The following is a 52,334-nucleotide window of genomic DNA, read 5'->3' on the forward strand; positions in this document are numbered from 1 at the left end:
ATCCATGCTCCCAGCTCTTCCCAGCCCGGGAGAAGCAGGTTTGGAGCTGGTCAAGGGCATTTCTTAGCAGTCAGGATTTTCTCTCACAGAGGCATTTGCCAGCTACGCCTGGGAACGTGACCCAGGTAATGAGCTTTGCCATTCGCCACGTCATGTGCAGGAGCTATTTTGAGAGCTGAACCAGCTTTCCTCTGCTGCTGAAATGCTTTGAACTCAGAGGGGTTGTCTTAGGGATGCCTCTAATGATGAGAGCCATAACACCCACCCTGACATATTTAGCACAGCCCATGGTGGAAGCTCTCCCAAGAAAGGCTGGGATTTTCAAAGGGAACCTCGTATCCTCAGGTTAGACAGGAGATCTTGCCCATCCGGAAGCAGAGATGCTGGAGACAGGGTTGCTCTTGCTCAGCCAGAGCCTGTTGTTAAGCTGGTGGGAAACTGAAGTACGGAGATGCTCTGAAGTGTTGAGAACCTGGGTTGTCCCATGAAAGCAGAAACCACCTTGGCCCCAAGGAGTTTTCAAAAAGAAAAAGGCAGATGGCCCATCCAGGAGGAGATTGGTACACAGCCTGTGGTCCTTGCAAACCTGTTTTGAGCCTTGCATACCCCACACAGGAACCAACCTGCCACATATCTTAAATCCCACCGTGCCCAGGCATCAAAACTGGCTGCTTGTCTTCCCCACTGCCGTAACAGGGTCCAGTGCTTTCAGTTCAAATCTCACTAGGTGCAAGTTTTGCTTGCACAAAAGGGAACACCAGCCCTTATCAGCACAGGATCAGCCTGTACCAACTGCAGCACACACATATCGATAGACAGGATGGATTTTCAGTGTCAGAAGAGTGGTTTTGCTTATCTTTCACTGCACACAGATGAGCTTATTAAAGCAAAGTAGGTCAGGCACATGATATAACAGTAAGATCTATGTAAAAGGCACTGGGAGGTGTTCATTGTGCTGAGATACTCCACTCCTGACAGTTTTATTCCTCTTCATAGTAAAAGACTCGAGCAGAGTCAAATCTCCCCAACAAAGCCCATAGCAAGCTCCCTACTAACTTCAGTGAGACCAAGATTTCAGCATCACTCACTGGTTTGTGCGGAGAAAATGTTAATGAGTCTACAAAAGGAACTGCTCTCTCTGGAAAATATGGAAAAAAAGAAGAAGGGAAATCAAACAAACCTGTACATCAAAGCTAGAGCACAGTGATTACCTTAAAAGGAGGTTGAGTTTATTTCCATTAACAGTTCATGTCATCAAAGAATCATAGAATGGTTTGGGTTGGAGGGAGCCTTAAGGATCATTTAGTTCCAACCCACCTACCAGGGGCAGGGACACTTTCCACTTGGTCACTCAGAGCCCCATCCTATCTGGCCTTAAAATATCAGGGGTGGGGCATTTACCACCTCTCTGGGCAACCTGAGCCAGTGTCTCACCACTGTCACAGTATGGAATTTCTTCCTTATAGCTAATCTAAAATTAACCCCTTTCAGTGTGAAACTATTGCCCTTTGTCCTATCACTACACTCCACAATAAAGAGTCCCTCCTCATCCTCCCTGTAGCCCTCCTTTACATATTCTGGAAGGCTGCTATATGGTGTTCCATCACCACCAAACAGAATGGCTTTTGCTCTTCTAGACCCAGCCTTGCAAACCTGAGAAGCGCCAGATGATCACATGTTTCAGGTTCACCCTTGTGAAAAATATCTAACACTTTCACAGGCTTCTGAATCCAGGAAAAATTATTTTGCAGTTTGTGAGACTCATCTGCATTGTGGCTGGTTCTCATTCTTCCTGGCACAGCTGCAGGGATGTGAGCAGCAACAAAGCTGGTGAAAGGTCTAGAGAACAAGTATTAGGAGAAGTGGCTGAGGGAACTGGGATCATTTAGCCTGGAGAAGAGCAGGCTGAGGAGAGACCTCATTGCTCTCTACAAATACCTGAAAGGAGGTTGTAGTGGGGTAGGGGTAAGTCTCTCCTCTCCAGTATCAGGTGATAGAACAAGAGGAAATGGCCTGAAATTGTGCCAGGGTTTGGTTTAGATTGGATATTAGGAAAAATTTCTTTATGGAAAGAGTGGTCAGGCAATGTAACAGGTTACCCAAGGAGATGGTGGAGTCACTGTCCCTGCAGGTGTGCAAGAAATGTGATGGCACTTTGGGAAACAGTTTAATGGTCACAATGGTATTAGATCAATTGTTGGACTTGATCTTATAAATCTTTTCCAGCCAAAACAATTCTGTGATTCTATGATCAGCCCCTTTATCCAGCTGAAAACCAACTGGGTTTTCTCCTACTATGTTCTCAACTGCATCCTCTCCCTGATCTGGCTGGGCACAGCAAAGATGCTGATATAAGACTGCGGACTTTAGATATAGAGTCCAGTACTTCATTTTACTTCCTAGATAGAAGATTATTCCTACTTAGGGGCAAGCTAACCCTGAATTCTCATTGGTGGGCAAATGAAAGTGGTACCCCCTTCAACTAGTGTTAGATCCAGTAGGAGATGTCTGCCTCTAGCTCCAGAAGATAATCTCTTTCTTGTGTGCTCCCCAGCAACACACACCATCCAGCATTATCAAATCCAGCTCATTTGCGTGACTGCCTCTTGCTCAATCAGCAGCTTATTTAGAAAAGTCAGTTTGCTAATTGAGAAAAGTTTAATGAATTTTTGGTGTACAAAAAGAAAAAAAAAAAAAACAGACAAGAAAATGATTACTTTATATTACCAATGTGTTCATTTGAAACATTCATTACATTTATGTATTGTGTTTTCGTGTAAATACCTCTGCCAAAATGTATTAGCAAAGAATACAATATTATGGTTCATGGTTCATGTGGTATCTGAAAGGAATAATTGTATAACTAATCAGTGAAAACAAAGTAAATGTTCCTCTTGAGGTTGTACAAGAAAAAAAAACACTGAATTAAAACTGTTCAGGCTCAAAAATGCAAATATGTCATGTTTCTCATCAGCAAGAAAATAAAAGAAAATAAATAAAAATTTAGAAACCTTATAGGAAATCCACAGTCTCTGGGATTTTCTGACAGCATCATCACAAGGCACCAGTCCAGTCTTTGTTCAAACCACTTCTCTGTAATGCTCTTACAGCCCCACCAAACAGTCCATGTCTGGTTTGGGTTTGCGTGGTGTGGGGTTTTTTTGGGGGGAAGGGGGTTGGCAATTCCAGTTTAAGGGCAGAAAGGGAGCAATGGGGAAACAACCCCAGGGTCTCTCAGAGAGCAATCTGTCATTGAGGCAGATATTTGGAGATGTTCAAAGGAGATAGCTGAAGCTGGAGTTTTTTAATGTAGCATCAATCCTAGGGGAGGAAAGTTGGAGAAGATAACTTCAGCCTGAGCTGCAATCAACATGATGGAGTCTGAAATGGGGCAGAGGTAAGGGTTGTCAAGCCCTGGAACAGGCTGCCCAGGGAAGTGGTGGAGTCACCATCCCTGGAGGGATTTAAAACATGAGTAGATATGGTGCTGACAGACATGGTTTAACAACTTGTCAGTGCTGGATTAACATATGGACTCCTGGATCTTTATGGTGTCTTCCTACCTAAACAGTTCTGTGATTCTAGAACTCTAAATTTGCCCTCTGCCCTGGGTGCTGCTACATCTCAGCCCAATTATGATATCATCTCCTGGGAGGAGTAGGACTCAATGAGTCTCTTCTCTCCTTGTGCCAGGCATCTTAGAAATGGCACCAGGGCAGGACTATCTGTCCCTTTGCCCGCACAAGTCCTTAGTCTAGGCCCAGGAGGGAGTGGAGAAACAGACAGAAGGCCTTGGGAATGATGTAAATTCCCCACTAAGAGCACATCAGAGTCATGCCCAGTACTAAGAAGCCAGTGGCAACAGCCATTTGCTGGGGGAGAGTCAATGCAGCTGTCATCCAGATCCTGAGGGGTTATCTGGGGCTGCCATACAATGCAGATAGGGGGGAAACAGCAGTACCTCTAGGCAGGAATATTGATGACCTATTGTTTTCCCAGTTGTTAAGCCATTCACACAAATCTTTTCACGTGTAGCTCAGACTGGAAGCATGAGACAGAGTTTCTCACTGGTCCCATGAGGAGCCTTGTCCTTACAAAGGCTGCTCTGAAGCACCACAGATCAGAGCTCTCCCAAGGTGGTTTCTGGGGAAGCAGAGAGTCTGGATGAGCAGCATGGCCTATATAATCAATACAGTATGGCCACAGCCTCTGCATTTTCCAGATGGCAAGGAACAAACCAAGAGGAGTCCTCCAGACTCTGGGCATGCCCAAAAAGTAAGGTGAAAAGGAAGCTTTGCTTATTCTAGAGAGAACTAAGTGTGGTCACTGATTCTGTGTTTCTGATGGACCCCAGGCACCCCAGGCAATGCATGGTACCAGAACTTCCTGGATGGTGGATGGTGTCTTGACAGCAAAGAGGAAAAAATTAAAGTATGAAGCAGGGAAAAAAATCCACTTTCAGCACCACTTTGGGATTTTCTGAATTTCACAATCAAGTGCCAGCACCTTTTTCATCACTCAGGTGCTAGCCTGGCTTCATTCGAGGCTGCCAGGAAAGAACCAGAGGTGGAGGAGATTCAGCATGGTCAGGCAAACTGCCAAGGCCATGGGGTATGAGATGGAGAACATCCAAAGACCATCCAAAGCTGCTCACCTGGGGAGGATGCATAGGCTGAGCTGCCTGCTCCCAAGATAAAAAAAGCCATGCAGGGTGCCCTATGTGAGGCAACACAAACCCCACCCTCTTAATCAACCCCTCACCCCTTGGTCCAGCAGTTGGGGTGTCCCTTTTCCCAGAATCAGGCTCCTTTCTTCAGAAGGGTTAATATCCACAGTGCTAAATTATTAACCTCTTCGAGGCACCCACTGCTCTGAGCCAAATCCAGATAAAAGCACTCACAAAGACTTTTAAAGTATTTTGGGGGCTACCACAATAGCCTTGATCATTATGAATGCAGGGGCTGGAATGTCTTAGCTGGCACCTTCTTGGTGCCAGCCTGGGCTCTGAGCAAGCAGGACAGGTCTCAAGGACAACTTGTCTCCTCTGCACTGCTGTGTGCAGAAATGGCCTTGTTCAAGTGTGCACTAGCTCTCTGCAACCACAAGAGTGTGCCTGGACCACAGCTTTGGGAAAATGTTAGCATTTTAGAATCATAGAATAGTTTGGGCTGGAAGGGACTTTTAAAGGTCATCTAGTCCAACCCCCTGCAGTGAGCAGGGACATCTTCAACTCGATGAACTTGCTCAGAGCCTCACCTTGTTATGATGGTATTAAAACCTCTCATCCCGATGTGCAAGAAAAAGGTCCTGGCTCTACCTTCCTACCCACATGGGATCCCCCAAAACATCTCTGCCCTCTCTGGAAGCCATCCCATTCCTTGCAGTTCCAAATCATTACTTATCCCTCTCACCTTGCACCCTCTCATCAAAATGAGGTCTAGCTGTTCTGGGAGAGTCTTGGTTCTACTCTCAAGGACCAGCAATTTAGGCTTTGGGTGAAGAACTAGCACTTTGGAGCAGGTGCTGGTTTTTGTTTCATGTCTGTGTAGGAGTTTACTGCCACAAGGACATTTTTATTTCCAGGACATTTTTATTTCCTGGACATTAGTAATGTTTTTTAAAGTTACAAATTCTGGAGATAAGTCCTATCCACATCTGCAGGGTGAGATTCTTCTCACCAATTTTTAAGAGGTGCCCTAGCTGATAACTTAACCTGAGCTAGTTCCTCAGGTTCTTTATTCCAAATAGGCATTTCCAGAGTAAGACCCATTGAACTGCTTCAGTTGGTGGCTGGAGGATGAGCATGGACTGCAGGATTTAAAAAGTATGTTTCAGCCCACATAAAGGGAGCCAATGGTGCTTGGTCCAGCCTTAGGTGTCAGTGCCTGCAGACATGGCATTTTGTTAGCTAATTTCACCTCCACTGTCTGGATATGTTTGTGCAACACTTTGGGGCAAGGTATTACCTATGGGATTATTTTAGAGGAAGACAAACTGATTTGGATATTCACTCCTGTTGATGAGACCTGCTTTCTAAGCAGGACCGTTCATATCCGTGTATCACTTCACTTATCCAGGAATGACTGCTTGATCTCAGATCATTTGAGCACCAGCTCCAACACTTACTGCAAGCACTCTATTTTGCCAATGTCTTCTGAATCAGCTCGTGCTGGATATTGCCAGAAGTAGGAGGTGGTGAAGCAGTGAGTCAGTGCTACATGGCTGTGTCTTCTGCACAGATGGGCAGCCTTCTGCAGCCAACACCAGCTGCAAGGCCCAACACATAGGAAAGAGCTTTTTCATCTTCAGGGGCTTCAGAGTAAAGTTCTGTGCCTTTAAATTCATGGTGACGTATGTACCAGACTGATCAAAGTGATTGCTGACCTCTATAGGGGTGAGAGTTTTCACAGCACCCATATGGTGGGCTCACACTGAGAATCTGAGGTCTAATTTGGAGCAGAACACTCCCACGTCCATGGGTATTTGGATGGAGCAGTTTAGGACCCACTGCAGGAATTAAGCCAAGCTGCCAAGTCTTGGGCTTGGTGCAAAGCTGAGCTCCCTCAAAGCAAAGGTGCTGGGAAAAATGGATTCAAGTTGGCAACAGCTCCCTGTCATTTTCCATTTGCAAATGAAGACCAAACTCTGTCGGCAGTTGCCATCTGTATCAGCCTACTTGGACCCAGACGTTTCTCTGCATGGGATCCAGGCAAAATAAGATAGCCAAGATAAACATTTGGTTCAAAAGTGCTCACAGCCTACCAAGAGCAAAATGATATATTGCTCATCTGAAGGCCAGGGTGCTTCTTCGTCCACTGCCTAACCTCTCCAATATGAGGCCAGTGGCCTGCCCTATCTGTTCATTGGTCTTGCCACCACCTCTTCTTACACATATAGGTGGGGGAATTGAACAAAATATTCATGCTATGAAAATATGAGAGCAGAGTGTCTTGGAAGCTACCTAACTATTTCACCAGCAGTGACTTCCTGGCTTTCCATTTACAGGACTTCTCCAATAAGCTCATTTTGAGCAGCTTTTTCTCTATTAATCAAGCAGAGTTGTATCTGTGGGCCTTTCATGATGCCCTCCGTGTGAGTACTTAAATGCTTTCTCCCTGTACTTAAGGGTGCAGCAGACTTGGAGAGCATATTCTGATGAGGCTTCCCAGCTCTGATCTGAGTCTCCCCAAAAAGGATGGATTTGGATATATAAATAAGTATAAATAAGTATATATTACCTTCAGATGTGTTGAATTACACCCTACAAATGAGGTAGTGCTGCCAACAGCACTGGACTAGAGCAACAGTTATCTTCAGCAACACGGTCTGGAACACAAATGAGGCTGACAAATAACTGAGTGTTAAATGTCTATTAGTTATTCTGAATGTCTTTTAAAAGAAACTTGTGGATTATGTTAGTATATAGATTCTGCCTTCTCTTTCTCCACCTAGTGTATTACTTTTCTTCTTGAATTTTACTGGAAATTGAGTTCTTAGTTCTCATTAACAATGCTGCCACCCATATTTGTTACCTGAGCAGGTGATAGCCATTAGAGTACATCATTAAAGAAACACAGTTAATTACTCTTTCCTGTGTTTATTATGTGATATTTATCAATGCAGAATTTCCCTGCAGTTTGCCCTGCAGTCATTAGGTGTTGGGACACAAATCATTAGCTTTGACCGATCCAAGTCATTTTTCACCATCATCAAGTTGCAGCTCCTCAGAAATCCCTTTGTTTTCTGGTCAGCACCTGAACAGTCTGACGAGACCTATAAAGGCCTCTGATTGATAACCTCTGTGTTATCACACAGAGAGGAGAAAAAGGGTAATTATTTCAGTATTTGCTTTCCTCTCTTTACAAAACTACTAATTTCTGGTAGTGCTTTCTTCTTACTCCACAATAATGTCATATATTAAATTATTTATTGCAATAAACCTGCTAAAAAGCTTTCTGGTACAGAAACATGACGTGCCAGTTTGTGGTTTCCAGGGCATCACTCAGTATCATAACCACACTGAATCAGACTGATTCAACCCACACTTGCTTTTTATCTTGTCTCCAGCACTGGCCAAAGTGAATACTGAGGAAAGGCACAGGAACAGGATGAGTGTAAAGTGATGTTTCCTCTGATACCATCTCAGTTTCCAACAATTTGCCTCTTGGGAACTTCCCGAGCCAAAGATGCTTGCAGATAGTTAGAAACACTCAGCCAATGCTTCTCTTTAGCCTCTTCAAGCTGTGTGAAGTGTGTCATTCACAATTCCGATTTAGCCTTTTGACATCTCCCTGTATACACATATAAATATATGTATATACCCTTCTCTATATCCATAAAAAAAACCCCAAACCCAGAATTGAGGTACTCAGGATGGAGTGAGTCATGGCTTTATATCATGACATAACAATGTTGAAACCCAGTGTCATGTTTAAGCCTTCCCATTCCTCTGGCAAGCATCACCATATTCATGAGATTTTCTGGTTACATTTCTACTGCTTATTTTTTCTCTTTGTAATATTAAAATTCATGAAGTTTGACATTTTCTACCCTGGATGTTTCAGAAGATGCTGGAAAACATCCAGTACTCATTTTATCACTTTATTTTTTGGCCAAATTTCAGCGTAGTCTTTTTTTTAATTTTGTGCAGAATTAAAAGAGCATACAACAGATTCGTTTGTAATATGTTTTATTGTTTTAAATTATTAGTTTAATTTACACTCCCTTTGTGTTCTCCTTCCACAGATTTTGCAATCAATATATTTACTAGCAACTGAAGACGTCATGTATATACGTGTTTATTAGAGGATAAATGCAGAAATTACATTCTGAATTCACTGACAGGAGCATTCACCCCTACAACAGGATTCTGTGATTTTAATCAAGGGAAAAAAAAACTTGTGAGCCCAAACAAAATATCTTGACTTTCTCATTTCAATTGCTAAACACTCATGCAGGCTGCATATGAATGAATTACCCACCCAAAATTATGTGCATAAATTATTTGGCAAACAAGTCTGAGTAATGAACAAATGTGGGTGAAATGCTGTGTTGGGGGAAGAGAAAGTGAAGCATGATTCATTCAATCACCTACTCATTATGGCTGATTCCCTAGGCTCAAATTACGCAATAATCAAGGGTCCTTCAGTACAGTGGCAGGGGAGAGCTCAGAGGAGCTGTGAACCTGCAGACACAAGATTTGAGAGCTTCTGCGCAGCTGGGGCTGGTGCTTCCAGCATCCCACGTTTCCTCATAGCACTGAAGTGCCCAGCCAGTTTTGATGCAAACACTTGGACACCCCACACATGTCAGGAAACTGCAATTTCCCTTCTCATTTCCAAATACTCTGAACTGCCTCTGTGCCAAATAGACAATATGTGGCCTAAACCAGCTCAACAGCTATCTTGTAGTATAAGCAGGGTGATCACATAGGAATAAGTAGTTTTATGAGTAGTCTTATGGGGTTGTTTAGCCAGGAGAAAAGGAGGCTGAGGCTTCTCACCGTCTACAACTACCTAAAAAGAAGGTTGTAGCCAGGTGGGTGTTACTTTCCTCTCCCTAATAACAAGTGATAGGACAAGAAGGAAATGCCCTCAAGTTGCACCAGGGGAGGTTTAGGGTGGATATTAGAGGAAACTTCTTCACTGAAAGGGTTCTCAAATCCTGGAATAGGCTATCCAGGGAGGTGATTGAATCACCATCCCTGAAGGTGTTTAAAAGATGCAGAAATGTGGTGCGGAGTGACATAGTTTAGCAATAGACTTGAAATGATTCTGTGGTTCTAAGCAAAACTTACCTCGTGTTGTTTCTGTACTACACTGGGTCTAGAACACACACTAAAGCTTCATGAGGATAGCTCCTACAAACTCTGCTTTTGGCATATCCCATAGGATAAACCCCAATGAGGATCTGTTTGCAGGAAGCACTGTTTTCCAGCCTTGGATAGAAAGACACACTCTAAATATCCATAATCCTCATCCTTGTGGAATGGTGGGGCAGGAAAGCCTTTCACTGCAGCTCCCAGGCTACAAGCCTGAATCCTCTAGTCAATGAAGCAGTGAGAAGCAAATCACTTGGGCTGAAGCAGTCCCACCACCCTGTCACCACTCTGTGGCCTGCAAAGCTCTCCCCTGTTGTCCCCTACTGGACCTTACACGATTGTAACAACTGGATTCCCAGCAAGCAGGTTATACTGCAGGATGTTACCCCTTGTTCCACTATCTGCTGCATGATGAATTTGTGCTATGCCAAGAAGAAAGAGGTACTGCTATTGTTAAGCACATCCACGGAGCAGGATGGCCATTACCTGAAAATGTGAAAATGATGCATAGACCAAACTGGATTAAAATCTATATTCCTAATTGTAATTACAGAAGAGGCTTAGAGCGATTGAAGAGATCTCTACATCTTAAATAAAAGGTTGCCATCTAAATATTTTTTCAAAGGCACGTTCTTTTCCCATGCAGAATTATTGGTCACTTGGATTTTGAAATTTGCATGGCGTTTCTGGAAACCTTGTTCTTGATGAGCATCCCGAAAAACCACCATACAGCTTACACACTGAGTGTGACCTCTAACCCACAGCTGCTCTCCATCCAATCATGCCCTCAGCCCCCTCTCCTGCCTGCTGAGCCAAAGCACACAGAAAGTTGAGCTTCATGGCTTTCTGGCTGCCCTTTGGCCTCACCAGGCATAGGTGTCATAGCTCTGATGTTCCGGGAGAAGCACTGTGCTAGCTGTGCTACGTGGTCACTCTGTGCATGCACAAAACAGAGCCGGTATCTAGACGTCATGCAGGAAGCCAAGGATCAGTAAAGCATCCCTTCTAGGGAGGCTTTTTGGTTAAACACCTCTTCAGTTATACTTCTGTCCGCTTAGCTTTTGACTAGATTACAAGTCATATGCACGCTGCACGCTGCAGTAGAGAGCAGGTTTTCTATGCAGGAGGTTTTCTATGCAAACATGGGGCTAAACCGGTATGAGAGTTCAATGACTCTGTTGTCTCAAAACAATGCATGTGGCAGGGCTGATAGCCCCTAATTAATCTATTGTCTCAAACAAGGTGCGGCATTACCTGGTCTGAATAGACAAAGTGATGGTTTGATGGCCTTAATAGCTCTCAAGGAGAGCTGCTGGCCAGGCTGGCCTAGCAGTATGTCTTAACAATGAAAGGAGATCATTTCCCTGGAGGTGAAAATTCTCCCTTTCCTTATTTTAAAACCACTGCAACAGCGCCACTGAAAGGCCAATGTGCACATCTCACTCATGCACACATCTGTGACTTGGAGAAGCGGCCCTCCCTGCCAAAAGGGTATAAAAGGATCACAACTCTGGGGCCCACGTGTTGCATCTACCACAGAAGACCCTGCTGGAATGTACACCTACCACCAAGAACTTGGACTATGTCCGTGAGACTTCGTGGGAACCAAGGCTGGTGATAGATAGTCTCTTTCTCTTATCACTTAACTCTCTCTTTCCCTCTCTTCCCCCAATTTTTCTTCTTCTTCTTCCCATTTTCCCTCTGGTCCAGTCCAATCTAATAAATCCAACTCATCAGCTGTTTGGAGTCAGTTTGCTTTTATTTACTCCAAGGGAATTTTTTGAATCTTAGCACGACCTCCCCCACTGCCTAGGGTCAGCTTGGCATGCTGGGTCATGACAACAGATTATTACGCATAGCCAAAAATAAGCCATGTTCTCCTTCTGCATGTTCTTATCGTTTCAGAGTCTGACCCTGAAATACCCACAGCACTCATCCAGTGCTTAGGCAACATGGAATGTATGTTCAGAATGCCCTGAATAATGTTGAAGTTACACTCTCCATTTTAAAGAAGAGGAGAAATAAAAGCAGGAAAGAGATTAAAGCAAGCAGTCAGGTAGTGGTGAAAGATGTCTCCTTATAAGTTTACTGCCATGTTGACAGCTTTACCATTAAATGCCATCTCTTTGCTGCAACAGCTGTAGCTGCCAGTTGTTTGTTTGGGTTTTTTGCCAATTCAGTGAACAACTTTTAGATCATGACTGTAATTGTAACAGGGCTTTGTTTGTTTGTTTGCTTTCTCTAGAGTCATGACAGGGCATCAGTGAAAGAACAGAGTAAAAGCATTCAGAGTTTCAAGGACCCTATTATTTTCCTTTCAGGGAATATACACAGCAAAACAAGTTTGAACATTCCTGATAAAACTAAGCTTTGGTTCTGCTGACCATCAAAACAAGTGTAAAGGTGAAATTCCCAGCCTACTACATATACTTTAGCTATCATCCTCCAGCTGCTCCTGATTTCTTAAGTATCAGTAGCAGGTGGTGCAGGAGATACTGCCAAGGCTCACTTGGAGGATGTTTTTGAAAGTATTAAAAACATTCCCTTGAACTATTCTGAGCAGTGCAGGCAGAACTTCTCTGTTTCAGAAAGGAATGTGGAAACTTGTAATTCCTCACCAAAACCAAATTACCACTGCCTATGTCTGGCTCTGTGTGAGCCAACTAAACCTCAGTGCAGAATAGGCAGTATGAGTTGAATTCTTACCCTGGGGAAATCAGAGCTGAGTTATTGTTCAGTGGCATCAGGATTTGATTCAGTGTGAATGGGAGAAAAAAAAAAAAACAAACACAAGACAAAACCATGAGATTTCAGCCAGCAATATATTTAAACACACATCTAAGCTTTAAGGTCAAGACTAGTCCAAAATCAAATACAAGTACTGAATGTACTGGTCTTAAATGAATAAAAATGCATGCAGAGTAATAAATCTTTAGGATGATGTTTTAAGTTGCCTATCTCCATGCAGCACTTTGAAGTTTCTGTTTCTAGTTATCTTAAATATCTACACCATGAAGATGGGAGAGTGACAAGATCAGCATTACAGCAATGGAGCAAGCAGGAGTTTCACTTCCCAGGCCAGCCATTCTCCCTCTCTGTTCCCTGAGGGAGTCCCAGTGAAGGGGAGATTTGTTGCTGGAGTGTCATATCAGAGAAGTCAGCAAGTTTCATATTCCATGTCATGTGGAACCTTTTGTTTACTACTCAGTGTAATGCAACTTTTGATGTAATTAGAATCGCAGTCACATTTGCTAGGTCTGTTCTCAGTGCTCTGCCAGTGAAGTGAATGAGCAGTACAGCGTTAGCTTTCCGTTTGACACACATCTGTGATGTAAAACCAACTTTGGACAATAAAAGATTAATATATTGCTGGAATTTTAATAAAAGCAGAGTACAAAAAGACTTCAAGAACCTTCTCTAATCTGCATAACAAGGCAGGATCAGCTGTATGGTTTTTGTTCTTAAAAGCTTTCTGTGGTAACATTCTCCAGGAGCTTACTGCTTCAGAATTCTCTTGGTTGGTGCTTCTTGTCCTGTCCACCATGAACATGAAGAAAAGATGACAGTGTCTTTTGTTCACTGACTCTTTCATAAGCTGAAGAACTCCAGAATGCTCACTTTTCCATCATAGGCCTTGGTTTTGAGCCCTCCATCATTGCTGTGAGCTACTTCACAGGCTTCTGAATCAGCCCCCATTGCTGGAATAAAGCCCAAAGCTGGGCTCCAGCTGGTGCTTCCCAACAACTAACGGGAGAGAAAGGGCTCCTTTCCATACTCTTTCCCAAAGAGCTCCAGCTGTTCTCCAGTTCTTCTCCAACCCGTATTTGTGTAGCTGTTCCTTTCTAAGCCTAATATCTTGCACTCATCCATATCAAAGTGTATTTCTGTATTTGTCAAGATCTCAGATCTCTGGCCCTGACTCCGCAGTCCATCTTTGCATGGCTTTGCCTTGAACTATGTGAAATACCCTTTTTGGTCCATGGAAAATATTGAATAATATCTCACAATGTCTCTTACACTTTACTGGTGAAGTTCTTCACAGAAAGAGTGATAGCCCATTGGAATGGGCTGCCCAGAGAGGTGGTGGGGTCAACATCCCTGGAGGCATTTAAGAAAAGACTGGATGAGGCATTTAATGCCATGGTTTAGTTGATTAGTTAGCTATCATACTTTATTGACCAAATATGCTATAATTTGTGTTTTAAACAGTTTTAGGTAGATCATTACTGGGTTTTTCAAGATACTATTATTTTGGTCTGTCTATTGTACAGCTTTCATCAAGCTCACTTTAAAAAGATAGAGTTACATGATTTTTTTTTAATACCCTGTAACTACATTCTCCTGTTGCTTGACAGCTATAAACCAAACAAAGCTGAAGTGCTCAAACTGAGCCTAAAATTGTTGATGTGTGTTATTGCAGGAAATTATGCCTGAAATTTCCTGCCAGTGTGCTCCTCTCACACCATAAAATGGGATGGGTCAAAGCATGTGGGTGAGCAGTTCATGCAAGAACATCAACATAATTACTTGCTCAAGTGAAAATATCAACTTGTGCAATACTGAGAGTGCCAAACAATGATGGAACGAGCAACCAGCTGGATGAGAAAGCCAAACGTGTAACTCTCACCACACTTTTGCTTCTCTGCCAGGGACTGTTTTCAGTGGAGTTGGGTCTAAACACACCAGCTGAGAGCCACCAACTTCATCTCTGCAGCCATACACTGAGCTTTCCTGTACATCACATCTGCAGCTGCCCCCTGAAGCCTTCCTTCCCTGTCCCTTTTTGCTAAACAGTTTGGAAGAGAAGAGCTGTCTCCAGCTATTCACAGTGCAGAGCATCAATTTAATGTAATCATTCCTGATTAGCTTCACAGGCCAGATGCCAGGTGTAGTTGAATCAATCCTCTTCTACAAAATCATCTTGAAATGAACAACTCTGCTCTTAAGTGGATTTTCACCGGGTTTCTAAGCACACATCAAACCTCAATTCAACAGAAAGGTGGGGAGATTCCCTCTGCTCTTTCTGTTGTTTCTTCCTTGTGAGAGTTGCTATGTCCCCATGAGACAGGGAGAAGTGTTGGCACAGTAGCAAAGACAGAAAAAAACTTCCTGAAAAGCTGAAGAGCTCCTTATTGGAAGGAGCATTCTTGAATGAGGTTAGTGACACACCTTTTACTCCTCCTGCTGAGTCATGATTTTTTCCTGCCATTGACAGCAGGCACAGTAACAGAAGTCAGCTTCAGTTATCAAGGATTCATGTGATTTCACCTACTGTAGGGGAAGAAAGGGGGGGGGGGGGGGGGGGGGGGGGGGGGGGGGGGGGGGGAAAGGATGCCAAGAAATGGAATGGATACTGTCATGATTGACTTATCCCTCACAGACCTCTGCTGCTGTTTTTTTTAACCCGTCAAATTTCTCTCACTGTCATTTCACACTCTGTTTCAATGTAGATATAAAAGCGGAGATGGCAACTCTGCTGCTGTATTGATCCTGACACTACAAATCCCTGTCTGCATGGAGAAAAACGTCAGAGACTGCTGTCAGACGAGATGCAGGCTGTGACTTTTGCATCTTCCTTTGGAAAATAAACTTGAGTTGTGGCAGAGGGTCATTGCTGTGGGAATCGCAGAAGCTGGAGTGCTGTACAACACTACCCCCTTGTGATTTCTCTTGTTACAACACTTTCCAAACAGCAGCTGCTCCAGACTGACCATTTTACATTGAGGATTTCCTCTCTGAGAGTAAACAGCCACTTTCCTCAGCAGGAAACGAACAAAACTACTTCATATATACACATACATTTTTCTTTTACTGATTTTCTCTCTTCTCGGGCCAATAACCTTGCATTATTTTTAGACAATTCTATATTTGCTGCTTTGGGGAACTTGGACAGACCTGGCATTTCCACCTCTGTCAGCACGTTGCATTTCCTCTCTAAACGCAGAGTTCAGTGCAGAAGTTTCAGACTTGCATGTACTTCTCTGCTGTCATCTTGCATTTATCTGAACTTCAGAGGATCAAAGCCAAGCTGTTTTGATTGAATGACAGCATCTACACAGTTGATGGTCGGGCTCTGAAGAGCTAGAGGAGCCCAGAGGAGATGCTGGTTCACCCAGTACAAGTGCATGAGTACAACACCCAAAGTACTAAAGCTTCAGACACTGAGCAGTAGCTAAACACACTTCAGCTCGGTTCATGAATCTGCACATCCCAGACACTTGCTCATACCCTCTCTTTATCCTTATCCTTAAAGCATCACAATGAAGACAAGGAAATCAGCACAGGGATCCCTGCTCTCCATCATAGCATATAGGTACAATCTTACACCTGGCTGCCAAGGAAAAACAAAGTTGGAAGCTAGTTTAGAGTATGACAACAATGTGGGCTGGGTGGACAAAGTGAAGACAGTGGAGTGGCCTCACTGATGAAGACACAGCCCAATAACACTTGAGCAAAACAAGCAGAGACACTTTGATGACAGTGACCAGGTTCAGCTAAGTGTCCAGATCACCACACAAGTCCATGGTGATGAGGCAAATGCAAGGTGGAGCAGGCATGGTCATGCTGGGCAGCCATCTACTGCATCAAAGTCCAGTTGTGGTACCTGCAGCACAGAAGTGGGCTTGATACCCCTCGTCTGAAAGGGGCTTACAAGAAAGGTGGGGAGGGATTTTTCACATGGGCATATTGTGATAGGACGAGTAGAAATGGATTGAAACTGGAAGAGGGTAGATTTAGACTGGACATAAGGAAGAAATTCTTTACAGGAAGGGTGGCAAGACACTGGAACAGGTTGTTCAGGCAGGTTGTGGATGCCCACCTCCATAGAGGTGTTCAAGGCCAGGCTGGATGAACCCTTGAGCAACCTGGTCTAGTGGAAGGTGTCCCTGCCCATGGCAGGGGGCTTGGAACTAGATGATATTTAAGGTCCCTTCCAACCCAAACCACTCTATGAATCTATGAAAATTGTCCCTGGCCCCAACTATGCAAACGCTCAGGAAAGAGGAGGTCCTCAGTGCCATAATGCTGACAAGGCCAATGAGAACTGTTTACCTGCCAATATGAAAAATAGAATTTCAAAATATCTTGTTTGGTTTTGACTTGGACAAGTGGAACAGAAAAAGAGACATAATTTTATTATTGCTTTGCTGTTGAACTTGAGTTCCAGCAACATGGTCACCGTTACCTGCTGAGTAACTTTTAAAAATAATCATTGTTGCTAGTAAAGAACAATGGAGAATGTTTTAGTTGGAAGGAGTTCTGCTTCCATGTCAAACACTCCTGTCAAACTGCTTCCCCATCTTTGAGAGGAAAAAAGAATAATGCTTCTTTGTTAAATGTTGACCTGCTCCTAATGTTTATTGGCCATATTAAGTACATCTCAGTATTCTGCCTCCAACGTTGTTATTTCTGGATGTCACCTTTTTAAATAACAAGGAACACAGCATGTTCAGATGTCCATTTTACTTCAAGGTTTTCTTGAGTTCAGGTCTAATGCAGAGCAACTGTGAAACTAAATCAATGTGTAGGCACTTACTTTAAATACTTAGGAGAAAAGAAGAAGGCCATCGACAGCTCCTTTTATTTTCATAGATAGCAGAACTAAGCTCCCAAAGTGTGTGCTGTTTTCTTAACAATTAGTCATAGAAACCCCTAAGGTCACAGAGTTATGGAACAAAGAACTAGAAACAATGAGGCTTGTGTTCAAGCTCCATCCCTGCCTCAGGTGTGGTTTGCAAAGGCACCGAGGGCTGCTGGAGCAAGAGGAAACCTTAGGAATAAAATGTACCTAAAGCTGCTAGGAAAAAAAACAAACACCAAAAAACCAGCCTTGCCATTACATCATAATAAACACAAGAAAGAAAACAACTGAGGCACTTAGAGAACATCTCAGGAGTGGCCACAGGACACCTTCCACCTAACTTTGGAGAGGGACAGTGTGGGTATCTGTCTGAGATGAATGAATTATGCTGAGCTCCCTTCATTTGATGGGATGATAGCACCTTCAAAGTGCAACTCCATTGACCTGCTTTAGAAATCTAGCTTAGGATGAGTTGAATCCCACCACTCAACTTTTCCTCTCTGTTGACATTTAGGGGAATCAAAGGCACCAGCTCAGAGGTGTCTGCCATTCCTTTGTCTGCCTTTGCTCAGGTGGATCCTAGCTGTGGACAAATAGCTGCTAAAATCAACATCTGAATTAGGACCTTCGATTTTGGAAGTCATTCAACAGGTATTGGAAGTGGAACACAAAATTTTACCAAAAGCACACAAGAGAGGGGTTTCTTCCCACAGTACCTGTAACCTCCCTGCAGGTTACAGTATTTTCATAATAAATTAGATGATCCTTGCCCTCTGTAACAGCATTTTCTGGTGCTGGATCATCTCCCTAACACAGATATCACCATAACAGGTGACTCAGATGCTCTCAACCACACTGCCACAACAAGGCAAAAGAAAAGAGAATTTGGGCCCTCCCTGTGTTGGCATTTGTTTGCTCTTTCTGTTTAAATTACCTGAAGACAGTGAACTTAACAGCACTGCCAGTATGCCAGAGCAGCTGTATCCTCTGGGAACTGAAAACACACACGAAAATCCATTAAACCCTTGAACAACATTATTTATATGAACATCTTTGTGGAGCAAATAGAAAAGTGTCTAAAGATCTGCAGAGCAACTTTGGGACACAAAAAGCCAATGGGAACAGATATAATGTGCATTGATCTTTCTGGAGTCTTGAAAAAGACACCCATTTCATTCTAAAAATCTAAGTATTTCCATCATTAATTAATTTGAATAAGAGCCTTGTAACTCACTCATTTTCATATATACATTTCTCTTGACTTCAGAACCCTGCAATTACTAAGTCAAAGCCTGCAACCTTACAGTCTCTTTTCTTGCTAATTGAAGAGTCTTGTTAAGACCTGTAGAGCAGTTGCTGTATTTTCAAGTACAGACCTATCACTTCCTTGAAAAGTAACTGTAGCAAATGAAAACGAGCATGTCTTACAACAGTCCTGCAATGCTTTCACATGAAAAAAGGACAAACCCACAATTTCTCTGCACTTTGAGGGGCCATGTGTTAACAAAGTCCTCACATCTGAAGAACTTGTTTGTTCCTGTGGTATTAGTGTTCTTAAACCAGAGATTATTTAATGCAGAACAGCAGCAGAGGTCATTTGTGACTACTTCTTTCAGCCTTGACAAGTTTCCAGTTATCAGATGCACAACAGTCTGAGGCCTACCTTTGCCTAGCTAGATGAGGAATGACACCTCTCACACTTCCATTGAAAAGCATCAAGTCCTAAACTCTCTGTGATCTCCCCAAGTGTCACCAAAACATTGCTGGTGCCCGTCTCTAGACTAAACACTGCTGGCAGTGTCCGCATGGGCAAGACAGGTGCCCAGTCTGGTGTGGGTATGCAAAGAAAACCAAGTCCAAACCCAAACCCTGACGTGCATGTCTCTTGTGATGAGAGCGAGAGCAAGGGAGACAGCAAAGGAAGACCTTTGAAGACAGCGGTGTCAAAGTATTTATTGGCACAACCGGTACACCCTGTATCCACTAACTTTTGCACCCACACCGGGTGCTCTGGCTCCAGCTGGTGCTCCAGACAGCAGGCCCCAAGGCCCGAGCCTGACCCCATTGCCGGCCTCACTCAGGCAGGCCACGACCCTCCAGCAGCCCCGGGAGCGGATCCCCCAAGCCTCCTGGGCTGCTCAGCAGGGTCTGCACACCCCATAGCGTCAGCCCACTACGGGCCAAAGCCGAAGGATCCTGAAATCCGCCCGGCAGCGTGAGGACGAACACATTCTGCCCGCACTTCCCGCCCGGCAGCGTGAGGACGAACACATTCTGCCCGCACTTCCCGCCCGGCTCGAGCCTACAGTAAGGCTGCCCTGCCCCGCCCCGCCGTCGCTAGGCCCCGCCGCCAAGGGAGGAAGTGTCGTAAGGGCTGACAGGAAACTTGGCCGCGGGTTACGGCAGCAGCGGCCGCGCTTGGCGGCCGCTGGATGAGCGGAGAGTGGGAGCCGCGGCGCTGAGGAGACGTGGGGGTGAGTGGCCGCGGCGGCGGGCGGGGAGGCCGCAGCGGCGGCAGGTGGCCACCTGGGGCCCGCGAGAGACCGGGAAAGGGCCCCGGCGGTGGCGGCGGGGGGAGTGGGGCAGCAGGAAGAGGCGGCGGCGGGGCGGCGAGGCGGGGCCCGGGCACCGTCTCTGCCTTTGTTCGCGCCCCCCCTTCTCCTTCTCGACCGCGGCCCGTGAGGCCGCCGCCTCCCCCCATCCCTCGCCCCTGTCTCGTCTGACGCCCTCCTCCTCGGTGAGTTTGTGTCGGTCTCTCCCGTAGGATATGGCCGAGGTACCGCCGGGGCCTAGCGGCGTCCTCTCCCCGCAGGGGGACACGCTTTCCCCCTTCCCCGGAGGAGGAGGGGGAGCTGCTTCCTCCTCTTCCACCTCCTCTGCTGCCGCCGCCGCCTGCACCGGGGCCCAGGACGAGGAGGCCGAAGAGGAGGAGGAAGAGGAGGGACCCACGGGCGGACGGGAGCAGCAGCGAGGAGGAGGCAGCAGCGACGGCGGCAAGGGGGGGCAGCAGCAGCAGCACCGCCTCCACCACCACCACCACCATTCCCCGCACCACAACCACCAGCTCAACGGCCTCATCAGCCCCGAGCTGCGGCACCTGCGAGCCTCCCTCAAGAGCAAGATCCTCAGCTCGGAGGCAGGGGCAGCCCCCGAGGGGCTGGAGAACAAGCGAGCCAGCAAAACAATGGGCTCCGGACAGCAACAGCAGTCATCGCCGCCGACCACAACACCGTGCTCATCCCCCCTTAACAATCACCTCCCTCCCCAGGGAAGGACTGCACCCTCTCCTCCTCCTTCTCCCCCAGCAGCAGAGGCAGCGAAAGGGGACAGGAGCCAGCCTGCTGCCACAACTACGACTGCTGCTAAGACTGCAGCCCGCAATGGACTGGCAGGAGGGACTGGCTTGGAGGAGGAAGAGCAGGAGGAGGGGGATGAAGGAGGGGAGGAGGAGGAGTCGCTGCTGCTACTCTCCAGGTCCTTAGAAGCAGCTTGCAGTTTGAAAGGCTCGGGAACGGACTCTCAGCCCGAGGAGGACCTAACGATACGATACGTCCGATATGAGTCAGAGCTGCAGATGCCCGATATCATGAGACTGATCACCAAAGATCTGTCTGAACCCTACTCCATTTACACATATAGGTATTTTATCCACAACTGGCCACAACTTTGCTTTTTGGTAAGTGCTAGAGGGGGGCAGGGAAGAGGAAGAATTGGGAGTGGTTGGGGCTGGGGTGGAGAGCATTAAAGGGTTGTGGAAATTACTCTAACAATCTTTTCGTGAATAAGGCTGAGGTGTTTTGAAAATACCTGTCCTCCTATTGAAGTTCCCTTGTGACCTGTGCACGTATAAGTGAAGCATACAGCCGAAGATCCTACCTTCGTTCAAATATGTTTGAAGAGGTGGGGAAGGGGTTTGAGCACAGGGCTAGGATCCAGGAATTGAAGGCTTCTGATCTTGGTTTTAACATTGACTTTTGTGACCTTTGGTAGCTCATTTTATCATTCTGTCTCAGTTCCTAGCTTTGTGTTTAAAAAAGAAAGTACTTAGTCCACTACTGTCTTTATAACTGCTTAGTAATTCTTGCACAATGGTTTTAAAACAGACTTCAGCATGGCTAGCCTATAAGTGTTAAGTGATGCCTGGAGAGACACTGTGAAAGCTTCTGTAGACTCTTTGATCTGTGAGCTTTGAAAAAGACAAGTACAACTGCATTGCCTCTTACAGGTGTGATTGCATACACAGCACGAAGCAGTTCTCATGCTGCTCTGATTGTCTTGCTGTACTAACGATGTATTTAGTTCTACATTCTTCCTACTGCACTACTGAACAGACAGATTCATCTGTCACCCTGTCTTTCTAAATGTTTATCACGTTTCATGGGGAAGAACTTGTGTCACAGTTGAAAAGCCTGCTTTTGGAATGGTGATCTCTCCACAGGTAGATGAAACTGAGTGTAAGTTGGCCTGAGGAGTATGTGCATGGCTGGTGCTTAGCTGTATTTGATTTACCCCTAGGAAATCTTACATCTGCACAACAGAACATTTATGGGAGTGTATGGCACTTCCCTGCTAAGGTAAATGATAAATACTTCTCTCGACGATTTAATCAAGGCTGGACACCTCTCTGAAAGGTGTGGTTTAGACAGAGCCAAGACATCCTTCAATTCAAGAGTAACTCTGTAAGGTTTTAATAGGATATGAGTACAGGAGGTGAGGCTAATGGAATCCATCTGGCCTTAAACTTGCTGAATGTTCTTAGTTTAGGATCTGGTATAACTTGTAGCAGGATTTATATGATTTATAGGAGGATTTTCAGAACTGTACCACTTAAGACCCTGCAGAGGGAATACAGTAGGATAATAGAAATTTGAGCAAAGCATTGCCTTCTGGAACAAAATAGAAATATGGAAATATTTGAGAATATTGTTTGATGCAAAGTCATGTTTGCCATTACAAAGATGCCCATCAGAGCAGAATGGTGTTTTTTGAACACCGAACTGTGTGCCTGACTGATTTACCACGTGCTTGTGAACTGCTTGTCCATACTCTGAGCATCAAGTGTATTGCTGATAATGCCAAGGTACTGCTGGGTACTCTTAGATCATAGTGTGCTTGTTTAGACATTAAATCTTTGTGGGTTTAGCTTTTTGTTTGCTTGGGGTTTTTTGTCAGGAAGTAACTTGAGAATTTTGTTAGGATAAGAGGTAAGCTATTTGACAGAGCACTAAAACAGATGATCTCTAATAAGTGCATTAAAAAAGTAAGATATCACTCAAGAAAGTACCTTAACCTTATTTTATAGTGACAGCTTCATTGTTTTTTTAGTAGCCTTGAAGAATCAACAAAACTTTGAACTCTTTTCTGCCATTGTTCTTTAAAGGGTGAAACAATACCATGTACATAGAACTGTAGAGAAGAATACGTGGCTACAATTGTTACCAGCTTAATAATTTGAAAGTTGCAAAGTGTGTTGAGCCAGGTTTTGATGTTTTGAGGTTGTCTTTGTGACTGGTTTTGGTATTTTTAAGGTTTGTTTTTTAGAGATTGTTTTGAAGACTTTCTTTTCTGTAAAATTTGATTTTTTTCCACAGTTAATGGGTTCCTGCACTACTTCTGTTTAATAAATCTCTTTAAAATATTTGTCTTCAGTCAGGGACTGCATATTCCAGTCAGCAACAGTGTCAGGATGGCGAACAAAAGCACAGTGCCTGATCTTCAGGAAATCATTTGTCTTTAATGCCTTGTAGCCTCACAACCTTCTGGGTTTGGGTTTTATTTTGATTGGTCTTAGGGAGAGGGGTTAAACTGCATTTTAAATGTATTTGAAAAAAATATCTGTAGCAATTCAGTGAATTCTTTTACTGAATTTTACCATCATCATTTTTAAGATCATCCAATCTTCTCACTGTTTTCAGACATTCAGCTGTCTTCAGTGCCCTGTCATGGGCTCCCTTTCATAGGGGAAAGCACTAACAACATTTATATTGAAGAAGGGATGTGTATTTTCTATAAATGATCAGCAATTGTCCCTTGCTGATATTTGAGGAAACCATCTTAAACATCATCATTTTGATCTTTATCATTTTGGTTACCTGATAACACAGAGCTGTTTTCTGGGAGCATTATCAATATTATTCTCCATGATGATTGTCTCATGGGTTTGAACCTTGCTGAATTTTGGGCTTCCCAAGGTGCACTACTGCTCTAATAGCAGGTGCAAACAAAGGGCTACTTGTTTTTCATTTCTGTTCAACTACCTCTTCCTGGCTTTTGCTAGCCTAGGTGCTTTTTTGATTTGGGAAGCTAAGGTAGTCCTACCACCACCACCACCACGTATTTTTAAGTGTGTGTGTATATGTTTTAGGGTCAGTTTCTGGTGGTTTAAAGCTCTATTTCTAGTGGGGTGTCACAGATGTGTTGCTGCAAGAGAAGAGGTGAGAATCCACAGCTGGAGGGAGGGCACAGGACCAGCCCTAGGCGGTCACTGGCTTGGTTTTGCTGTATTAAACCACTTCCTAACTGTACACTCAATAAGGAAGTTCACACTTTAAAAGGACCTGGAGATAGTAGGAATCCTCAAAACCTCTTCATTGTCATGTCAAATTCATCCACATAACTGCCTTCCTGGCTTTAGACATAGCAAGTTGGGAATACCCAGTGATCAGTTCTGATGTGTTATGCTGCAGCATTATCTGAGCTGTTGCAAGGTAATCACCACCTCCTCCCCAAACTGCAACTGTCTTTGGAAGAGCAGGTTTGCACTGTGTGCTAGGTGTGGGTGCCCTATAGATGCCTGCTTTTTACTTATTCCCAGGAGCTCTGTCAGCCCATTTTCAACCTATGATAACCATTCCTCTGTCAAAAAGTGACAGAGGACAGGAGTGTATTTTCTTTCCAGTGATGCATTTTTAAGCATTGCTACAACTTTGTTCTCATATGGATTATAAATGCATTTTCAAAGTTGTTGACCCCTTTTGAAGTATTTTTGAGGCTTCTATTCTCCACAGTGTTCAAGTTCTAAAACTTTCATTTTTAACTGATACACCAAATATTTCAGAGAATAGTTTGCAACATACTTTAGCGTGGGAGAGGTGAGCTTAGGAAACCTTGCTCTGTGCCAAAGTTTGGGTAAGAGGACGTAATAAAAGCTGAGTTCTGGCCAAGTGGTGTAACCTCTCCTGTAATTCACAGCACTGCAATATTCAGCTACTTTTTAAGAAAAATCTGGAAAATCCATGCTTTTATTAGGTTCTTAACGTTGCCACCAGCTGCAACAGCATTTACAATTTAAACTTTCACAAGTTTAAAATTAATCTATGAATTCCACCTAAGTGATTTTAGATGTGTTGCAAGTCCTAAATGGCTGCAGTTAAGATCTTGTTTTGAACTAATGTTTTGCCCCCTTTTTAAATTGAATGTAACTAAAGAATCTAAGCATATTTGACGTTGAAGTTAAGACTTCTAAGACATTGCCTCTGTTTTTCAGTTGCAAAAAAAGTGGTACATAAAAGAACAACTGGAAAACCTAGGAAACTGTCTGGGAAGTCTTCCTAGCCTCATGGCAGACATAGCAAAAAATTCTTTTAACACCCATTCCAAATTTGCTGACTCTCTCTCTATTCCAGTTTCCTCTTTGAAGCAATCGTGGGTTCAGATACAAACTTGTATCTGTGCTGCTTCCCACTGTCAGTGTCTTTGTGAAAGCTTCAGATGTTGCAGCATCTGAGTACACAACAATAGCTAGTGCAGTTACTCTGACAGTGCCCTTGCACAGGACAGAATTGCTATGGTCCAGTTTTGGAGAGTGGAAACAGAGCAACTTGGTGATTTGCTCAGTATTGCGAAGAGCTCTGACAGAAGTGCCAGACTTCAGGTTAAACCCATTAGCCTGAATGTATCTTAATGACATTCAGTAACATGATCACTAGATGTAAGCCTAAGGATTCATGCAGAGCTGTTTGTGTGATACTTCGGGATGGATTTTGGTGTATGTGTGCAAAAGGGAAACTGTGCTGCCTGTAATGCAGGTTCCACTGCATTTGAATAGCAAATTATTTCTCTTTCAGGGGCTAGTCGCTTGTTTTAATCTTGAAATGGGAACAAATGTCACAGGATTTGGGTATTAAATGCACACTTTGACTGTGCCTGACAGACTTAATGCCAATTTTGCTAATGAAATTAATGCCAATTGTTTAAATTTGTAGAGTACTGTTCTTACTGATTGACAGACATTACTGTGCTAACTCTTCTAGTAATAATGGTTACAATACAAAGATATTAATCTAGCTTGTTTTAGACATTTAAACTTATTCATGAGAACAAAGTTGATGCAAATACTGGATTTGAATTCACATCTGTTAATCCTGGTAATGACTTAAGATTGAAGTATGTCTTAGAGGACCCCATGGGGTTTATAATATATAAGAGTAACTTGGGCTGAATTCTGTTTATAGAAGCTTATGTGTTGAGAAGTAATCTCATAAACCTGAAAAGAAAACTTGACCCATGATTGTCTTTTCATAAATGGTTTTGTGTGGAAACTACTTTTTCTCTCTCCTCTCCTCCCCCTGCCTTAGTCAGGTGGGGTTTTTTATTTACACAGTTTAACTTTCTCCAGGGAATTAAAGTACACATTTTTGCATGATATTTTAAGTTCATTTTCAGCTTTAGATAAGGTTAGGGAAGGAGAAGGCAGAGGAAAGGCAACAGAGCATCAGATTGAGGTGGAAACGCAGCACTCCCCACTGTAAGTGCAATAGTTGTAGGTTAAATGGCAGGCTTACACGCCTGAAGACAGAGAAACAGATTTGAGTGTTTGGGGAACCGGTACCAAAGTCATAAGTTTATTCAGCTCTCTGGCAACAGCGGTAAAACCGGTGGGTATTTGCTGCTTTGATCACTGAAACAAAATTCTTTGCTGTTCATTTAGCATTTTAAATACATGATTCACGAACATAGGGCACTTTTCAGAAAAAGCTAAACAAGAAAAAAACACCAGTGTGTTTAAAAAAAAAAAAGAAAGAAATATCTTAAAAATTGTCCTTATGACTGTTACAATCAATTTGCATATGATCACTTCAGAGCAAAGCAGAACTACAACGTGCTAGTTTGTGGTGTGCCTTTTTCTTTTTTTTGAGTGAGGTATAAGATTACATCTAGGTACTCTGCATAATTATAGCAGTGTTATGAAAAGACTGCCTGATGATACTCTTTATTTAACTCCCTCGTTTTCTCAGGTCTGAGCAAAGATGGAAAGCTTGCCTTGAGCTGACACTTTGCATACAGAGTATTTAGTATGAGTACAGCTTTTCTATGAAATAAACTGTGTTTTAGAGCAAATGGAAGACTGCTTAGAGGCTTTCTATTGCAGTCCCTTTAGTTCATGCTGCAGTTTTCCTTGTTTTAAAAACACTTGTTTAGATTGTTCAGGGTTGTTCTTGGATACTGCTTATAATGTGTTTTCCTGCCAAATAAAAACTTAGCAATAATTATATTTGCCTGATGATGTTAAACTAGATTAGAAATGGTGATAGAATAATGTTATGTCATAGAGCTTTGTACCTGCACCTGCTTCATTACTCCTCTGATGTAGCTCCTGGTTGACAGCTAACTTGGTTAATAACTTAGGTAGAGATGCTAGAAGACGTTATTCTTCTTGGGGCAGTGTGTCTACACCTGTGACATGATTCATAGATTCATCCAATGGTTTGGGCTGGAAAGGATCTTAAAGATCATCTAGTTCCAGCCCCCCTGCCATGGGCAGGGACACCTTCTGCTAGACCAGGTTGTTCAAGGCCTCATCCACCCTGGCCTTAAACACCTCCAGGGACGGGGCATCCACGACCTCCCTGGGCAGCCTGTTCCAGTGTCTCACCACCCTTACTGTAAAGAATTTCTTCCTAATATCCAGCCTAAATCTACCATCTTCAAGCTTCAATCCATTCCCTCTTGTCCTATCACAACAAGCCCTTGTAAAAACTCTCTTTCCAGCCTTCTTATAGGCCCCCTTCAAGTACTGGAAGGCCTCTATAAGGTTTCCCTGTAGCCTTTTCCAGGCTGAACAGCCCCAACTCTTGAAGCCTCACCCCATATGGAAGATCCTTTAGCCCTCTGATCATCTTCATGGCTCTTTTGGACCCACTTCAGCAGTTCAGTGTCCCTAATGCTGGGGTTACCAGAACTGGATGTAGTACTCCAGGTGGGGTCCCATGAGAGCAGAGTAGAGGGGGAGAATGATCTGAGTGAATGAATAAATCTTCTGTCTGGACAGTCTTAGCCTACAAGCTGCAGGTACATCTACAAGGGTCAGGTGCTTGGAGACTGTAGAGTATGCAATGGAGACTTCAGAGAAGCAAGCTCTGGATCACAGAGGTGGGCTACACTGAGGCCTGGCAGTACTGGCTCAGGCAAGTCCTTTTCATCTGACGTGTCTGACTGCTGTAAATTTGGATGATCCAGCAGCGCCTGTGCCGGCACATGCTTATGCCAATCATCTGCTGTAGTCCTGGTTTAATTCCTACACTTGAGCCGAAGGCTAGTCCCCCGCTGTAGATACAGGTCTGTCAAAGTCTGTGGATCCACTTCTACACCCATACAGACAATTATGAATTTCTTTTTTATCTCTGTCAATCTTTCCTGAATGAATAGTAATTCCTTTTTCTCTTGGATGCTTTCCTACTCTGGAGCTTTATTCAGTTCGCTGCTGCAGGTTATAATGTCTTTAATCTCTCACACTGCCTAATCCTTCAGTTAACATATGACTTAGCTTTTCTTGCACCCTTTCTCTAATAATATTTAATGGTAGCATTTTGGTGAACACAGCGGTTGTGCAACTGGTTTGATAAGTGTTTGGGGAGGAGTTGGGTTCTTTTGGGGGCTGCTTTCCCTTAATATTTAAGACTAACTACATCTTGATCATGCTTTTTGTGACAGTACTGTTGGGATTAACTGTCAGTGCATAGCTCTTTAACAAATGAAATCTCTGAACAGTTAAAATGTGTGAAATTAACTGTGTGCATTTTTGTTTGTTCTTGACTGGAAATGACAATTTCTAAAGATTAAATGTAGCAACATTTTTTTTTTTTCTGATCCTTTGTTGCTTTGACATTAAAACCAGTCAAAACTTTAAGTATGTTTTTCCACCAGAGCCCTTGTACATGGAAATTCAGACTATTGTGAAACAGGAAGGGACTTCTTCCCTTCATGACAGCTCAAGTGAAAGGGTCATTTATGCCTTAACCTGGTCTTCCTCCCCTCTTTCTATCACACATGTTCTTGCCTGTGGACTTTGTGGATTAATAACGTGGTTCTCTCCAGGACAATTCATTGGTTGTTAATTGACTTGTAACTTTATTTGATCGGAATAAAGAAATAGAGACTCATTTAATCTTATTTGTACTTTTGGAGATGTTTTTAAAGTCTATTTAGTGTTTTTGTTTGGTTTTTTAAATGTAGCTTTATGCAAACACATTTTGTCTGGCTATTTCACTTAAAATGAAATGGTTTACTGCTTTTGGTAGCGCTGTAGAACACAAACTGAGAATACATACGTGTATGTTTGTCTTTAAGGCCATGGTAGGTGAGGAGTGTGTAGGTGCCATCGTCTGCAAGCTGGATATGCACAAAAAGATGTTCCGCAGAGGTTATATAGCCATGTTAGCAGTGGATTCCAAATACAGAAGAAAAGGAATTGGTAAGAATAGTCTCTCTTTTGTTTTATTTTGTTATTTCTTACTTAAGTCCTGTAGTCGGGTTAACTGTAGGCAACATAAAGACTTAAGCAGAATTGAACTTGGAGATGTGGTGGTCAGTCTGTCATTCTCAGCTTACTCAACCACACAAGCTCCCCAGTGGCTTTTTAAATTTTGTTAAAATAACCTGATGTGCCCTATGAGATGGGGTACTCCAAAACTGAAAAAGGCAGCCAGCAGCCCCTCTCTGCCTGGTTACCGCTGTCAAATTGCTTTATGTTCTCATATGTATCCTCACCACTGTATTTCTGTGTTCAAGTCTATCTTTTTTTTTGAGTTAACTTCACCCCTGGCTTTCTCCTATCAGTTATGCCTATATGTAGCTAACTGTATTAATAAGTAAAGAACAATAGTAATGTGTTGCAACTTGAATGGCTGAAACAGAGGTCTGGTTTTGTTGGGAATTTATGTGACAAAAGAAATAACTCCTGACAGGGGCTTTACCCCCCCACCCCACCCCACAGTTTTTGTCCTGATGAAGGGACTTCCATTCTAACACCAGTTACCCTAATCACTTAATCAAATATATTTTCTTACGGAACTTACTAAAAAAAAACAAACCACAACTTACTGTGAAATTGCATATTGTAATATTTTTTTTTTAACATAAAATGTAGACATCAGCTTTAAAGCCTAGAAATGTGCTTCACTACTCATTCATGCTGAACAGTTCATACTTCTGTGATCAAAGAGAGAAAATTACTTGCAATGGAAAAATACCGTGATACATTGTAGAATGGTACCATTGTATTTGTTCTCCTCTTGTAAGGAAAGGAGAAAAAAAAAAAGGCAACCAGAAACTTCAAAAAACTTGAGGCATTACATGTTGTCATGACTCTTCAAGTGTCTGTGGACTTTTTATTTTTTTTTTTTTTTCCTCCAGTGCAATTCAGAAGCCATTGTTAGTTTTTGTAGTGGAGCAGAGGGAAGAGGATACTGAGAAATCACTCTCTTTTCCTTTTAGCTGAGTCATGAAGGAGCCTGCCATAATTTAATTGCAGGTGCTTGGAATCATAAGTAGATAAGAACTAATGCTGTTATTATGAAGATCTCTGCAAGATTTTCCCCTTGCTTTAGTCGGTTTGTTATTCTAGAATTATATAAATAGAATTTATATTTAAATCTTTCCTTACTTTAGCTTTATGCTAAAGTTTGCCCCTGTGCTGTGTCTCAAAGGATGCTGTTAATCTGAAGATTTGTGTTAAATGTAGCACACTTTTGTTGTATGTTCAGTGAACATCTTAATTGATTAAAGCTTTGAGAATACTTTAAAACATTCTCTAGATTCCTTTTTCCCCTTTTCCTTAGCCTTCTTATGGAAGTGAGATTTATGCAATTTCATTGAACAGCAGTTTTTTTTCCCACTAGTAACTTTGAAATCAACTTTCAATTTCACCCCAATTTTGCAGACAGGTAGGGATATTACATTTATAGAACTGTTGTGAAATAGATCAGAAGTAATGATAAAGAATTAAATTAATGCTTGACTGAGGGGAAGGGATGGGCTTCAACCATATTATTAGTAGTAGATAATAGCAAATCCAAGTGGGAGTGAGCCACAAGAAAAGTGCTTTCGTAAGTTTTGTTACTAATAGAAGTATTTGTTTTAGTAAAAGGAAATTCCCTTGAAAGACAAATGCCCTTCAAGTATGTGCCAGCAGATTTTGACTTTAAATGCAACAAAAAGGGATGAATCACATCTTGGAAGACTCCATATAACACTATGCTAAACTTAGAAGCCTGTTTCTAATATTTTTGTCTTGGAAGAATTTTGCACTCAAGCTGAGTCTCTGGATAACTGTACAAATTGTGTTCGAACTTGGGACTGCAACTTGACTGCAACTGCTTGTTTCTTTCTTTGCTCCCTGCTTTCCTCAGGTGTCATGTCATGTATTAGTCATATATAAACTACCATCTTTTGCACTGCAACTCTGACGCTGAAATCTATATTTCAGGTACAAACTTGGTTAAGAAAGCTATTTATGCTATGGTTGAAGGAGATTGTGATGAGGTAAGATTTTTATAATCAAAAGCTTTTCATAATGTAAATGGTTTGCATTCTCCTATATGTGGATTCATTTAACAGTTTTTTCTTCTACAGGACTTTTTTTTTGTAGGTGGAAACTGGGTTGGCAAGAAGCTCTTCCTTTTATAATTGAAGGAAAATAACCTTTAAATGTTATATGGCACAAATAGGAGAAGGGTTTTCTAAATTTTTGTAAGTGCTCAAATTCAGTGTTTCAGGGTTTCTTTCATTTTGTAAAGCTGCCTTAACCTTCAGTCTCAGGCACACTTTCCCCTAAGGTCTTTAGTTTAAGGTGCTACTGACCAGTGTAACCAGCGTGTTGTGTGCAGTACTGCCATGCTTTCAGAAGGCACGAAGGTGCTGGAACAGTGTGTGCTGTTCAGTACTGCTGTGCGGCTTTATCACAGCAAGGCATCAGGCCATCCTGACAGTGCAGAGCTGGGTTACATAGTACTAACAGGACTGTAACGATTTAGCATGTCGGGGAAGACTTGGAAGGAAAGTGACTGAATCACTGTCAGGCTTTCTCTGGCCTGTATGTTATTAGTCTTTTCTTTTACAGTCCCTTCTGGCCTTGGGTTGTTGGGGAGTTTTGGGAGGCTTTTTCTGTGTATATATAAAGCAACTAACCATGTGTCATGTTTAACTTATAAGGATGTCTTTCTGCATCTGTCCTCCTTAATCAGGTTATCTGCCCCTTTAACTTTAATTTCCTTGGCACAATGCAGTTGTTAGCTTGTTCCTGATATGTGAGCACTGTGTCATTTCAGTGTGGCATAGTTAATGATCCTTTGATCTCTCTGTCATCTTGTTTCAACTGCTCCCTTGATTGTCCTGCTGCAGCATGGTGAAGCTTCTTATGCAAAACTTCAATGTCTGTCACAGGATTTCTAGCACATACTCCTTTTATTTTTCCACTTGTTGTTTTGCACCTCTTGCAACATCTCTGCATATGTTCAGACTTCATTCAGTGTGTGAGATACTTATTCTTCCCTTCAGATTCCTTCATCCCTCTTTTTTTTCTCTAATTGATGTTGTATTCAGGCTGTGTCATGCAATCTGACAGTTCTATAATTCTTCAAATTCTTTCTTTATTTTCTTGCTTCTATCATCATATGTAATATACTTTGCTCTAATCTGTTTTTTACTCTTTACTACATTGAACTAACCCAAAAGAGGGAGGTTTGATTTTTGTTTTGTTTGTGGGGTTTTACAGGGGGGGTGGGGGAGGTGTCTTTTTGGTTGGTGATTTGGGGTTGGGGTTTTTTGGTGGTATTTTTTTGTTGGTTGGTTGGGTTGGGTTTTTTTCCTGTTGCTTTCCACTGTGGTCTTGAATTCATTTGCCATTGCTGGAGTGTTCATGATATTTAAAAAATCAGCAATAGTCTCATGATGTTCACATTTCAGTGGGAGAAGAGAGATGCAAAGAAGTGAATTACCTACTGTTGGAGAGTCAGTAGTAGAAGTGCCTATCTACCAGAGTAGCAGTAATTACAATATGATTTCTGAATGTACGTGTACTGCTGTTTGTGTAACTTCACTTCTAAGTTGGAATATCTAATAGGAAAACACATAAAGATCTCTCCTGTGTCTGTCTTTTTTCCTACCACCGTAACATTAGTCCCAGAGCCCTTCATACTGTTCTGTATCTTTGTGAAAAATAAATAAATATGATAAGGATAGCAGGCTAGCCTGCAGGGAGACCTCATTAAGTCTTAGTTGCAGATTTTCACCTATGGTGCTGTATAAATGCTTTGTCTAAGTGCAGAGAGCATTTTTCAGACTATTGCTGCCTCCCCCTTCAATTACAATTTGAGGTCACTGAGAAATGTGCTGGATAGGGGCAGGCATGTTTCAGTTCTACTTTGGAAACTGTGTGTAGCTGTGTTCGTGGCATGATGATTTTGAACTAATTATGCCCTGCTTCTTAGGGGCTTTTCATCACCTGAGTCTTGTGCTGGCACTGAATTTTGATATGTGTGCTTGTTACGCCTGGGCAGTGTGGAGCACAAGCAGGGTGTATTTCTGCACTGGGCAGCAGAAGCAGACTCACATTGATTTGATATATTTGTATTGTTCTTTTTAATGTACAGGTTATCTACAGGGAAATAGCCAAAGTTGTCATGGTTTTTGTGGTTTTTTTTTTTCTTTTTCTTTGCCACCAAGTGTAGGCTTCTTCCAGATACACATGGTATAAAATAATGACGTTGGTTACTTGTATCATGTGGTGGATTGCTGAGTTTTCTTTCAGTTATGACCAGAACCTGAAAAAAATTCAACTAGCCACCCACTCTGTCCAACAGAGCAAAGGCACTTGTCTTTGTGAGTGTTCAGAATAATTAGTGGGAGAATGATTTCTGGCTGTCTAATTCATGTTTGATCAGCTTTAGGCGTCAAGTAGTGCATCACATTCATTTGTCTTTGTGAGGTGTGTAAGTAGTTTAATCATCTTTGCTGCTCTGAAGATATTTTTCTACATCCCTTAATAAAATCAGAAGCATGATGCTGTGGCTTGATAGAAGATGAGTTGCAATTCAAAAGAAATGTTATTTTCTGGAACTTGCTTGGAATAGGATTAAAAACATGAATATGCAGCTGTGGGTGTCCTGAACCATTTCCAAAGGCTGCTTGGAAACTTCTTTTCAATCTAATTATGGAATAGATGCAGTAAGTGTACTTAATTTTAATAGCTTGTGGCATATAATGTGATAAATGCTCTGTTCAGTGTGTTACTTTTCAGAGTTCCATAGATGGAACTTTTGGAGGTATCAGCATGAAGTTCTAAAAAAATAAAAAGATTTATATGCTGCTATTGATGTAAATCTTAAAAAATCACTACTGATGTGCTGGCATTTTGAAATGTGCTGCAATGTTCTAGTGATTAAGCACTTTTTGTTTTCCTTTAAACTATTATAGTGAAAATAAACTAAGCCAGGCCTAGGGAGCAAGTGACTTACAGTGCAAGCTTCTGTGCTCAGCCAGCTGCCTGCTGGAGGTAGTTTATGCTCTGTGCCATGCTTCAGAACTGAGGGGCAATATCCTCCCAGCCAGGGATTGTTTCCTGGCTTGAGGAAGCTGTGGAGTAAGTGAAGAAGTGAATTAGCTGGGATGGAATCTGTGTGGAGGGGAGGAGCTGGCCATGGAGCTGGCATTGGCCTACATTAGAATAGAAACAAGGGAAGTGATCCGATGTTGGGGGTGGGTGGCTGAACTAGAAATAACCTTCAAGCCTGAAGAAAGTACTTGACAGCATGCTTTGAGCTGGAGTGCTCAGATACAACATTACAAAACTTGAGCAATCTTTGTGGTTGTTTTGTTTTTTAATCTTGGTGACTTTCTCAGGCATTTGATGTCATTGAATTCTAGTATTTGGGGTAGTGACCTGAAAGTTTTCAGGATTGTAATGGCCTGAGTTTCCAATAGATCACAGTGGTTTAATGTAACTTTATATACTGGCTGTATGGAAAATATGAACTGTAGAAATAAAGCAGGTGACAGTGAATACTTTGCTCTCCACATCCAAAGTTTTGAAGAGATTTTTCTTCTAGTGTGAGAAAGGGAAGTATGTGCTAGCTCCAGCAAGCTGGGGGTCTGGCTGTTTGTTTTACATGTACTTAGTTTTTATTGACAGTCAATCTTCAAAAATTGTACTTCTTAAGAACTTTGTGTGACTGTTACATTCCTTAATCACAATTAAAAAGGAGGACCTCAGTCATACATAGGTTTTCCATCTATTACAAATGTATGCAGATTACTTACAGTCAATCCTTTGTGTTACTGAAATAATGTACCATGTAACTGGAAACTAAGGAAAGACTCAAATAAGTGGGACTTCAAGAAGCTCTTAGAAGTTAAATGCAGAATGTGAGAACGAGTTGCAGTTTTTCATGAGAATTTCCACTGAAATCTTAGACTGACTTCAAGTGGGAGTTTTTTTACCACACCGGTAGATATGTCATTGTAACTCAGTACCACCCTTATAAAAAATAAATTTATATTTTTATGCAGTCTGGTTTTGAAATTATCAAGCTATTGACAGACTATTTCTTAGTCTACAAGTCAGCTAAGGCATTGTTGCATTCTGGATGTTCCTTTATTTTTAAATTAAGTTTAAATTGGTTAAGGACACTGGACAGGCACCTGTAACTTCAGTCTGATGATATTCAAAACTTGCAAATAAGAATAACCTATTGCTTATATGTTTTGGCCATATTCATTTTATGACTTGGTTTCTAAACTCGAGTTCAGAGTTTGAACTGAAGAAGCAGGAAAGCTTGACCTATTTTTCTTTGCTTTATGAAAACAATAGCAAGAAACATTGCACTCCACTCTCACTGTAGAAGCATTTCTTGCTTCTAAAGCCAGTTCAAGTTAGATAATGTTGGGTTTGTGAAATTTAAGACTTAAGAGAAAGTAAATGCCTTCAGAAAGTTGCAGCTTGTGCGTAAAACAGTGCTAAATCCAATCAGACCTTTGCTGATCTCCAGGGGAGGATGTGGTTGTGTTTATTAGAGGATTTCACAGGCACATGTGTACAGCAAAATAGACCCCATGAGACCTGAAATAAATGTAGTGATTGAAAGCTTAGTGCTAGATTGAAAACCTCACACCGGAAGAGATGTATCCTTCACAAAATGAAGCCAATGTCTTTAGCCCTTTGAGATCAGCCCAGTATGTTGAGAGCAGGGAATTATTTTTCATTGTGAGTCTTCCTTAGAAATACCAGAGCATTTGCTTTCAAGTTGAGCATTCACTCAGGTAGTGGGATTCCAACAAACCTGAATTTCAACATTTAACCACTCCCTTAAATTCAATGGTCTGCGGTGCTGGAAGTCTTCTAGCATTGCAAGGTGTGAGCTTGCAGCTGAATACAGACTTGTTATGTCACTGGCGGGTTTCTGAACTTTTCTGAGAGTGAATGCCATTTGTAGCTAGGAGTTCAAATAATAGTCTCCAGCCCTGTGGCTTTACGTGGATCAGATTTCCTCTTTGGTGTAATGCTTTGCTTTAATTTGAATTAAGAAGTTGTCTAATGTATGTAGTCGTGTAGAGCATGGAACTCTTCAGGAAACCCATTGCACTTCTATAATTTGTTATAAATTAATAGTTTTCCATTGCAATGGGCTAAGGATGTTAAGTACTTGATCAAGTTAAAAGACTTGGTAGTGAGATGACAGCTAGAGATAAGATTAAGAATTCAATTAGGTTGTCTTAAGTGTGCAGGTACGACAGATTCTTCTGTAACTTAAGAACTCTGACTATTAGTATTTTAATGTGTGACTCAGTTCCTTTTCAGAAAACTAACTACTTCCAAGTGTTACATCGTTTGTTTGTTTGCTAGCCCCAGGTTTACTATTCTTTCAATATCCTTACACAGAGAAGTGTAGAGGGAATTTTCTATTGGAATGTGATTAGAGTGGCTTGAAACTGGAGTAATGGGGAGATATATATATATATATATATATATATAAAAAACGCATTTATAGATCTTATTGAAGGTGACCAGTCTAACTGCTGGCTGCCTCCCTGTTTTACATTGATTGAACCACTCCTCTCAATGCAAAAAACAAAGGAAAAGGAAAGGTTTTCTACTGCATTGCCTTTTGAAGTAGCTCAGCAACAAGTCTAGTGAGGTGGCAGAAGAGGTGAGGAGGAATGGAAATGTCTGCCTGAAGGCAGTGGGGCCACAGAGTCCGTAAAGTGGATTGACTTAACATCAGCCTGTATTCATAAAGCACTTTTTGTTCCTGGTTTTGAGCATGGGGGAGGGATGGGTGGGTTTTAACCAGTTTTCCTGCTTTCTATTGAAAAATAAGGGAGTCCTGGGTTTTGAGGCGGGATAGATGACCTTTTTTGGACTTGGAGATTTTTATGTACATAGCTCAAACTACAAAGAGTGGGTGTCAAATGGTGGTTTTGATAAATAGCCATTAGTGGACTTAACACCAGCAGCAATGACTGGTTTGCTGCAGAAATTGCTTAGGCTGTCTTTTCATTGTATGTCTTCCTGCAGTGTCCATCAGCTCTTGTTTGATATGTGACTGTACATTGTGCTGGGACTGTATGTAGTCTAGTCAGCTAATTAGTTCGGCCTGTGCTCTTGCGCAAGCGTGATCTGTTCTCAATAGCAGCATCCTTAAATAATTGAGTTGGACAACAGTAAAGAGGCAAAACAAGTTTTTGTCATTTGGAGTGGGTGTACAGCTTGCCGGTTATGGCAGAGCTCTGTTCAGTGCCTGTGGAGAAAAGAGGGGAAAACAATTTAGGGGAGATACTTGAGCAGGTTGTAATTAACTTCTTGTTAATACCAGTCTAGCTTTTTGCCCATACTTGAGACTTCTGGGACAATTTGGAGCCTGTGCTCAGTTTGGACTCATGTTACACTTGGTTTGGTCTGAGCTGTTGATGACAGGCCTTTGTGCAATCAGGGTCTCAAAGGCAGGAGTACAAAAAAAAATCAGAAAAAGCTGCTTTTTATTCCAGGTTTGCAGTCTGATTCCAGTTTGGGATACATGTGTTGAGCACAAAGATTTGGTGCCAGCATTAGGTCTGACAGTTAGTCATAGAGTGGTGGAACCTGCAGCTAGGTCTAAATCTATTGAAGTAGAGGTTAAAGATAGTAAATGACTAAGCAAAACCTCATGTGCCAAGTTCTTCTGACATAAAGTTCAGCTGCTCATTCAAAATTCAGAGTATGTGTTGGACTCTCACCTGTTTGAGAGGTTGGGAGGGCTTGGTTTGTTGTTTTGTTTGTGGGTTTTTTTTAATTGGTGTTGTGGTTTGGGGGTTTGGTTTTGTTGTTTTTTTTCAAGGGGGTGGAGGGTGTTTGGGAGGGATGTGTGGGTTTTGTTTGGTCTTGCTTGTCCGTTGTGTTTTTATTTTACCATGTTAGGTAATGAGATACAATACTATTTCCTGCAAAGAACTAAGATCTATATATGAATGAAACTTGTTTACAACTGTTGTTTAACTGCTGTTTTTTTTCTAAACACAGGCATGGAGAGGGTAATGTTTGAGTAGGTTGGGGCAAGACAAAATTAATTTCGCTCATTGCTAATTAAGTGTGCTTTTAAATAAAGACTTTGAACTTGGTTCAGTAGTCATATAATTGCAACTGCTTTCTAACATCACGTTCCTTTTCTTCTTTTCCCTTAAAGGTTGTATTGGAAACAGAAATCACAAATAAGTCTGCTTTGAAACTTTATGAAAACCTTGGTTTTGTGCGAGACAAGAGGCTGTTCAGATACTATTTAAATGGAGTTGATGCACTGCGTCTTAAACTATGGCTGCGTTAAGAGAAACCATCACATCAAGCAACTGACGTCCCAACAGCGCAGAGTTGTCCTTTGCATGCAATGCAATTTGTACAAAATTGCTTTGCGGGTGGACTTTAGTAATTTCCATGCAGCTCTTTCTGTCAGTGTCTCATTGAGTGTCGCACATATTCGTTGCACTTTGGCATGGCGCATTTGTTGAGAATTAAATCCGATTGTTTCAAACTTCCGAGTTCTTTTGGTACCAGCGAGATGTGCCAGGTGATAGCCAAGATATGTTCGTTCATTTGCAAGTCTACTGACTGTATTACATACACAGTGAACATTTTATCAGAGAACCTGTCTGTGGAACGTTACTTTTGGTTCCAGGAAAAAAACAAACAAACAAAAAAACAACAAAAACAAAACAAAACAAAAAAAAAAAAAAGGAAAAAAGAAAAGCCAACGTAGGTTGTAAAATTCTATAAGTATTACTAACATTTCATACAAAAATTGCCATAGTTTTCTGGGGAAGGAAATTAAAAAAAAAAAAAAAAAGGCTTCAATTTTAGGTTTTATTTTTCAATATTGAATTTTCCATTCTTAAATATTGGTACCTCAGTGATTAGTGAATGAAAAAAATGTATTGTAGGGTGGGGTGTGTGTTACATTGAGTAACAGTAACAATTAAATTGCGTCTGCCAGTGCCTGTATAGATAAGTATATTTGTCTTCACCTCTAAGTTTGGAGTGCATGCTTTTATTCTTTTACTTTTCTTCAATTGTCTCTGCGAGGAAATCTCTGCTTTTATTTAAATTCTGGATTTGATAATAAATTATTTCAGATTTTTATAATTTGGATACTTCTCCCGAGCGAGGGTTTGGAACACCCTTCTTTTCTTACAGCAACAAGTGTAAGCTATTTTGAAAACCTCGAGTAGCTGCTAAAAGAGAACCTGATGTTCACCAGTAAATCTCTGCTGGTTTTGGATGCACTTTTTTTCATTAAAAGAGTGAGGGACATTTAAAAGCGAGCTATAGAAAAATTAATGTAAATTGGTATGATTTTATTTAATCAAAATGATTTGCTAGGAGCTCTGAAAAAACAGCTATTTTAAGGTAGTTGGAACAAATTTTTAAAATTTTTTCTTTTTTTTTTTTTTTTTCCAGATTGCTTTGCTTCAGTGTTCTAAAATGCTTCAATCTTTGGTTCTTGGTCTTTGAAATAAATTTCAAGGTGTATTGTATCCATTTTTAGCTGCTCTCATTTTCTCTAAACTTACATGAGCTAAATTATTGGGGGACTTCTCCCCCGCTCCCTTCCAAAATCAATGCAGTGGGGAAGGACATCTCTCTCTCTTTCACGCTCTTTCTTGCAGTCACTCTTGCTGTTTTTCTCTATTGTTTTTTTTCCCTCTTTCTTTAATTGGTCTTACAGAGATTTTACCGATACACATCCTTTTGTTTTTTGTCAATAATGACAGTGTCTAGGCTTTCTTGTTCAGTGTGACTGTGTAGCCCAGTTCTATCAGTCAGTTGGGGCTTTTTTTTCCACTTTGGAGGTAACAAAAAAGGATTAGCTGACTTGTGGAAGAAGTTATGTGATCTGTGAAAAAAGGATGAACTCTCAGTGAATCTGCTCTTCTGCAGTTGAGCATTCTTTACAGATTTGCCTTACTACACTTTTCTTTTTTTCTTTAGGGTTTGGTTTGAGTCATGGGAACTTTTTTTTTTTTTTCCTCCTAATTACTGTACATTTAAAAGCAAAACCAACAAACCCCCTACCTCCAGTTAACATTTGGAAAAGAGCCCTGTGCAGGAAAACTGGATTTCAAGGAAAGCCTTATTTTGCACAGACCAATCGCACATGGTGATGGGCATTTCTTACCATGTACAAATTATGAGTTGTATTTGAAAATAAAGATTTTTAATGGAAATTGGCCCTGCTGAGTTTTCTGCTTGTAGACATTTGTGCTACTGAGGGGTTTGCTCTCCTCAGTAAAGAAAACTCATATTTAAAGTGGTGCCTGAGTCTGTTACGTACAGAACATGTTGGAGTTCAGCCTAAATCCTGCATATTGCCGCTACTGCCTTGTGAGATGATGAAGCCTTTTGTTCCCATTCTCCCTGGTCCTTCAGGTGGTTCTGGGCAGCTTTTCAGGAGGTTTCATTCAGGGTAAGGACTTAAACATTTGTGATGTTAAATCACTCAAGGCAAATTTCACTCAGCCTTGCAGCAGTGGTCCAGGACGTAGTGACTGCTCTGGCTTGGCTCAAGCTAAGGAGACAGATCAGGGAGGTTTCAGACCTTGTTAATAGTGGTTGGACTTGTATCAGAAATTGCAAACGAGGCTACCTTGTGTGTCTGCTGGTGGTTAAAAACTGCAAGGCCAGACAGGCAAGTTTTCTATTGGTTAATGTTTAAGCCTTGAGTGTCTTCAGATTCAAAAGCTGACTTAGAAGTCAGCCAAAATGACTTGCTTTTCACGAAGGCACTGCCAAAAGCCATCATTTCTGAGCAAACTTCAAATACAATTCTGTTTGTTGTAAGAAGTTGTTGTCGCCATGCTCGCTTGGCAAATCCTGCGCAAAATAGGTGCACGTTTCTGCTCGAAGAGCACGTGGCCTGACAGGTTCTGCTATTGCTGCTGTGTAACACACAGTTCACCACAGGAGATGCTGAAGCTGTATGTGTTGGTTTGTATTAAAAGGAAAAGATTTGTTCTGTGTTGCTTGGGATTTGAATATCAAGTGGGAAAGTTCCAAAATTACAGAGAGATGCAAAGAGGTTTTTCAGAAGAAGTCGATCAAAGAAAAGTTGGGTATTTCCTAATGTCTGTTGCTAAAGCAGTCTTCTTCCCCCTCCCCTTTTGCACTGACAAATCTAACAAAAAAGTCATCACTTTTATGTTTAAGTTTGCCCAGACATCGCTGTTGGCTGACATGCTGGTGTGGATGTTTGTGTTAAATTGTTCATTCAGAAGTTACCAGGTTTCATCGCCTTCAAGCAAAGTAGGCATAATCCAATTGGCATTGCATCATATGTTACAAACTACTTTCCAGGGCGCTGCAAGACATTGTTAAAACTGAGTGCTACATTAGAAAAATGTCAGGTCTTGTACCAACATTGCAACCTAGAGTGGAGTTCAGGTATCAAGTGGGCATCTACAGAACTATCAAGTGTATCTCAAAATACTGGACTGCTGTTTTGAGTGGATTATATTCTTCTGTCCCTTTATCCTTTTTGATGAGAACAAAACCAGTGGGGTTATGAAATGTACAAGCTGTCTAAATACAATGCAGTCAAATAAATGGTTAAGTTGTTTACCTATTTCCTTTTGAATGGAAATGTTCTAATGACTGGTTTGCCATGTTTACAAAATATGAACACAAGCTTGTTCTTGAGAGAGCAATGAATGGTGGAAACAATTTTAACAAAGGAGTTGTTTATCACTACTTCTTTTTTTTTGTTTGTTTCCATGTCTCTGTTGGAAGCATCTCAAATAGCATTTAGAGGAACATCAGAGTCATAGCTGAACTAAAATGGATTTTGTTTTTCATATCTAGTAAGTTATGACTAATGCAGCCATTCTGGACTTTCATGGGAGATAAGGAGTTCAGGGGGTTATTATTTCAGTTGTAATAAGCAAGGGTGGAGAACTGCTTGCAGCCGTTGCATAGCTGAGAACTCTCTCCAAAGTGTATGGGAGAGCCTATGGCTTTAAAAACTCCTCTTTGCTTTGTTCCATTTGTATTTAGGCTCCCAAAACTCTCTGAAATTTACCATCAAGCATTGCACTTGGTTGGCCATGTGTCTGCAAGGGGTGTGGAGATGGCTGGGACACAGTCTCAAGCTGCGCCAGGGGAGGTTTAGACTCGAGGTGAGGAGAAAGTTCTTCACCGAGCAAGTCATTTGTCATTGGAATGGGCTGCCTAGGGAGGTGGTGGAGTCACTGTCCCTGGAGGTGTTCAAGAGGAGATTGGACGTGGCACTTGGTGCCATGGTCTAGTCATGAGGTCTGTGGTGACAGGTTGGACTCTATGATCCTCGAGGTCTCTTCCAACCTTAGTTATACTGTGATAGTTGTAATTGACTTCTGCTGGAATTGCTGGTTACCTGCCAGCTCTTGAGTTTTGTTCTTGCTCTTTTGTTCTTCCAGCTTCTTTTCTGATTGCTTACAGCCAGGCTATCTGATTTACCAGGCTTCATTATGAATTAAGGCTTCAGAGGAGTTTACCACTTCTTACAATTCTTTCTTTGCATAGTAGGAGTTGTTGTAGGTATGTGGGCATTTCTCTCCAGGAACTAGATGCTGGGGTTTGTTAGTAATTTTTTTCTTTAATCTGGTCATAAACCAGTGGCAAACAGTCTGTTGCCTTTCTTTTTTCACTTCCCCAGTTCCTCCAAGTATTGAATTCTGTGCAAGAGGAGGATTAAATTATTTTCCTTTGTTTTTCATTACAATGTTTTTATACAGCCCCAGTGTATCTAGTTGAGATGGTATGCATGGGATCAAGTAGATTTGGGGAGACAGAATCTCTCTTAACAATGTGAAATGTTAAGTAGTTTTCTCACAGCTTGTTCAGACTGTTAAGAGACTAGTTAGGTAACACTTTTGGGAATGAGCAGTTTATGTGTTGCCTACTAATGCACGCTGTAAAAATATGTGATGTCTTTAAATGTGCAGTGCAGAGGGATCCTGAGTGTTTGTGCTGGGAAAAGAATCTGTAGGCTCTTGTAGTGCAGATCTGTAGGAGTGCAGAAAGGGGTTTTGGTAAAGAAGCTGAGGCTTTTCTGCTTCCATTGCTATCCAGCTCTCTGTGGGAAAAACAAGGCCATGACTACATGTTAGATTCAGATTTCATGAAATCTCAGTATTTGGCATCCTTTTAAGCAGGGATGGAAAATGTTCCCCTGATTTTTTTTTTAGCTGTTTTGTCACAGGTGGCTGGAACACAGAGTCTCCAGGTGGGATTAGAATTTCACCTCTATATCAACAAAGAAATTCCATCATGGACTTAAGAAATTCTCAAGCAATCAAAAGCAAAAAACCCCCAAACAAACAAAACCACCACCAACAAATTGTTATGCTGTTTTTATTTTTTTCTTCTTTTTAAGCAGCTAATGCCTTGAGTTTTGGGGTTTAAAAGAAAAAAGGAAACATTTCTGCTGAACTAAACATTTCTCTTAGGGTGCTGGAGAGGGGGAGATGCTGATAAGAGGAGGTAGTAGGTAAAGCTGTAATATGGTAGCCTAATAGTAACTGCTTTCTAATTTCTTGTCTGTGTTGTAATGAGATACAACAAAAATGAAGAAGCAGGTGGTAAAATACCGAGAAAGTAAAGGTTGGAAAAGCAGAGCAGCTTTGCCAAGGTAAGAAAGCTTTATGCAAAGCTGAAGTTATTACTGGTATTATAGATAGGGAGTAAATCTGTAAGCACTGCACCCCCCTTGCAGACAGCTGTTTGAGAATGCACGTTCTGTCCACGTGAACACACTCCTTTCTCTGAGTAATTTAGAGCGTACAGCTAATTGAATACTCCCATGTTGCCACAACTCCCTCCCGAGGGGTGCTTGCACTGGAAAAGGCTCTTAGTCAAAATCAAAATTAGTCTTTAATACTGGAAAGAACAAACAAATGAGCCCTCTGAGTTGGATGCATTTGATGAAAGTGGTTGATGTGTCACTTCTGAATTGCGCTAAGTGTGCTTCAGCCTCATTGACTCGAAGCGTAAGGGCTTGCTGGAGGAGCTAATTACATTAAGAAGAAAACCAGCTGCTCTTCAGCCAAATTAAGGATGTCCTTCCTCATCTCCGTTCTCCATGCAGCAACATGCTGATCTGAGTGTCCTGCAGCTTTACAGGCAGCTTCAGGTGTGCAAAGCTGCCTTTGCCTAATGAAAGATGGTACCATCCGTGGCTACAATTCACCAGAAAATGTGATTATTCTTTTATAAATTTAATTTTATTTTTATGATTTCTCCCTAATTGTTACGCCAGTAACTTGATCCAGCAGCCGTTCTGTTGCCTAAGGTCTGAAGTCTCTTTCATGACTGGCACAGAGTGCGTTTTTTGCAGCTCTGAACTGAGCTTGTTGAGGATGAGTGAGCTGGGCTGTCTGAAAATGCAAACAGCCTCCGAAAAGTAAACAAATTGGGAAGTGGTTGAAGCTGCAAATGGCAGCCGGAGTCCTTTTCTGCAAATTGCAGAGATTTTTATCTTGCTATCTGAAAGTGACATTCAAAAAATTGCTCTCTTGGGGCCGGGGAAGAAGTTCTTCATTACAGAAAACAGGGCTGGATCTGATTAAAAAAGGGAAGTGTTCTCCTTGGGGTTTTTTGTTTTATTGCAGCGAAAATTGAAAAGCTGGCAATCTCCGGGCTGTCAGTGAACCGATGAACACTCGAGCAGCTTCATCTATAAGCTGATAAATGGAATATGTAGAAGGCATCTACATAGGTGCCACCTTCCATTGAGCAAAGGCTGGAGACTGCTATACAACCTCAGTATACTCAGTTCTCTACAGCCTATCAAAATATGCCAAAAAAAGCCTTTATTGAAATGTAGAACTTCCATGTTTTGGCTCTGTCTGTGTGCAAATAGTTTTTCTATCTCTTGACAGGAATGTTGTAGTTCTCTGTGAGATCATTTTGCAGTAAACTCTGTTCTTGGTAAGTCCTCTGGACGAAGTGCACTCTGGAAACTTCCAGCTTCAGAACTGAGGAACATTCTGAAACCTACAGAAAGAACCCTTTTTTCTTTTCACATCCTGGGAGTGACTTCTGGGTTTTGCTCACCAGTTGAAGAGCTAAGTAAATACTTCCCAGCATGGAAATAAAAATCAAAAGATTCAGAAAAAAACATTTTAAAAATACCTTTTAAAAGATCTTTTGCCAGCTTCACCCCTGTTCCACTTCTGTTTGAGCTTCACAAATGTTTAGTTTTCAGCGTGTTCTAAGAGCTTACTGTTATTAAGATTTTTTTTGGAGGAGAAATGGTTTCCAGGGAATTTTAAACTTCTTTAAGCTGCAAGTTTCTGTCCTTGAAATTCAAAGGTCATTTTTTTTGCAGCTTCTTTCAATTGTATCCAGCCCCAAAACTATCTTCTGGTAGCACGCATAAAAAAATGTGGCAGCGATAATACACAATTTATATTATATATAATACTATATACTATTGTTTCAGTGTACTCTGGGACTATCATACACTGAGTGGCTTCTGAAGTGTCTCCTGTCATTTTATAGTGCTTTTTGGAAGCCGTCCCTGATGCTTCACAGGGTGTTGAGCACCTACCCCACCTCATCGGTGAGCAAAGATCATGGTTGAGTAATGAGCTTACTAGTATGCAGCCAACACTGAACAGCTGCAAGGAGCTGCGGTCCACAGGCACGGAGGAAAAAGGAGAAACGGAGAGTTTCTGGGCATATCTGGACACAAACTTTGGGACACGAACTGTAAGCCACTGCTGCTGCTGCTTAGTTGGCAAGTGCTGTCATCATCCCTTGGTGTATGTGGATTGTAGTATGGTCTGAGTCTTGTAGGGACAGGAGGCTTGGAATATACTATGGGTGTGTATGCTCAGGAAACCTGCAATTTTTATCCTCTATGCTTTTCTTCTCTCTGCGCAAGAAAGGACGACTTCAGCTCGCATTAGCCTGCATAAAACATTGGCTCGTAACTGTGTTGGTGGGGAAAGTGCAGGAAAAAAACAAAGCAAGAATTTGGTTTTGGAGTTAACCTTTGTGGGTGCTTAGTTATTACAGGAGCCTGACCTCATGGACTTGTGCCAAAGCAGTTTTTGCTGGGGACTTTATGCAGCCACGGGATTAATCCTTAAATCAGGTCCTGACACAGGATGGGGCCTCTGACTCCTGTGACTCAGATGAGGCTTGAGGGTAAAACTACTTTGCTTCACCAAACAGAAACCAGATTTTTCTTTAGAATTAGGACTTTAGGAAAAAGATGGTGAACCACAAAAAGTTACAGCTAACAAAACAGCTATAAAGAAATGAAGCCTTCAGTGATCGCCTGAAGTAGCAGCTACATCAGAAGCCATCTTAGTCTGGGCAGCTCTTGGAAAACTTTTTGGAAGAGACAAGAGCTTTATCTAGCACTCCTAAAGCCCCGCTGCCTATCACAGCTATCCTGGCAGTAACCAGCTTTGGGACGCTGCTCATCCTTACCTAGCACTGACAGCAGAAGGACTCCCTGGTATTTTGGCTGTTTTCTTCATTTCTTGCTGTTGCTCAGCAAGAAGTTTCACGGAGGTGCTTGCAGACCCAGGTGGTGAAGGTGTTGAAGCAGGTCCAGGGAACAGAGTTTGTTTCAAAAGGCAACATGAAAAAGTGTGTGAAGGTGAGTGAAAAAAGGAGAGTATTGTGGGTTGTTCACTACCGTACATGTATGGGGCATAGATAAAAGTGCAGATGCTCTTAATGGGAAGTCAAATCTCCTTTAGAAATCTGCTGGTTTCCTATTAGCACATTAGGCAAGCTGAATTTCTTCCCCAAGACTCCTATGTCAGGGTGCTGCCCTAACCTAGGTTAGCTTATCCACACACACATGGCTTTAAAGCAGTGAATGAAAGCTAAAACCACCTTTTCTAAACCCTGGGCTCTGCATGATTTAAGGAGTGCTCACATCCCAATTTTCCAGAGGTGGGCCAAACTTGCTTAGAAATTAGTAGAAAATGGTCTGTGGTGACAGATTGGACTTGATGATCTTTGAGGTCTCTTCGAACCTTGGTGATTCTGTGATTCTGTAAGGGAATGTTGCAGATCTCAGACACCAAGCCATGTGTGTGCAGGTCTCCAACTTCATAGCTTACTGCGGATGTATGAGTGAGTTTTTGGACTGTTCTTTATCATGGACTTACATGTTTACTTTGGTTGATTTTGGCTTGTCTGACTCCTCTGACCACAGCCACACCAGCATCTCTGGCTGTAAACACCTGCATACAGGACTGGGAGTCTTTGAGCTTTACATCCTTGCTCTGAATTCATAATGGTCACTCAAAAATCTCAGGATACAGACCCTATACAAGGGATTTGTCCTTTGAAGATGTGTTTCATCCAGAGTAGCCAGACTTTGCTCCATGTTAACATCTGGGCGCCTTTTAAACACAAAATTTACTGCAGGGCAAGAATTTTCCCCTTGCAAAAGGCTCTGTAAAGCTTCCAACTGCTTTACAGTCGTCTTGCTCCTGTGACTGTGCCCCACACTGCTCTTTATCTAGTTCAACAAGTATTACCAGGCTGCTTTCTGAAGATCTGCAGTATCTACTATGTGTCTGGATTCTGCTGGGAGTCTGTTCCACCGCTGTCTGCTCGATCCAGCTCATATGTGTGAGATGAACAATCTGCAGCAGCAGCAGTTTGGGCTTGCTGGCATGACTGATAAGAGCTTTACATAGAAATGAGGCAAGAGAAGGTTAGGATACACAGGTCTAATCTCTTTGCTTGGTTTTTAATAGGAAATAAGAGGAAAAGCAGGTAACAAAGGTTGTGCTGATGGTTAAAGCAGTGCCACAGGGCAGAGGAGGGACAGCAAGGACACATAAGTCCCATGGTTTCATGTGCTTTCCACACTAGAATTAAACCAAACCTGGTTAAACAGGTTCTTCCTTGACAGTAAGTGCTTGGTCACCTACCCCTCACATTGTGCTGCAGGGGTGAGGAAAAGGGCTGGGAAGTGATATGGGGAAGAAGGCATCAGGAATGGGAAATTAGAGCTGTGGAGCTCAACTGTCTCCTGTATTTGTGGAGACAGGCAGTCTGTCTGGCTTGCATCAGGATTTGGCAGATAACCTGAGAGGGAAAAGCATGAAAAGGTGATGTCTGTTGCAGAGGGTTCAGGAGGATCTGCACTGAAAGGGCAATACTCCATTCACCTGAGGGGCTGTGTGTGTCCAGGAGGAGATATCCAGGTGGAATGAGAGGTGATGTCAGGAAGACTAACAGAAAAAAGGGAATTTTAGGTGCAGAATGGGCCACCACATCCTATGGAAAATCAGAGATAGGGTGAAAATGCACTCTGACTGCAGATGTGCACCCTCCTCCAAGAAGACTGTATCCCTTGGCAAGGATATACATGTTGTGATGGGGTTGGACTAGATGACCCATAAAGGTCCCTTCCAGTTCAAAGTATTCTCTGATTGTATGTATCTCTGTCAGGTTGGTGAGCTGAACCAGCTCCCAGGAAGGTTCGACTAGCAGAGGAAAGGCTGAGAGCAAAGAAAAGGAAAGGTGGACCTCTGTGATTCAGCTGTAATGCACCAAGAGAGGCTCAGCCATCATTGAATATCTTCCTCTGGAGACAGTTCAGCTTCTGGCTGAATGCTGACAGCCCTAACTGCCCTCTGGGTGTGTTCCTATTGAGTAGCTTCCAACTCAGTTATAAAATAACCAAGATTTTAAACCCAGATTAAACCCTGCTCCTCTGTACATCTCCTCTAGGAACAAAAATACCTGCCCTTCAGCCTGCATGTATCCCATTCCCTCTGATTAACCTTTCTTTCCCTGGTGTGATTTCAGCAAGGACTGTCGCAGAGGAACAGAAAGGCAGAGGAACTTCTGGAGAATTTGCCCCCAACTTTTGTGTCCACCATGTCCTCTGCCCTGATATGCACATGGCCAGAGAAGAATCACATCCTTCTCATGCCGGCATGCTCCAGGTGCTTCAGCCTGTTGCGGAGAGCTCAGCCTCCTTAGAAGTGGCTTCAGCAGGCAGATAAATGGGTTTGTGTTTTAAGAGCAGGGGATTAATCACACCTGCCAAATCCTTGGTAAATAAGATTAATCTTTACCAAGGAAAGCTGAAATGATAAAACTTTCTTTTCCAGTTGAAAATTCTCATTATCTTTCAGTAAAGCCTTTTTGGTTTTTTTTTCCCCCCCTCCAGAGTGATTTTTTGGGGATGTGTGGTTCTGACTGTTCACTGAGGTGGGGAAAACTCATGAAAATTTGTGCAAGAATGCTTTCTCTTTCATCTAGGAAGAGCCACTGTAGGAGGTGTGGGCTCTGTCCCCAGAAGCCAGCTCTATCTACTTTGAAGCATCACAGGGAGACAGATGGACATATGCTCCCTCCTCAGAGCCTTCACAAGGGCTATAGCTTTGCTTCATCTTCTTCACTGCTAAGTATGGTAGTGCTCAATTCCCTCAAGAGACCCCAAAGTGAACCTTAGACTCAAGTCCACTTGCATCTGAAAAAAAGTCTATGGTGAAAAATATGTTGGCTGTAAATAATGATCAGGGACACCTTCCACCAGACCAGCTTGCTCAAGGCCCCATCCTCCTTGGCTTTGAATGCTTCCAGGGATGGGGCATCCACAACTTCTGTTCTAGAGTTTCACCAGCCTCACACTGAAAAGCTTCTTCCTTACATCTAAATCTACCCTCCTCTAGTTTAAAGCCATTATACCTACTTTTTGCTATTTGCCCTTGTAAAAAGTCCCCCTCCAGCTTTCTTGTAGGCCATGCCTAGGTACCGGAAAGCTGCTATAAGGTCTCATCAGAGCTTTGTCCAGGCTTAACAACCCCAACTCTCTCAGCCTGTACTCAAAGCAGAGGGGTTCTAGCCCTTGCATCATTGCTGTGGCCTCCTCTGACCCCACTTCTACAGGTCCATGCCTCTCCTGTGCTGAGGACTTCAGGACTGACTGGACTTATGCACTGCAGGTGGGGCCTCAGCAGAGCAGAGCAAAAGGGCAGCAACCCTTCCCTACACCTGCTGCCTACTCTGCTTTGGGTGTAGCCCCGTATATGCTTAGTTCTGGGCTGTGAGCACACATTGCTGACTTGTGTTGTGCTTCTCATTAAACTTTTGGGAATACATCACTGCAGCAGGAGATGCTGCAGATTGGGCACCTGGGCAGAAGCTGAATCAGCCTGAGATAGTGTCACCTCAGGGGATAGAGAAATAATCCATGTGGTTCTTTCTAGCCGCGCTCTGCTGGCCCGATCTCCCAGCACATTCAAACCAAGATGGCTATCTGGGAGGGGAGGCTGGGTTTCCTGTTAACAGGCTTTAATTGTGTGGGTAATGCACTTGCTTCTCCAGGTGTTGGGTTACTTGCTGTTCTCTGAAAGCAAGGCTATTTCTCCTCGAGGTTAGGAACTTCATGTGCAACTTCATGGTTACTGAAGTAAAACCTTTCTTCTCCTGACAACAGGGAGGTGGTGGTGCTTTGTGGGCTGTGAAAAAAACATCATCAGAAAACCTGAGACGATATTCACGCCTTTGGGGGCGGTTGGCTGCTTTATTTTTCTGTCTGGAATCTTTTATTTGTCTTTTTTAAAGAGACGTCTTCCTTGGGCTCTTTGAAGTGCACCAAACAGATGACTAAGTGCAGGGAGCATCCAGTCTCTGGGTATGATTTGTATGTTAATCAATGAAACCAGCACCACGGAGTCCCGTTGCACTTGGGCATCAAAGCAGGCCATTGGGGAATGGCTAGAAGATGATAGCCACGGGCCTGGGAGCTGGAGGAGGTAGCTGCAGGCATCCCTGCAGGAGTGAAAGTCCTAGCAGCAAACAGGGTAAGACTTGCCTTTATACCTGACTCACTGGTCTTGTCTAAGAGGGGAATCTGCATATGGTTGGCAAAATCCACCACTGAAGGGAAGTAACTGCAGGGAAAACGCTGCCCTAAAAGCATTTCATTACTTTTCTTATGACAGAAGCCATCTGGTTAGAATCATAGAATCACAGAATGATTTGGGTTGGGAGGAGCCTTTAAAGCTCATCTAGTCCAACAAAACTGCAGTCAGCAGGGGCACAGAAGCACTTGGGTACATTGAGCCAAATTTTGTAATGCCCCTCCTACCCCTTTTTGTGAACCCTTCTTTGCAAAAGCCACCACAGCTTCAAAACCACCCTTAATGGCCATCAGTCCCATGAACCCCAAAGGCAAGGGACTTCCTTCTACGCAAACAAGCAAAACAAGCAGGTAGGGGTGACATAGGCAGGTGTCACTTTTTTTGGCACAGGGCTTGAATCCAAGCACATCTAGGTTAAGAGTAAAGATTTTCTTTGGAGGTTTTTCTTAGCATGGTTCACTCCCTGCTCCAGACCTTTTCTGGAAAGGTGCCCCTTTCCAGTTCCTGGTGTGAGCACAAAGACAGGTCCCATTGTGCTTAACTGGAACATCAGTTACAGAATCTGAGCTCTTGAAAGCTGCAAATCAAAGACGTAACTCCTTATTCATTTTAACCATTTCCACACTATCACCACATACATGACTTTCCTTGATGGGAAGCAAAATCTTTCTCCTTCTGCAGCTACCTAATTCCAGCTCAGACAGATAATTAGCAGCCTTTTTTTTTTTTTTAACCTTTTAAAAATTATTTATTTTGTAATTATTTTCCTGCTTCTTGCACAGATGAAGACCAGGCTCCTATAACTTAATAAACTGGATCAGAAAACTCATCAATTCATTGCATCAAAAGATCAAAAGTGGTGGTTAGCCTTGTATTATGTGCAGCTGAACATCTCCTTTCCCGGGGCAAGTGAAGATGAATCACACTGGCTGTGTCCCAAGTCCTTCAAATCCACTATCCAGAAGGGACACCTTAGTGCAGAGGCCACAGAACTACAGAGAGGGGACGAAACATCCATTCCTACAGCTGCAAAATCACAGACTCTTGCTTTACTTGAAGGGAAGCCCTCTGCCACCTTCATGGACTAACATATCCATCAGGATGACCACCAACCCCCTAAAAGCCATACAAGGCCATAAAGCTCATTCCTGCTCTGCAAATCATTGACAACCTCCAATCAAGCTGGTGCACATGTTCACTGAGCCTCCTATACTGGCTCTTTAAGTGGGGGGGTAGCTTGTAAGAAGGGAACTGATGAAAAAGCATCTCAGTATCTTTGCCATGGAGTAAAACCCCAGAGACTGC

General features: G+C 42.4%; 1 protein-coding gene across 2 annotated transcripts; it reads left to right on the forward strand.

Annotated features, from left to right (window-relative positions):
* Positions 1–19,762: 19,762 nt before the first annotated feature.
* NAA30 (N-alpha-acetyltransferase 30, NatC catalytic subunit) lies at positions 19,763–38,826 on the forward strand. Of its 2 annotated transcripts, XM_054161694.1 has the most exons (5): positions 19,763–19,876; positions 20,167–21,078; positions 28,971–29,094; positions 31,108–31,163; positions 38,336–38,826. In XM_054161694.1, the coding sequence occupies exons 2-5, from the start codon at positions 20,170–20,172 to the stop codon at positions 38,471–38,473; spliced, it is 1,227 nt and encodes a 408-aa protein (XP_054017669.1). In that variant the 5' UTR covers positions 19,763–19,876; positions 20,167–20,169; the 3' UTR covers positions 38,474–38,826. The 2 variants fall into 2 exon arrangements, with proteins under 2 accessions (XP_054017669.1, XP_054017670.1); XM_054161695.1 differs by lacking the exons at positions 19,763–19,876; positions 28,971–29,094; positions 31,108–31,163 and having other exon boundaries at positions 19,888–21,078.
* The last annotated feature ends 13,508 nt before the right edge of the window (positions 38,827–52,334 follow it).

Source organism: Dryobates pubescens, chromosome 5 (assembly GCF_014839835.1).
Source record: "Dryobates pubescens isolate bDryPub1 chromosome 5, bDryPub1.pri, whole genome shotgun sequence".
Taxonomy (NCBI): domain Eukaryota; kingdom Metazoa; phylum Chordata; class Aves; order Piciformes; family Picidae; genus Dryobates; species Dryobates pubescens.

Coding starts and splice junctions, on each gene's coding strand:
- NAA30 (XM_054161694.1), top strand. CDS start 20,170: ATGGCCGAGGTACCGCCGGGGCCTAGCGGCGTCCTCTCCCCGCAGGGG. Junction 21,079..28,970: donor GGCCACAACTTTGCTTTTTG/GTAAGTGCTAGA, acceptor TTTGTCTTTAAG/GCCATGGTAGGTGAGGAGTG. Junction 31,164..38,335: donor TTGAAGGAGATTGTGATGAG/GTAAGATTTTTA, acceptor TTTCCCTTAAAG/GTTGTATTGGAAACAGAAAT.